This window comes from Alexandromys fortis, unplaced genomic scaffold (genome assembly GCF_014885135.2).
Source record: "Alexandromys fortis isolate MF-2015 unplaced genomic scaffold, M_Fortis_MF-2015_v1.1 scaffold_6, whole genome shotgun sequence".
Lineage (NCBI taxonomy): Eukaryota > Metazoa > Chordata > Mammalia > Rodentia > Cricetidae > Alexandromys > Alexandromys fortis.
Window position 1 is genome coordinate 16,154,419 of NW_026067902.1, and position 72,089 is coordinate 16,226,507.

General features: G+C 43.5%; 1 protein-coding gene across 1 annotated transcript; it reads right to left on the bottom strand.

The window, feature by feature from the left end:
- Positions 1-22,647: 22,647 nt before the first annotated feature.
- Positions 22,648-60,391, bottom strand: Sqor (sulfide quinone oxidoreductase). Its single transcript, XM_050134121.1, has 10 exons — positions 60,234-60,391; positions 43,886-44,136; positions 41,524-41,694; positions 37,096-37,149; positions 34,037-34,231; positions 32,805-33,014; positions 28,560-28,743; positions 24,527-24,594; positions 24,067-24,245; positions 22,648-22,948 (listed from the first exon to the last, which is right to left on the bottom strand). Exons 2-10 carry the CDS (start codon positions 44,117-44,119, stop codon positions 22,891-22,893), a joined length of 1,353 nt encoding a protein of 450 aa, XP_049990078.1. The 5' UTR covers positions 44,120-44,136; positions 60,234-60,391; the 3' UTR covers positions 22,648-22,890.
- Between the last annotated feature and the right edge of the window lie 11,698 nt (positions 60,392-72,089).

The window sequence follows — 72,089 nt, forward strand, 5'->3', positions numbered from 1 at the left end:
CAGGGCTAGTATAAAGACAGAAAATCTCCCATTTCTTCCAAACATCCCCTATGGTGGCCCAACCACCAATCACGGGCTGGTGTCCTCACTCCTTCCAATGAGATTTTAAAGCTCTCTACCTCCAGTCTGGCATCCTCTGAGTGGAGTTGAAGGAGTATGGGGAGGATCCTAAGTTTAATAAAGGACATTGTTTTCCAACATCTTTAGTTATTCCATGGATATGTTTTTAAATTCACCTTGGGGAACCTATTTTAGTTTTAGGGATGCCCCTCAAGCTTCAGTCAACATTGAAATGTTTTTTGTTTTGTTTTTGTAATCCCAATGAAATAAAACAGCAATCAGCTTAAGGATGAGAGTGTTAAATTCTTTCAGGACCCAGGAGAGGAACACTTGTCTGAGTTTGTCATGCAGAACAGGAGGAAGTACTGATCCCAGTTCCACTTCTTGCATACACTGCTCATATCCCCACACGCACCAACTACTAGAGATCTCCAAGTCAGACAGGTAGCCCAATTCCAAACAAGTTCCCCAGGCTAGATCTGACAGCAGGCAGCACTCACACTAACCTCTCACCTCTCTGCATCCTGTATTTCTCACAACCACAACCTCCTTACCTGCTAATTTGGTACCACTTTGTGGTATTTTGTGTGCTCTTACTCATCAAAAAATCCCTCTGAAGCACTGCATTGTGTGGCTATTGTTGAGCGTAGGCAAGATAATAATCCTCTTGCTACTTCATCTTCCTCACCTTTGGAATGGAGAAGATATTATCTATCTGATGAATGACTCAAGGAGCCAGTGACAGCCTGCTGGTCCACTGCTTAGCACCACATGGGGCATACAAGACAAGCATAATAATTGAAATTAAAATCAAGTAAGAGACTTTGTGAAAGAACGAAAACCATCTAATAAACAAAGCAAGGATGATAGAAAGCATGGAGAATATTTCCAAAGTTGGGGGCAATAACATCTTCTATCCCACTTGCTCTGCTGCAAAGTGAACTACTATGCTACCACCAAGAGGCAGAATCTGTGCCCCCACCTTGTCAAATCTAGGCCAGTTCTGTGATTTCTTGATCAATAATATATAGCAAAAATGGCTGTACACATTCCAGATGCAGCCCTGAAGTTTCCTGAGAACTTCCACTCCTTGTCTGTAAGGAGCCAGTCATCATTTTAAAAGCACTGCCACCTTGAGATCAACACACTAGGAGATCTCAAGGCATGTGGAGAGGGCCTGAAGAATGAGAAACCATTTACAGGAAGAAAAACAAAATGCCCCAAAGGTACATGTGTGTGATGAAGCCATCTTGAAGAAGGACCCATTCAGCACCTCTGCCACTTAGCTCTCTAGCACCCGGCAATTTGTTTACCAAATTCACCACAACTCGAAAAGATGTCCAGAATTATGGATAAATGAATCTCAAATGACTACTGATTATAAATAACGATGATAAAGGCGTTCTCATTCAAACTCTGAGAATTAAATAGAAGATCTCTATGCTTTGTGGAAATGAGTTCTGTAATTGATTAGCAATGTCTGCATAGGACAGGAATTGAAACACTCCTGATAGGCATTGGAAATACATATGCGCTGCTCTGCTGCTGCTCTGCTGAACAAAAACATGGAGGGTGGATTAAGGGGGTACAGAGGAGAGGGGGGAGGATGTGGCCAGGATGTAAAATAAATTATTTAATTTAAAAAGAAAGAAAAATACATATGTGCTACTTCAATCCATGGTTTCTGATTCACTGCTACAAAATGGTGTGCTATCATTATTTTCTTTTTTAATTTATATTTTTAATTTCATTTTACATTCCAACCACAGTTCTCCCTCCACCCCTTCTCCCTCCTGCCTCCCTTTGCTTCCCCCACCCCCACAGTCCACCCTCCATTCACTTCTCCCTACAGGTAAGGGCTCCCATGGGGAATCAACAAAGTCTGGCATATTAAGTGGGAGCAGGACCAAGCCCCTCCCCATTGCATTGAGACTGAGCATGGCATCCCACCATAGGGAATGGGCTCCAACAAGCTAGCTCATGTACCAGGGATAGATCCTGGTCCTACTGCCAGGTACCTCCCAGATAGTCCAAGCTTGCCACTGTCTCCTGCATATGGAGGGCCTAGTTAGGTCCCATGGAGGCTCCGCAGCTATTAGTCTAGAGTTCATCAGTTTCCTTAAGCTTGGTTCTGTTGTCTCCATAGCTTTCTCTGTTGTGATCTTAACCTCCCTTACTCGCCTATTTCCTCCTCCCTCTCTTCAATAAGATTCCCAGAGCTCAGCCTGGTGCTTGGCTGTGGATATCTGCATCTGCTTCCATCGGTTACTGAATTAAGGCTCTATGATAATATTTGGGGCATTTACCAATCTGATTACAGGAGATCAGTTCAGGCACCTTCTCCACTATTGCTAGAAGTTTTAATTTAAATCATCCTTGTGGATTCTTGGGAATTTCCCGAGCACCAGGTTTCTCCCTCTCCCCATAGTGGCTTTCTCTATCAAGATCTGTCTTTCAATGCTCTCCCGCTCCGTCCCTCTCTCCCCTCAACCACCCTGGTCCCTCAGGTTCTCATCTCCATCACCTCCACTTTGCTGTTCCCCTTTGCCTCCAGTTTACCCAGGAATTCTCATCTAATTCTCCTTCCAAGGTTGACCCATGTGTCTCTCTTATGGTCTTCCTTGGTACCTAACTTCTCCAGAGCAGTGGACTGTAGTCTTATTACCCTTTGCTTTTCATCTAATATCAATTTATGGGTAAGTACATGCCATTCTTGTCCTTCTGAGTCTGGGTTACCCCACTCAGGATGGTTTTTTCTAGTTCCATCCATTTGCCTGCAAATTTCATGATGTCATTGTTTTTTACAGCTGAGTATAATCCATTGTGTAAATGTACCATATTTTCTTTATCCATTCTTCAGTTGAGGGGCATCTAGACTGTTTCTAGGTTCTGGCTATTATGGATAATGCTGCTATGAACATTGTTGAGGAAGTGTCCTTGTGGTATGATTGAGTATCCTTTGGGTATCGCTGGGTCTTGATGAAGATTGATTCCCAATTTTCTGAGAAACCACCATAATGATTTCCAAAGTGACTGTACAAGTTTTCACTCTCACCAGCAGAGTAGTGCTCACTTTGCCCCACATTCTCTCCAACATAAGCTGTCCTCGGTATTTTTTATCTTAGCCATTTTGACAGATGTAAGATGGTATCTCAGAGTTGTTTTGATTTGCATTTCCCTGATGATTAAGGATGTTGAGCAATTCCTTAAATATCTTTTGGACATTTGAGATTCTTCTGCTGAAAATTTCCTGTTTAGCTCTGTACCCCATTTTTTAATTGGATTATTTTGTATTTTGATGTCTTTTTCTTGAGTTCTTTATATAATTTGGAGATCAGCCCTCTGTCCAATGTGGTGTTGGTAAAGAACTTTTCCCATTCTGTAGGCTGTTGTTTTGATTTATTTACTCTGACCTTTGCTTTAAAGAAACTTTTTAGTTTCAGGAGGTCTCATTTATTAATTTTTGCTCTCAGTGTCTATGCTACTGGTGTTATATTTAGGAAGTGGTTTCCTGTGACAAAACATTTAAAACTACTTCCCATTTTCTCTTATATCAGGTTCAATATAACTGGATTTATGTTGAGGTCATTGATCCGTCTGGACTTGAGTTTTGTGCAATGGTGATGGATATGAATCTCCTTGCAGTCTTCTACATATTGACATCAGTTATGCCTGCACCATTTGTTAAAGATGCTTTCCTTTTTCCATTGTACTATTTTGGCTTCTTTGTCAAAAATCAGATGTTCATATGCATGTGGATTAATGTCAGGGTGTTCAATTTGATTCCATTGGTTCACATGTCTTTTTTATGCCAATACTAAGCTTGTTTTATTACTATAGCTCTATAGTAGAGTTTGAAGTCAGGGATGGTGATACTTCTGGGAGTTCCTTTATTGTACAGGATTGTTTTGGCTACTCTGGGTTTTCTGTTTTATCATATGAAGTTGAGTATTGTTCGTCCAAGATCTGCGCAGAATTGTGTTGGGATTTTGGTGGGGGTTGAATTGAATCTGTAGATTGCTTTTGGTAAGAATGCCATTTTTATTATGTTGATCCTACCTCTCCAAGAGCATGGGAGATCTTTTCATTTTCTGATATTTCCTTCAATTTCTTTCTTTATAAAGTTAAAGTTCTTGTCATATAGGTCTTTCACTTATTTGGTTAGAGTTACCCCAAGATGTTGTATATTTGTGGCTATTGTAAAGGGAGATGTTTCTCTGATTGCTTTCTCGGCAATGAGGATTTTGCCTGCATGTACATATGTGCACCACATGTATGTCTGCTGACCATGAGGTCATAAGGGGTCTTGAAACTGGAGTTACAGATGGTTGTGAACCACTAGGTTTGTGCTGAGAATCAAGCCTAGATCTTCAGCAAGCGTAATAAGTTGACTGTTTTTTTTAATCACTAAGCCATCTATCTCTCCAGCCCCCACAGATATTTCACAGACCAGTTAGAAAATAAAGAAACTGATTTGAAGTGAGAATTATGACCATAAACACACCAACAAAGAAGATATGACTGAGTCAGACTAAAGTTCAAGCTCCAAAAGTTTCATACATATAATCATAAAAAATCATATACACATATATAGATAAGTAATTTTTTAAAAATCTATAATTTTACCTGTGAAATCGCAAGTGTGAGTTTAAAAAAAATGTTAGCAACACAATCATTCATCTAATTAAATTACATACAAAACCCATCCCGCATAAAAAGAGTTGCTCTTATTAAAGGGAGAAAAGTGATTGGTTCACCTTCCTCCCCACCTCCCCCTGAGCCATCTCAGAAGCTCTCTGAGACTGGGAGGGCTCAATCTGAAACCAAACAGAAAGCTTCACTATATAGCAGTATAATATTGTGATGAATTAGCCAACTTTATTCATCTCCACGATCCCAGTTATCTTACGAACCAACCAAGTTCCCTTATCTGGGCATGAGGCATCCATCACTTATAAAAGGATTCATCCCACACAAATGATCAGACACTTGACTTGCGCCTTCAATAGGGTTCAGGTTGGTTTGGTCTGCCTGATTAGTGTCAGACCATACTGCAGCAACACACAATCAGAACCATCAGTGGCTTTGTATAAGACAAATTGTTTGGGCTTAGCCTCTCCATCTTCTAGCAGCAGCATCGTATCACAGAAGGTCAACAAAGTAGAAGAAAGGATGAGGAACTGACACTTTAAATTCTCAGCTTATGCCTCAGTCTGTTGGAGCTGTCACAGCAAGTACCAAAGGCTCGTTGACTCAAACTATAGAGATTTAATGCACATGGTTCTAGAAGCTGGAAGTTCCAGATCAATGTGTTAGCAGATTCGGTTTCTGCTGAGGCCTCCCTCTCTCTGCCTTGCAGATGGCCGTCCTTTCTCCTGTCCTCATTGGTCCTTTCTCTGTGTGTATACAGCCCAGTGTTTCTCCCTCTTCTGATAATGGCATCAGGAATATTGGACTAGTGCCCTCATCATTACACCCTCATTTAACCTTAATGTCCTCTTCAAAAGTCTAATCTCCATATAGTTCTATTGAGAGCTAAGACTTCAACTTCAGAGGAATGCAATTCAGTCCATAACATCCTGACATCCTGTTGAAATTTTACTGACTAAAACAAACTGCCTAACTTATAAGAGGATCTAAAACCCTTCATCTCCATGGGTACCTGGAAGGAGAGAAGAATCAGGCATGGGCAACCACTTGCCATCTCAGCCTCAAAGGATAAGAAGAGAAGACTGAGAATAAAAGGTAATCGAGCACACAGAGGCTCCCCCCACCCCGATCCTACAGTGAGTGACAGGAAGGCAGAACAAAGGAAGTTAATGGGAGAAACAGTCAGCAGCATTCATCTGGAGGCGCTGTGTGAAGAGAGGCACAGCATCCAGAGGTGTACCCACCTGCTTTACCGCATTTGGGCGACAGACCCCAGCCCCGGGGAGATAAATAGAAACTGAGTCAGCTATGCAAGTCCACATCCCTCTCCACTGGAGTAGGAGATCCAACAGCTGGTGTTAGGAGCCATGCTTAGTCAATGCTTCCTGTTGGCATCCGGGTAGGATCTATGGCCAGCAGTAACCACCACATGCACACTGTCCATCCCAAAAAGGTGTTATGTCCGTAGTAGGTCATTATCTGTCTACTCCAGCAGTTACACACACACACACACACACACACACACACACTTTCCCAACAACTCAGGGAGAAAAAGAACCCTCATCAGCCGTTCTCCTCATCCATGTGGCTGAATGGAACAGCTCAAGATTTCCCCACAGGCCAGAGGGAAAGTAAATTACTCTCATATATTAAGAGGCACCAATCTAACACGTGTCAACTCTAGAAATGCCACAGAGCCACCTACTGGCCATCAGTAAGCAAACAAACGTACTCATCCGAAAACGGCGAATGTGGGGAGTGCAAAAATAAATCAACCCTAATAACTTCATTATAGGAATGTGATGGGAAGTGTCATCTCATTCCCTGCGATACGCAAAAATCTAAGAGACACTGAAAGCCAGGCATGCCTTTAGCAAATGTGTTTAGGGAATTTGAATTGTATCAGTCTAGGAGGCCACCAAGGTTCAGTTCCCTCCATTCTGCATGCTCACATTCTACGCACATAAAACACAGACTCGTTTTATGAAATCTGAAACAGGCAAGTTTAATTAAGGAATCTGAAATCCCTCAGCGTGGCTGACAAATGGTACAGTCGGCGCCCAATTTTCTGCTATTAAGTGACTCTGTGCTACAGCCACGGAGCTTCAGCAACGTGGTGAGGCCTATCCTCCTGAATGGCGGTCGTGATTTCTAACAAAGAGTCCCAGAGACTTGGGGACCAGGTGGGGGTAATAAGAGCCTCATTCAAGCAGGTGCCCTCTGTAACCGTAATACTGGGTTCAGAAAGTGATCTAAAACATCAAGCAGCCTTGCAGCCAATGAAACCCAATCACGCGTGCACACGCACAGAGGCCAGGAATACGACGCTAATGTGGCTTCTGCTTTAAAGTGCAAAACCTAGAAAGGACACCCAGGCAAAGAAAGGTGCTAAGAAACACCGTGGGCTCATTTTCACAGCCTATGGGCAGAATTCCAAAGCCCAGCCCAGGACATGATCCAGGCTGCGGTGAAATGCTATATTTGAGCACAGAACGGCTGACCTTCCGTTTAGGGTCAGAAATCGGCTAATCTGTTTCTCAGACTTGTTCCGCAGAAGCTGAGCAGATAGGATGAAATTTAACTGAAAAGATGCCAGACTCCATGTCTTGCTATGGAAATCTTAAAAGATGCTCAGAACACCATGCACCGAGCCCACAGCGCCACCTACAGCTCTCTAGGCGCAACTCATCGCCGCCCTGTTCAAAGGCCGCCCCTGAGAGCAGACTTTTTAAAGTTAGTTAGTGGTTATTATGTTTATTTGGGGATGTGTGGGGGAGGAGAACACGGCAAGAAAGAGGCTTCGTCGTTGATTGGTTATATGCCTGATTGATTATATAGTTTGGGGTGTTTGTTTTCAGTTAAGAGCTTCTAAAAACATGTTTATATTTCCTCCAAGACCTATTTCAGGAAGTCGCCGGGGTGTACAATCAATCAGACAGAATCATCGAGAGCAATTGATATTGAAATACGATGTGTAATGAGTAGTCCCTCATCTGCCCTCGCTGAAGTTACCAAACAAGCCCTAGCACATTGAAGCCTCAACCTTACAGAAAGTGGAATTGGGTGCGGTCACAGCTGTGGGTGGGCTCGCAAAAGGACTTACCTTTTCTCCAGTTCCTCGAGGTCACCCTCTCCCTCTGTCTTGTCATCTGATTGAGCGTCTAATACTAGGTACAGAGGACGAGGGAAGATCAAAAGAAAGAAAGGAACACGAAGAGAGAACTCCAGTTTTTCAGAACATGTACTGCTAGGCTTTTTGTCCTGTCCCTTCACTACAACCAAACTTACGCACAGACCCATGAGTTCTACCGAGCTTTATTTGCTCGGAGAAGGGGAAGATCACTGAATCTGACTCAGTCAAAGAAGACTTCCTAAAGACCGGGAAATCAGACTTCAAGTTCAAGCTCACACGTCGATGGAGAATGATCACACAGCTAATAAGGGATGACTCGCCGTGTACTACGTAAAACAGCACGTACAGAGCCGCACATGCACCAGTCAGAGATCCGGCCACTGTCACACGCAGTTCTGTGCTGTTCCCTTAGTGTGATTCTGTCTTCCTCGCAGCAGTTATCATCACCTGGTCTATGTGTATCTGTACGTTCTCTTCCTCTCTCCCCTCAAAAAGCTAAACAATGCAGGATCTACATTATTCTCGCTGCTCTTCTCAATGCCCAGTTCCGGGGCATTGATTAAAAAAACAAAAAGGAAATAGGCAGGGAAAGAACGGGGAATGGGAGGAAACAAAGTGCTCAGTACATCCTCAAAAAAAAAAAAAAAAACAGAGTTGTGCCAGTAGATGACCTAGAAGGATGAAGGGATCCCTGATGCTGGACCAGAAGACTGGGTTCATTCCTGTTTCTCCAAATCTGTTCAAAAGATGGCAATGGTGGCTATGCCAAAGTCTTCAAAGCTTAACTGAATGGGATGGATTTTGAGGGGAAAGATTACTGGACGTGAATCAATTACTCTATGTCACGTGCTGATGATAGTGATGGGTTACCCCACTAAATAACATGCAAATCTAAGGTTAAGGAGATGGACAAATTAATGTGTCAATCTAGAATATCCTGTGTCTGAACGTATGGAGGTGCCTACAAATTATTGGAGACCTGCCAAAAGGACCCAAAAGCCAACTTGGAGGGTGCACCACTAACTAAACTTTGAAATGTTGAACTTTAAATAAAACAATGATAGTGATTGCTTACAGCCTATTGGATAGCGTGAAGAGCCATGAGACATTAAAGAAACAGATTAATTAATAGATGAGAGGGTGAGAGCCAACTAACAAGATGGGAACAGGGGACCATCATTGGGAAGCCATCATAAAGAAGTCACCAAGAACCGAAAAGACTGGTAAACTGAGTCATAACTGAGGAACTCAAATAGCTCCCAACAAAATATTAATCATAGTGAAAAATAGTTGCAACAGTGAAGAAATGTGACAGAAGCCGATTTGACTAAATGTCAGGGTGAAAATCAAGGGAGGAGTTGGCACCACCTGCCTCCCAGTGTGAGCACAGTGTCATCTCTGTGACTTCTAAGAATACACAGCCAGCATCTAGCCAGGTTGGCCTTCAGAATGAAAGACCAGTGTTCTAAGCTTTTCTAAACTATGCAAGACAGGGAAAGGGTGAGATATTCCAGGTGGCAGGAAGCTAAGGAGACACGACCACTAAGCAGCAGAGTGTGGCTTGACCAGATCTTATACCAGAATGGCAAACACGACATCAATGGGACAGTTGGGTCTATGGATCTGGAGACTGGGTGGTTGTGGGTGGTCTTAAAGCAGAGATCATTAAGAAGTGGAGTATTCTAAAATATTCTATCCTGCTAGTTAAAGGAAATAAGCAAAACAAAACCTTCAGGAAGTCCTTGGTACCAAGCAGACTCCCTAATGCCCTCCCTCACCAAGATTGTATAAGCACTAAGTGCTGGTGGGAGATAATCTCAGACAAGCTGAGCTGCTTGGAAGAAAAGAAGCAGAGAGTGATGGAGCTTCCAGGGCATTCCCCAACCTGCTGAGCTGCCTTCAGGCTGTGCAGTGAGCCTTGAGTTGTCTGTCACCCATGCTGGGGTCGGCTTTTGGTGATACGGCCACCTGAGTTGTTTCTGCTCCTGAAAGTAGCCCGAATAAAATTCGCTGGCTAGATCAGTGATAGCCTTACTTTGGTCTGTCTTTAGGTCCTATCTGGAATAAGACCTTTGTTCGTGTCTACCCAGGAATGGTATCATACAACATGTAGAAAAGCACCAATGTTGTTTATTGTTATTGATTTGGAAGACAGTGTGACAGCTGTTTAGAAAATTGCCCCTCTCAGGAATGCCTAACTGGTATGTTTAAAAGGATAGCAGCATCATGTCTGCAGTCCACCCTAAAATATCTTATTTAAAAAGAGTAATAATAATAATGACTATGTATAATAACAAGGTCTTATTTTAATTACATAAGACCATGTTTGAAATTACCTTGCACATGGCCAGTCTGCATCATCAGTTAGTTGTCTCTTCCAAGGAAAAGAATAAAATGCTAAGGCTGGGTCTGCTCCTCTTTCCAACATCGGAGGTGAAGCCTACATGGTGACCAAGTCCCAGTGTCTGGTTAGCAGTGCTCACAGCACATACTCAGCCACACACCACTGTAATGATAGCTCTTTCTGAATTCCAAAGCACTTCGGGAACCATAATCTGTCACATTTGCCCCCATAGCACTCCAACAAAACAGGCAATTACCATTATTATTGCTGGTATTTGTACATTATTGTTATGGTTGTCATCATGATGAAATGACAGTCCCGAGACCTCAGAGAAGCACTAAATAAATAATAATTAAGGTGATGGTTTACCTTTGCAGTCAGAGAAGCAAAAGTGTATTTACACACATACACACCACACACCCTGCTGTTCTCTGGACCACAGAAGCCTCTCTCATGATCAAAGGAAAAGCCTCGCATTCTGTACATATACACAGTTCAGAATGAGGCCATCCTGACCCTCATTCCAAAGCGTAGGCTATGTGACCTTCGAGAGATCATTTTTTGTTGTAGTTTTGTTGTAGTTCAAGCAGCGAGGCTGCGTCCCCAGCAACCCGCCGCCCGCATGGCTAGCTTATGCCCCAAATAATTACATGGAAACTGAATTCTTTTAAACACTGCCTGGCCCATTAGTTTCAGCCTCTTAACCCATTTCTAATAATCTATGTAGCACCACGAGGTGCGCTTACCAGGAAAGATCTTAACCTGCGTCTATCTGGAGTGGGAGAACCATGGCGACCCCCTGACTCAGCTTCCTTCTCCCAGCATTCTGTTCTGTTTACTCCACCCACCTAAGGGTGGGCCTATCAAATGGGCTAAGGCAGTTTCTTTATTAATTAACCAATGAAAGCAACAGATTAGAAAGAAGTCACTCCCACATCAATTTTTCTAGTTTCCACCTCTGTTTTTTCACCCATGCTACCCCTTTTCTGGGACTCTCTTTCAATACAGTACGGCTGTCCAAGGACAACTTCTTGAGCTGCTGTCAGCAAATACAGTTATGGCAATCAGAAAGGTCACAAACAGGAATGTAGACCACTAAGTGGATTTAAACAGTTCTTTCTAGAAGTAACAAGTCTCTGAACCCAAGACATTTCACAGTGGTTTATCAAGAGTGAGCATCAAAAAGAGACAAAGGATTTAGTAACTCTGAATAGTTGGTATTTATCCTATCCAGGGCTTCCCTGATCTAGTTACAGAACTCAAACTAACAGTTGGATTTTCTGTGTAAAGAATTTCTCCCCTGCGGAGCGCCACAGGCATTCAGACAGGCTTGGACTCTTAACTCCTGCTCTGATGATCACTATGGGATCTTACTCAAAATTCACTGCCCCTCTAACCTTGCTCTCTCCTTTTAAACTGCATATAATGATAGCAACTCTGGGCTGACATATGCAGAAGCCAACCCCATCTATTTTATAGTCAGGGAAAGCCGTTGCTCACAAACCAAAGTGCACAGCTGGTTTTAACCCGGGGACGGCAATGATCAGATTGGTGTTAGTGACTTAATTTCTCATTGTGTTCCTGTTTATACAATTAGATGGTTCTTACAAAACAGAACTCAGGATTTCCTGATGGTTGTAGCTTTGTTCCTACTGGGGTTCTCTGACTTCCCCTCTGGTGCCAGGCCAGGGAGTGAGCAAACATGTCTAATCAGAAATGACATACCTGTCCTGTGAACCCCAGACTACAGTATGTAGTGACCAAGGGCACAGTAAAAACCTATCAAAAAACACCAAACACCTATTAAAACTTAGGAGGACAGCCAGACATGGTGGCATATGCACTAGACATGGTCACACATGCCTGTAATTACACCACCCCAAGTTATGAAGCATGAGGATTGCAAGTTTGAAGTCAGCTCGGGGTAAGTAGAGACACCCTGCCTTTAAAAAAATGGATGCTTTTATAACAACAAATTAAAAAGAGGGGAGTATTGTTTATCCTTCAGAGATGTCACTATGGGACCAGTCAGAATGCTCAGCAGGTAAAGCCACTTGCTACCAAGTTTGATGACCCGAGTCTGTTCTCTGGGACCCGGATGGTGGAAGGAAAGAATCAACTCTGGAAGTCTTTCTTCTGGTCTCCCCTTGTGTGCAAGCACACACACACACACACACACACACACACACACACATGCACAATCAATCAATAAATAAATGCAAACAGTAAAAGATTCAATGTTATAAAAGACAGAGAAATGTAGATGGAGCTGCGGGCTGTGTCCTGCCACCCGGCTAGCTTTACACCCGAAGTAACAACACACAAACTGTATTCTTTTAAACACTGCTTGGCCCATTAGCTCTAGCCTCTTACTGGCTAATTCTCACATCTTGATTAACCCATTTCTAATAATGAGTGTGGCACCTTACCGGAAAGGATCTTAACCTGCGTCCATCTTGGAGAGGAGCATCTACCTCATTGCCTTCTTTCTCCCAGCATTCTGTTCGGTCTACTCCACCTATCTAAATTCTGCCCTATCAAAAGCCAAGGCAGTTTCTTTATTAACCAATGAAAGTAACACATAGACAGATGACCCTCCTCCATCAGAAGAAAGGCTATGGAAATGTTCCAGATGAAATGATGAAGCAATAGCCCCTGGACATGTAAGTGTGTAACCAAGCCATAGACTGGAGTCTGAACTGCAGTAGGGCTATGAAGGACATCCTTAATCAGCTTATAAGTCAGAATGTGGACAATAGATCAAATAAGTTACTAATCTGTGAGGTTGACAACCACATTGTGTTCATACAAAAGAACATCCCTAATTAGTATTTTAGTAGTCCTGGTGTTAAAGTTTAATTATGCAAAACAATGTATATAAACATACATAACTATAAGTTTATAGAGAAATAGGAAGAAAGACAACTTACAGGGAGTGGAGGAATCCCTAAGTGCGTTAAGTCCTAAGTCAATGTGTGCTGTCAACATAGGTACAGTCACGTCAAGAACTCAGGGGGAAATGGCAAATCCGTCCCTTCTGTTTCATGTGTGGTTGTTGACAGTCTATACAGACACTGTTCACCGTATCATTCTGCCCAGTGGATGCTTAGCCTGGCATGTTCAGTGTGTGGATGCTGACAATGTGTGCAGAAAATGCCCACCATGGCTTTCTCCTTCCTGGATGTTTACAGCCTGAAAACTGCTCCTACCGAGATCAGCTGAACCAGCCTCCTCGATACAGCTGTGTACCATGAGCCCTGCTCCTAGTTCAGCTGTGTTCAATAACCCTGCTCCTTGTTGAACTGTGTTCAATAACCCCGCCTCTCTGTTCAGCACTATAAAATGAACACTCTGTTCTTCCGGAATGCTTAGTTTCTCCAGTGGTGAGCCCACACCACCCAATCCAGGCTTTGTGTCCTTGGATCTATCTGTGTTTTGTTTTTTCTTCATCCCTCACCAACCCAGGCTGGTCCAAGTCTCTGGAGCCGTACTGTACACAGCATTAAATGAAACGTTCTAATAGGTGAATCCGAGTAAAGTCTGTCTAGTTGATCGCTGTGCTATTTCATGTTTACAGTTTTCTTTAACTTTCAGGTGCTGGAAGAGGAGGAAGGGAAGGGGGTCACGTCTCCACCAAGGGTCTGGAAAGGCCAACAGATACAAAACCATCAGATACATCCTTGGATCTCACTTCTGCTACTGCTTTGCAATGCTGTTAACAACGACAATATCATTTGCATAAACATCTAATGTTTTACAATGCTCTCATGAAATTCATACACTATTTTACATGCCTTACATGTATTAACATAATTCAGTAATAGTTCGTACACTTATCCTGTTTGATATTGACCTCAGGTTTATGATGAGAAAATAGTATATGTGTAAGTCAGTAGCAAAGGACCTCACCCAACTGTGATGGGATGTCATGGCTCTAAGACTCACTGCTGGCTCCTTCTGCTTTGTGTTGCATCCTCCTTCCACCCCAGGTGACTTCCAAGCCTAGAAGAGCACCAGCTCACCGTAAGAGCTTTTAGAAGCACAGGTCCCCAAGCCCCACCTCCTGCGTACAGAACTGACATGGAAAAGTACAGCTCATAGCTCTCCTCACAGCTCTCCTCACAGCAAATGAGTTTCCTCATCAGCATCCTTCAAAGACACTCAAGAGCAAGGAGGTGCTGGCCCTACCAGCAGACCCAAGCCATGTGGACGGCAGCCACCTGCTCACATTACACAGGTTTGATCGAGTTGAGCTAGACAGAACCTCCTGGTGAATGTCTGGGAAGCTGGGTTTTGAGAAGCTTGATGGAATGTACTACCAAGTTTAGAACCATGCTATGGAGTCATCCAGCTTTTCCACCCAACAGAGGCAGAAAAGGCTTTACCACTGGAGGGAAATGGGGGCATTAGGGGGCTTTGTCCTCCAAATGCCTAAAATATGGTGAAGACAATCAATATGGCTTAAGGAAACACAAAATGGATTCAAAGCTTTGTTTTGTTTTTGCAAGCTTTCTATTCTAATTTTTTTGTTTGGTATTTTATTGTCTTATTGATCTTTTGGTTTTTGATTTTGGTATTTAGTTTTGTTTTGTTTTGAAGAAGGAGAAATAATAAAGTTAGATGGGTAGGGTGGATCTTGGAAGAGTTTGGAGAGGGAAAAGAATATGATCAAAATATATTATATGAAATAAAATTAATATTTTTTGGAAAGAAAGCTTGAAAGCTATCGCTTTTGATGAATTGCTCATCAGCATTGAGAGCGACGCCTCACAGACAAAATCACAAGACAAGGCCAAAGCTCTGTGGAGAGTGGATAAACTTGGGCAGGCAGTACTGGGGACATTCACACAGGCAGCAAGCACGTGTTGAATGAGGCTTCAGGGCGAAATGTTATCAAACCCAAGGAGAACTGAGAATAGGCCTGGGGAATGCTCTAGTTAACTATGTGAGCTTGTGCATCCATATACACACGTGTGTACACACACACACATGAACTGACAACCACAGCTTACAAAGGCCTCTCAGCCTCGGCTTCCTTCTCTTTAATATGACAGTAAACAGCACAGATTTCTGCAAGATTCTGAAACTGAATGAAATGAAAGGTTTGTTCTCTGTTTGACTGGAAGTGGCATAATTTCCAGTTCTAGAAATGTCTCCCTCTAGCCTCACATTCTCACTGCTGCCCACCCTCTGAAATAAATGAGCTAACAAGGAAGGTACTTGTGTGTACTTTACGCCTGTCAAAGTCACCCCAGAGGAAAGACAGAGCCTTTGGCACAACAGAGAAGAGTGGAGAATGCTCACTTGGCTCTGACCTGCCCTTGTCACTTCCTAGTTACATGACCTGGGCAAGTTATTTTCTTTCAGCCTGGCTCTCCCTTACTGAAGTCCTGAGGATATGATAAGAAATTGGATGCAAAACTCCTGACCAGCTGTGTGCTTCAAATCACTTGGCCACCGATCATGGGATCAAGACTCAGCAAGCACAGCTTCAGAAGAAACAGCATTACCTTCTTCCTAGCACCAACAGCACTCAACTAAAGCAGTCCTATTAACAAATTAGTGTTGTTCCCTCTATTGTCCTACGTACAATCCTAGCCTACTGATCTCATAGAAGAAATTAGACATCGGTGTTAGTCAGGTTGCCATCAATGTCTGCCTTATACATATGGTGGATGAGGCTGCAGTGAGTGAAGACCCTACACATCTGTATGGTGGATGAGTCTGCAGTGAGTGAAGTCGGCCCTGCACATCTGTATGGTGGATGAGGCTGTATTGAGCGAAGACGGCCCTGAACATCTGTATGGTGGTAATTGCTAGCCTCTGCATCATCTCACGTACACACTCCTTTGTGTAAAGAGTGTTTCCTGAGCTCTCTGAACAAGAATCACGATGAGCACTTTGAGGATGATGCCCTGAGGATGGAGGCAAGGACATCTTTCTTGCCTATGATTAGCTCTTGGAGGGAGTCCTAATCAAAAAATGGGAGCTTGCTGCACAGAAGGGATGGAGCATCCTGACAGAAGAAGGTAAAGAAATAAAAGCATTCTGCACATCTAGAGAGATGGGTCCTCTAGAGTTATAGGGAGGGAGGACTGGGGAGATGGGCTGGAGTCTCCAGTGACTAAAGGTTAGGTTCCTTTGTGCAACACTCACAGTAATGTCAATCAAGCAGGTAAGATACAGCTTGGCACGCCTTGTATCTAGTCAATCAAGCATTTCTAGGAAGAGTTCATGAAGGCAGATGAGGAAGAAAAATGGCCAAGCAGATTTCTGAAGCAGGCCCTCCAATTTCTGGCAGGTAACACTCACTGTTGGACAACAGGAAAAAGCCAAGAGGGTGCTGACCTTTCTTCCTCCTCCATATACCATTACATCACTGGCTTCCGTCTGAGTTACCTGAGAAGCTCCAGCAGCTGTCAGGACCCATACAGTCCATCACCGCAAAATGTGTGGAGGAATGAGCACAGCTAACTGAGCAGGCAGGCCATCACAGCCTCCTATCCTCATAGCACCAGCTCTCATTGGAGACGAGGCTCATTCTCGGGTCTTACAGCCTCATTCAAAGCCAACTCAGAACCCTCCCCCAGGAACAGAGCCACGATGGCTTAAGGTAATGACAGATTATCTGAGCTACAGCCCACTCTGGTCAGCACATGAAGAGAACATACAGGAGAGAGAAGTCAGGAGAAAAACATCTTTCCCACCCTCTCCCCAGCCATCTCTTCATCACCTGGAATGCTACACAAATATACCCAGCTTCATTCAGAATGCTAGGGCATCCACATCAGGCTAGACAGTGGAAGGTCCAGGCCATCTCCTAGGCCTTGAAATAGCCAGGACCACTGGGACCAGAGTTTTGCAGCTCCATAACTTTCTGAAAAACAACACTTTCCAGAGCCCTCAAACTTTTTCTCCAGAGCTAAACTGTACATATCTCTGGCTTTTCAGACAACACATGGGCTTTCTTATCCTTCCCCATCTGTGTCCTCATAGAGGAAGTACACTTGAGTCATCGCATAAGTAAGACCATGTTCTAAGATACTTTTATTTACTTAAAGAACGGATAGTGGGCTGTGTTTGCCCAGAGATCATAATTTCACAACCACCACAGTATTGAATTCTTGTGCTGAAGCTGTCTACACAAGTGGTTTCTGCAGTCCTGGTGATATGACACCTAGCCCGAATATCTGTGAACACCTACTCCTGGTGCCACGACCTTAGCTCAAACCCTATTCATCTTGAAGTTACTTGGCCCTTGCTATGACTATGACTGCCTTTCTCTCTCTCTCTCTCTCTCTCTCTCTCTCTCTCTCTCTCTCTCTCTCACACACACACACACACACACACACACTCAACTTCCCTCTAGACAACACTCACTTGTGCTTTCACCATCTCTTGTCACTCCTACATCCTCTCAGCATCACCGCCTTGCTTTGGGTTTCCCTAGTGTCAGTTAGGTCCCAATAAGGAGCAAATAAGGAGTCTTGTGGATCAGTTCAAGATGGGTCAAGGCACCATGGCAGAGTCAGATGTAGGTGAGGCCCAGGCAAAGGCACAATTCTGTTACTCAGGGTTTGGAGTTACGTACTGTTTCTGACATCCAGCCCAGCAGAAGCCAGGAAGCAGCTACCAGAACCCACAGCAGGGCTTTGTCAACAACTGAAGCTGAAGGACCTGGTTTGTACATTTTCTATTCGTTTCTTTCTTAGACTATGACTTTTATAAAATATAATAAAAATGATTAGAAATGTGATATTGGAAAACACACTAAATAATGCTCCTGAAATAATTAGATTCAACAGGTAAAAAATCTTTATAAAACTTCTATAAAACCTCATAAATTTATAGTCTTAATTTTTTTTTATCTCATTGTGAAGTCAAGACAGCCTGCAAGGGTGAAGTCAGAGGAATAAAGGGACAACTTACTTTCCCTCTCCCCCATCCCACCATCTCCTTTTGTCATCAACCAGTAGTCAAACTCAACCAGAAAATAGACACAAGAAGAGACAATTGATATAGATCACATTTGATAAGCTCCTGGGGCAGAGGAAAGAGAGAGTGAGGGCACCTATGGGAGCAAGCATGTGTGCATGTGTGTCACAGTATGCATGAATAAGAGCACACATGGGAGCAAGAATGTGTGCATGTGTGCCACAATGTGCATGAATGAAAACACATTTGGGAGCAGGCATGTGTGCCATAGCATGCATGCAAGACAGCACACATGGCAGCAAGAATGTGTGCCACAGTATGCACAAGGGAAAGTGTCTGTTGGAGCAAACATGTACGCACATGTGACATGGATTACATGAGTGAGAATACACATGGAAGCAAGCATGTGTGCACAGATTGCATGAGAGAGAATACACATGGAAGCAAGCACGTGTGCACAGATTGCATGAGTGAGAGTACACATGGAAGCAAGCATGTGTGCATGTGCACCACAGCATGCACAAGGGAGAGTGTATATGGGAGCAAGCAGATGTGTATGTGTACCACAGTAAGCACTAGAGAAGTGCACATGAGAGCAAACATGTGTGCATGTGTGTCAAAGCATGCATGAATGAGAGTACATATGGAACAAGCATGTTGCCACCGTATGTGTGAGCACACATATGGAAGCAAGCAGATGTAGATGTGTGCCACAGTATGCTCGAGGGAAAGTGCACATGAGAGCCAACATGTGTGCATGTGTGCCACAGCATGCATGAATAAGAGCACATACGGGAACAAGCATGTGTGCATGAGTGACAGTACATATGAAAGCAAGCGCATGTGCATGTGTGCCACAGCATGCACATACATGTCAGAAGAGAAGTTGAAGGAATACGCCGAGGTGGCTCAGTGGGTGAAGGTGCTTGCTGACAAGCTTGCTCACCTGAGTTTAAGCTCCAGGACCCACGTGGCAGAAAGAGAAACCTGATGTCTGCAAACTGTCCTCTGACCCCCATATGTGTGCTGTGGCACTCGCACCCACACACAGAGAAACATAGAAGTAAACATAAATGTCATCAATATTGGAATAGAATATTGTGTCTCCATCTCCTCTTTTCTCAGCCTCGTGGGATCTTTCCATCTACTGCCTAGCACTGGCCTTAAATTGCTCCATCGTGTGGACAGGCGCTTTCCTTAGCTACTTGGCAGTCAAGCAAACAGACAGAACTAATGTTTATTAACCTAATCAGAAAGCCTCATCTCGCCCAAACAATTTCTCTTATATCTTCCTGCCCTGAGATAATCAAAATAAGTCTATGTTGAGTTAAAGCCCTATGGTCTCTGGGCATAAAAAAGAAAATCAGATCAGAGAGTTGGGAATGCAGCTCAGATTGGCAGAGTGTTTACCTAACATGCACAAGGCCCTGGATTCAATTCCCAGAACTACAGGGGGAAAAATTAATTAAATCAGTTCAGAGCTCTCCAATACATTTTTAATAACATGAACTGCTTTTACATATTGAATTACAAAAGCCACATTCCTCAAAAAGAACAATAATTTGTTTTGAAATTTATTTTAAGATTATAATTTAATCACATCATTTCTCCCTTCCCTTTGCTCTTTCCAAAGCCTCCCAAATGCCCCTCCCCACTCTCCTTCAAATTCATGGCCGCTTTTCTCAGTAATTGTTATTGCATGCACAGATGTACATGTTTATACATACATACTCATAAATATAACCTGTTTAGTCTGAACCAAATTTGTAATATTAAGATTAAGAAGAGACACCTGCCTGCTGTTTGCTGCCATTACTTGATGTTGGATAAACTGATCACTTTTATTCCTTTTGTCTCTGTTCTTTATATTTTCTACAAAATCTAAATATGAGGGAAACTTTCACATGAATTATACAAAAGAAAGAAATCTAACCCTCAAACCTTGGCCTGAAACTTAAGTCCAGTCTCCTCCCTATATCTCTAAATGATGACCTAGTTCCATCAATCCCTTCATACTGTGGGACAATGGTCTGTACCCTGTCACTTATATTTTAAATAAACACTGATTGGCCAGTAGCCAGGCAGGAAGTATAGGTAGGGTGACCGGGCATGAAATAGAGGCGGGGCAATGAGAATTCTGGGAAGAGGCAAGTTTCAATCTGCAGCCATCACCCAGACGCAGAGGAAGCAAGATGTGAACTGCCTCACCAAAAAAGGTACCAAGTCACATGGCTAACACGGACAAGAATTATGGGCTAATATAAGTTATAAGAGTTAATGGGATGCCTGAAATAACAGGCCAATCTGTTTATGATTAATTTAGACCTCTGTGTATTTCTTTGGAACTTAATGACTGTGGGACCTTGTGGGACAGAAACCTCTTTCAACAACTTTATGTACCATTTTCCCAGGGCTGGGAGGAGCCAGATTCTATTTTCAGAACCTACACCATGGCTCATAACCATCTATAACTCCAGATAAAGGAATCATAAGGAAGAATCTCTGAAGGCAAAGGTAACAAGAGGTAAAAAGATTCCCTAGCTCAGTAGTCCCAAGCCTGTCACTTCTGGGTTCTGAGGAAATGTGTATAAGACTTACATCTACCAGCAGAACCTGTGACTTCATCCCACCCAAAGACACTGCCCTTCCAGAAACCTGCACCCCTTCCCCATGGCAAGCCTCACTCTCCTCTTCCTGACCCCTGCTCCTAATTTAAAGACAATTCCAAACATGCCCTCTCCTTTGACCAGCCCCAGACTTGTAAATGAAGTGGAAAGGTTTCAAATGCTAAGCTTTTCTAGAATTGAGCACAGCTGCTCTCCTCCAGCTTGGAAAACTTAAAGCTGGAGACCAACCTGTGGACCAAGTAGGTCGTGGTTCCTGCAGCAGTGGCAGTAAATTACTCTTGTATACATGATCTCTGAAGCAGTTCCCTGCTTGGAGGGTTTGTTCAGAAGGCAGTAGCATAAGCAGACCCAGAAGGTTGTGTGAAGTCTGCAAAGGATTTCACATTTCCTCCACCAAGAGGCTCAGCCCATACCAGGAATCATGCCCCATTCTTACTAGCATTTCTTCCCACATCCATGGAGTCAACCCCTTCTGAATTATTCCCAGGTCTTCCTGGAGCCTGTAGTGAGAATGTTACAGAGTGAACACACAGCCCAAATCCTGTGCAAGATATGGCACAGGGATTCCAGGAGAGCACAGGTCTTCTCAGCTAGAGACAAGGCCATCCTGGGAGCAGAATGAGGAAGTAGTTCTAGGCTACTGTCCAACCAGGGATATCGTGGAGAATGAAAGGACTGCCACTGATGTCTGAACCAGCACGGGTGTTCAGCAGGAAAGTGACTGGCATGGTCAACCCCAGGGAAAGCCTTCCACTTCCATCAGCTTGGCTTAGCTTCCTGCTAGCTGGGGGTTCCACTCTCCCCCAGAATCAAAAGGAAACTGTTCTCCCAAATCAAGCCATGTCTAATTCAGCCAGCTCTCTGGCATCCCAGGAAAGATGCTGTCACCACGGCTACAAAAATGAGAGCAGACTCCTTACCACTCTGGTTCCTCACTGCATACCCCAAGCTGAACTAGTCCTTAGCAGTTAGTAGGTGCTGAATGAATAAATGTCTTAATGGGGTTTCTAGAGTCATAAGGAGAACTCCAGGCACCCAGAGAGACTTGGTAACAAATAAAAAGGGTTTCATTTCTAAAGTGATATAAAAATCTAACACATTTATGAATATGAAATACACATGCCCTTAAAATTCTAGACTGACTGAAACTAAACTTCTATAATCAATTGGTTGGGAGAAAATCATTTGGAGCTACTGCTGGACTCCAAAGAAACTGGAGCTGTCTCCAGTGCAAACTTCCCACACTTTATCTGGCAAACTGCAGCTGAGCTAACAAACCCAATACTCACCACACCCACTGGCAGTCTTCAAATTCAACATCACTAAGCATGTGTAAGTTCTCTGGGAAACCTGGGTGCCATGAGAGAATTAGGTTAAGAGGAAATTTAGTAGAGGAAATGTCCTGCAGGATAAAGGAGAAGGAAAGTGAAGGGGCAAGGCTGACCTTCAGACTATGGTGTGGGTGGTACCCCCAATAAAAGAGAGAAGAAAGAAAAACCTTAGGTTCGGCCAAGCTGGTAGGGCTCCCCGAGCCAAAACTGCCCAGCATAGGACCCTATATCCAAAGGATTAGCAGAGATTAGCAATCACAGTGCCTGCCACTGGCTGGAAAAGCACAGACTCAGCTCAAACAGTTGAGCACCCAAGGGGAGGCATGTGGACTCTCAGATCTCCACGTTGGCTCCCGCAGCATGAGTTCTAAGCAGCAGTGTGTAGGGCTGTGACAATCTTTGCAAGGCTGTCATGGGATCATTCTGCTCAGTGGCTCGGGCTCTGTAAAGTAATGCTGGCTGTACGAGGTGGACAACGAGAAAGCCATCCCACCAATACCAGCTTCTTCTCCCAAGTGCCGCAGCTTCCCATTCCTTCTAGGCAAGATATTTTCTCATACAAGTCAATCAATGACAAAGTTTTATTCAGAAAATAAAAGTCTGTTATTTCATTTGACCATCTCCAAAGAATCAAGCCCATTCTGGGCCATCCACGTGATAGCTACTCAGAGGTGGAGAGAGTATCACCACATCCAGTAAGAAAAACTCCTTACAGGGCGAGGTTCTGAGTCCTTCGTGTCCTTCATAGTTCATCAGTAACTGCGATTCTGGTCCAGAAGCCATCCAAGGAGAGCAAGCTCTGAGCCATCCTTAACTCATGCCCAGATGGAACAGCTTCCGCAGAAAGGCTGGACCTCCCCAGTAGCCTCTGGAAGAAACAACACAGAGAGAGACCATGGAGACGAAAGAGGTAGGGTGGACTCAGCCAACACCGTGTTTACGAGAGATTACAAGGGATGCTTTCAGCACACAAGGCAAGACGTGTCTACTGAGGTGGAAAGAATCTCATGACTGGAACAATCTGCCTTGAGTCCCAGCTTTGACACCGAACTTGCTGTGTGAGCCCAGCATGCTGACTCCACTTGGCAGACCCCCCATTAAGCAGCTGCTGCCCCAAACTCTACTGTCTCCTTGCTTTACCTCATGACTTCAAAGCAGGGCAGAGTCTCTCAACCTCAATGACACTTAAGACCTGGTGGCTCCTTATCACAGGGGTTGGCCCAGCACACCTCTGCTCACTAGCTGCCAACAGCATCCTTCTAGTTATGACAACCAAAACTGTCTCCAAATACTGTGAAATGTTTCCAAAATCATCCTGGCCTGAGGATCACTGGTGTAGATACCCTGCCTAACCAATCTCATGTGTGTCTGGAGAAGTCAAAGGGTATTTACTTTGAGTGAAGAGGAAGGATTAATTTGTGGTAGTCTTCTCATTGAGCACCTACCATTCTCAGCCTCTGTGTGTATTATCTCCCTAATGTTATTTTCATTTCTCAGATAAGAAACCAAACATAGTCTAATCAAGTTGCTCAGCTAGTAAATGGTAGAAACATTATTCAAAAGTAAATCAGAACTGGAGTCTGTCTCTGTTCTCTTAATTACTTTTAATTTTTCTCGAACATAATAAAAAACCAAAGGAAGGGAGTAGATTAGAAAGTACTTGGCATGTGAAAATGATTTTCATTACACTATTGTCGTTAGCACTTTTATTTGTCTAATTTAGTTAGGAACAAAAAGGGAACTGAGAATGGAAGACAGAAGATTTGGTTCCTCCCGTGAATGAAGTGAAGGGCAGGCACCCCATCACAAGCGGGAGATACTGCCAACGTTCCTCTAGCCTCTCCTCCAAGTGTGGCTGAGGCCCAGGAGTCCTTTAAGAGTTACTGACAATTTTTGAGAAATGACACCGTGGAGCAAGTCCCATTAGCAAGGCCTGCTTTGTATAGAAGCTGAAAAGACCCCAGAAACATCCCTCTGCACACCTACCTTAGCATTATATTCCAATACAGGAACGGCATCAGGTCAGCCTTCATGAGGTACATAGAAAGTCGTTCTTTACTCTGATCAAAGGGGAAGGTTTCCAGAGGCTCGCCTCTGTAGTCAAACTCAGCAAGAATCACCCGGTTGTAGCCGGTCACCAGTGGACATGAGGTGTAGCCGTCATACTGAAATCATGAGGATGAGTGAGAAGCTCTTTCCATTATGGTAATACATGGAGACTTTATTATTTACTGGGCAACTGCATTTTTTCTTTTGGTGTATATGTTCTAGTTTTTTTGTACCATGGAAAATGCAAATTATGCAATGAAATACAATACTAAAGACAAAAATTAAAGCCCAAACATGGGAGAAACTGATAAGAAAGTGCCAGAATTGTGGAAGAACACTAGCTTCACACAGAAGGGGAAGGGATAAATGAAGCAGTAATTCTTACAGGCATACAAACCTTTTTTGTGGGTTTTTGATTCTTCAAAATCAGAGAAATTGTTCTGTCAAGGATTCCTGACTGGGCAGCTACAAGAGAATGGGAAGGAAGAGCCTCAGGTCTCCGTGAAAACTTGTTTGCATATAACATTAATATTAACAAGTTAATGGTGATTCTACCCCAACCTTTTAGAGCAGTGGTTCTCAGCCTTCCTAATGCTGTGACCCTTTGATACAGTTCCTCGTGCTGTGGCCCTCAGCCATAAAATTATTTTTGTTGCTACTTCATAATTGTAATGTCACTACTGTTTCAAGTCATAATGTAAATATCTGTATTTCCCTATGGTATCAGGTGACCCCTGTGAAGGGGTCATTTGACTCCCCCAAGGGGATCGAGAGTCACAGGTTCGGCAAGTATGGTTGAGGCTTGGGAGTCCTTTGACGGCTACTGACAATTCTTGAGAAATGGCACCGTAGAGTAGGTCCCATTAGCAAGGCCTGCTTTGTGTGAATAGAGCATTGTTCTTCCTTCACTTGAAGTTCTGACCATCAGAAAGGACCCCTCAGTTCATCAAAGGCCACAAAGCTGTCACTATTAGTTTGAAATTAAGGACCTCTTCCTCTCCAACAGGATAAGAGTAACCCTACCCAACTTGTATTCCCCCTACTGCTAGGGGTTGGTGGTTATCAGTTTGGTCTGGGTGCCATATTCTATGTCACCTTATAGCCCTGTTAATAAACAGCCTAGATTGCTAGGCATACTTGCTAAGGCAAATACTGGGCTTTCCTCTCTAAGTATTGACTGACTGAAACCTAGGTAGGTAGGTAGGTAGGTAGGTAGGTAGGTAGGTAGGTAGGTAGATAGATAGACAGACAGAGACAAAGATGAGAGATAGGTAGATAAATAGATACATGATAGATAGACAGATAGATGATAGGTAGATAGATAGTGTCTATAGATGTGTGCATGCGTGTGTGTGTGTGTGTGGTGTGTGTATAGAAAGAGTGGAGAGAAAAATAAGTTCCACAGAAAGTCAAAGAATATGTATTACGTAGGTCTACTAGTTATCATCCATGGATCAATGGAATATTTTTGAGACTGGGTAAAAATATATAGGAAACTACCATTGAACTGAACAAAGGTTTCATATACAGAAATCTTCCTTGACTAGTTGTTCAAAGACAGGCCACAGAGTAATTTTGCCTAAAAAACAATAGTTTACTGGCACTCAAATAAAAAAGATGATTTTATTTCTTCCAGAAGTAAACAACTGAATGAAACTGTTCAGTGGCTGTCTTCATCACTGACAAGGTGACATCCACAGGGACCCTTCCCCCTCTTTGGGGGATTCCGATACCACCGAGCGCATGAAGGGTTTTGGAAACTGCACTGAGAATTCATGAGGAGGTCCCTGACATGGGATGCCAAGCTCAAAGGCAAGGGAGAAAAGCTGGCTCTAGGTGTCACTGCAGAGAAACCAGGCCTGGAAGTGGACACACCCAAAAGCAAGGTTGAAAAAGTACGTGTGTGTAGGTAGACCTGAGCTATGTTTTTGCCATCTATTACAGTCTCCTGTTTTGCCCAAGAGTCTCGTGGTAGAGAAGCAATGAAAGAGACTTAAGCCACAAGGAAGCCACATTCCATGTGTAAGACATGGCCTTGCTCACAGTAGTCTAGACAGTCTGGGAAGCAAGCACACCCAGGTATTGCACAAGGACATTCAGGGAGCTTGGGGAAGAGAAGCTAGTAAGAAATTCTTGGGAAAAGCTGGACTCATTGTTATTTAGACACAGTGGTGGTTTGAATAGCTATGGCCCCCATAGACTCTGGTGCTTGAATGCTTGGCCCTTAAAGAGTGGCACTATCAGGAAACTGTTGGAGGAAATGTAGCACTAAGAGGGCAGGCTTTCAGGTCTCATATATGCTCGAGCTATGACCAGTGCTCAGCTCCTTCTGCTGTCTGCGGATCAAGCACTCTCGGCTCCTTCTTGGGCACCATGGCTGCCTGCATGCCACCGTGTCCCGCCATGATGGTACTTTGGACTAAACCTCTGAAACTGTGCAAACCCCAATAAAATATTTTCCTTTAGAGAGTTGCTGTGTTCATGGTGTCTTTTCAGAGCGATAAAAACCCTAACTGAGACACGAAAGACACAAGCAAGTATTCATGTGCAGTGACAAAGATGAGCATTCGCTGCAGTTCTGTAAAACAGAAGGAGCAGAAAAAACCCAAGTATAAGCAGGACGTTCCAGTAAGCTCAGGAGCAATCACACAATAAAACATGGTTTGTAAAAAAGCAGATGTAAAAGCAATGGGGATGCTGTTTACACAGCTGAGCAATTCAGACACCAGCTAGAGGGATGGCGAGGCTGGAAGGCAGGCTTCACTTGATAACTGGTGTTCAATCTGTCGCTCGGAAGCCCTGGCATAGGCTAAAATCCAGGCAATCTGAGCCTCTCATAACAGGTATTCCCACCACAGAGATGCATGTAATGTGGATATGCATTAAAAGCATTGTCTGACGCACTATCTATAGTTACCAAGAGAAAAACATGCTAATAACTGAGCAGGCAAAGGTGCTTGCCACCAAGCATAAGTTGCTAGGTTTAATCCCCAGAACCAATTCCAAGCTGTCTAAACCCCCATGAGTGTACTCCCCTAAATAATAAATAAATGAATAAACAAACAAATGTAACTACATTTTTAAAAGATCTTTTTGTGATAAAAAAAAAACAGCAAGCACTGCTACTGCAACTAAGTGATGAAGTTCAGCCTTATCTAAGACTAGACAAAATAATTTCACAGGCTACAATGGATGTTTTGAGAAAATATGGTTGGATTGCATATGAGATGGTTTTATTATACAATGTTAAATTTCCTGGACATACTAACTGTCCTATACCTATGGAAGAATATGTCCTTTCTAAGAGAAACAGGTTAATGTATTTAAGGCAAAATCTCATGATGCCTCAACTACTTCCAAATGACTCATTAAAAAAACATACAAAAGTATAAAGAATAGTAAGTCAAATATGTATTTTTTCAGATATTTGAAATTAAAGAGATAGAAGATAAATATCGTTGACAATGAAAAAGACATTCAATAGATCTCATAGTCTTTCTTGGGTTTTTGTTTTGTTTTGATATTATTCTTAGTTTTCTGAGACAGGGTTTCTCTGTATAGTTTGCTATTTAGAACTTGCTCTGTAGATCAGGCTGGCCTCAAACTCACAGAGATCCGCCAGCCTCTGAATCCCAAGTGTTGAGATTAAAGGTGTGCGCCACCACTGCTCAGCTAGAAAGTCTTTCTTAATGTTTAGAAAATGAAAGTAACACAACATGCTCCACGGGTGTCTAATTCACATAAAACACTATCGCTCCACCGTCAGGGAGGTCCATGTTTTACGGCCTCCACAGAAGACAGCTCCTCTCTGTGGAGGACAGAATCTAAAAGCCAATTCTTCCCATCACTGCTAGTGCAGAACATCTAGGTAAAGAAATTTAGTTTTCCAGGCTGAGGCTTTAATCGTGTACCAATCAGGGCATGCTCCGCTGTGCTTGTCTATACAGAACAATTTTCTGGTCTGCAAGCTTTCATTGACTTGCATGCATTTCCTAGAGAAACAAATGCATCCCTGGCTCTCCAGTGGTTTAGCTGGAAGAAAAATAGCCAACCTGCCCGGTATCAAGGACCAAGAGTAGCAGAGATGCAAGCATAGCACTCAGAAAAGGAGTAGAACTTAGAAAGCCAGGAAAGGGTCACCCCTTTCAGGTCATCCTTGCCCTGAAAACCGTCTCTGTGACAGGTGAGGACAATTTGGTAATTTGGCAAAGCCCTTAAAAGCTGCTTTCTTCTCCACACAACATCGATGACTTGATTCTGTCTTGGAGAATCAAAGTCAATTTTAAACCACAAAACAGGTTTTTTTTTTCCATTATTGAATATAATATTGTTAAAATTATTGCATGAGGAAAGCTTGGACTACACTTCTGTTCTTGTTTGGATAGAAACCTTGGGAAGTTTGAGAGGGGAAGCAGAGCTGGTTTTCCTACCTACTGCAGCAGCCGTCTTGGAGGTGGGAAGGTTGGTGCAGTCCCCAATGCCAAACACATTTGGGTATTTCTTATGCTGCAGAGTCTCTTTGTCCACGTCCACCCAGCCAGCAGAATCTGCCACAGGACTCGTCTTGAGGACATCTGGTGGGCTCATAGGTGGTGTGACATGAAGCATTTCATACTATACAAAACAAAAACATCCCAATTATCATCTATTCAATGTCTCTACGACCCACAAGCTCTTCTCTGTCCCCTTCATTTCATACATCATAATGGCTGCAGGGAACATTGTGCATTAGGGATTATACCGATCCATATGCTCTCCAAGACCTTCTGTGCTACTGTGGAGGATGAGAAACTAAACAGCTGTCCTTAAAGGCTGATACAATCTGCCTCTACTGAGCCCATGGCCCTTCAACAGAAGAGATGGGGGAAGCCAGTATTTTGAAATAGAATTCACTAATTTTCTAAAATAATTCGCTGATACTCCCATTTTTTATAAAAATTGAGAAGTGGCATTTCTGCCCATCTTTCTTTGACCCTCAACTTAGTACTGACCCAGACTTAGTACTGTCTGGTTTGATTCTTCTGTTGTATTCTGGAAGGAGATATTTAGTCTCTGAAACCTGTAAATATCATATTAAGAACTGTGTGAGGATCATTCCAAAATAGGCCTCAACTCTCAACATAAAGAAAAGTGTCAGTCACCAGCATAAGAGGACAAACTGAGTTATAAAATTCTCTGACAACTTGGAGAAGAGGGATCTTGTCTACCTTTAGGTTTATTAAGTAGTGGCGAATACAGGGATACGTTTTCTTTTCCCAGGCATATAAATGAAGGCTGCCCTTGACGAGTTTTTGCTGAAGCTTTCATTCATTCGTCAACTTTGTATTTATGGAATATTCTTCCACTTTTTGTAGGTCATGTCTTATTTCTTTTATTTTACAATTACATGTCACAACTTCAATGTATGGTCAGGTCTTCTTCAGGACACATTTACTCCAATATTCATGTCTCATCAGGGTAAAAATGTCAACACATTAAGATCATTTCAACCTTGTGACAGTCAGCAGGCCCTAGTATCCAGTGCCCTCCACTGGACTCAACAATCACTGAGAAGCCAGACATCAAAAAGCTGATTTATATTTATTCAAACCATCTGTTAGATGACTACGTAAGCTCAGTAACGTGTTGCAAATGGTTGGTACTCTTTACATTTATACCCTTGTGGGACCTTTGGAGGGCATGAGTCCCTGACACCAGGTCTGTTTGTCAGTGAACATGGAGAGATGTGGACCACTTAGCACACTGTTTATAAAGTGTCCAAGACCACTAGGCTTTAGGTCACACTATTTCTTACATGCTGTTCTCAACCTTAGTTGAACATGAGAATCAGGGAGCAATGTTTGAAACCCAGTCTTCAGCCATCCTCAATCCACTCTCCAGGCCGATTAATCAAAATCTGTGTCATGGGGACCCAGGAATCAGCACATCTGAAACACTTGCTAGATGATTCCGGCACTGAGAGCAGTTACTTGAAAACCTCCAGTGACCTGTTTGATATTCCTAAGGCTAAGAGCATAACTGAAATAACTGAGCTGAACTCTTATCACTCAGAGGTGACACAAATATCTCCCTACTTTACGAACTTGGTAAAAAAGAAACATCTGCTCATTCATCCAGGTCTCTACCTGCAGCCTTAACACCCAGACCACAGCTGGAAACCACATAAACGCACATGCGTGTACACACACACAAAATTAAGTTCCTTTGCTCAACTCACACTTTTCGCACAGACGTTTGCTCTGGACAGACACTCATGGCTCATTTGCTTCCACTTGCATAAAAGTCACAGTTGTGGCTCACTTGCTTTCCAGAAGGAAAAAAAAAATCGGGAGCAGCAAGTTTAAAAAGTCTGAAGGTGGGAGGACCTTCTACCACTCACAACTTCCTGACAGCCTGGAAAACTGGAAAGCAAAACCAACGACAATAACCACATAGAAGAGTGGAGATCCTGGTGTAAAACGACAGTTAGCAGCCATACGGCCACCAGTGGGCTCTGGGCACAGGGGCTGCATGGGAGCTGTTCAGTGAGGGACCCTGATCTGGAGGAGACCGAACCAGAGGAGCAGGGATGAAGTATCACAGCAGACAGCACGGAAGTGCTGAGAAAAGAAAGAAATGGGTCACCGGGACACAGAAGCCAGTTCGAAGAGGCTTCGGACCAAATCTGGGACACTTTGACCACGGAAATAATTATAAAAGCATTAATGAGTACTAAAGCATTGGAGAAAATGAGCATCTGTGAATTCATGCCAGTAATTAATTGAAAACTTGCTGATAAAATGCCAAGCACTTACAAGTAAATGTGGATCAAATTCTGGGGTCTAAAAACCCATATTGTAGTCACCAGAGTGGAAGTGCGGTAGATGAGGATCATCAGTGGTTACTACGTCGGGTGAAACTTCAGAGAGCGGAGTGTACGCGTGTCCTGAAAATGTGTCTCTAAAGGCTTTCTTGTTAGCAAAGGAGAAAAAGAACAACAATTCAGGAGAAACTAGACAGTATCTGAACAGGAGACCAGAGCACACCTCCAATGAGGAGCCCGTATGCTTGCGAATGCAATTCCCTGGACCTCACGGTTACCTGTGCAATGCTCACAAAGCAAAACTTATGGTGGACATGAGAAAGGCTTCTGAGAAAGTTTAGAGGTTATATTGTTCTACAACACAGGAAATAAAGGAAAGCTGTGGAAATGCCCCAGATTAAAGGCGACTAAAGAGACATCAAACTAACTGGACTGGAGATGGATGAACGCTGTAGAAGCCATTGGGTCAATCAACAAAACTGGATACAGGGAGTAGATAAAACATCACAGATGTGCCAAATTGATTAAGCTGATTAATTTCTGTGATCACAGTTTTCAAAAAGTACCCTTATCTCAGGAAGTTTATCAGAAAAAAATCTATAAATAAGGAGAACAATGCTTGATGAACACAACCTATAGTTAGGAAAATTAACAGAAACAGAGATTGAGGGGAAACTAAATAATCGAGCTAAAGCAACTGCTGCAAGATCCTGCATGTGACTCTAGCTAAAGCAACTGCTGCAAGATCCTGCGTGTGACTCTAGCTAAAGCCGAACACAATTTCATTTCTGTCGTTTTTGTTTTTACGTCTCTCCTCCGAGGTTTGAGGATATTTCCAAATAAAGGGTTTTTAAAGTGTGCCCCTGAGCCATCAGTAACATTTTTTAATGATAGTTAATGTATTCTGTTTAAGAAAGAAAAGTGGGTGCCATGTATTTTTAAAAGAGATTAAGCTAAAAAAAAAAAAGACTCAAATTTAGCTTTTTGATGTTTAGAAGACTAATCGCTGGTTCATCCAAAATTCTTTTTGATGGATTCCTTCACCATTAAGTACAGAGAACAGTGTGAGTGTGTCACGCTTTCTCACTGCTGGTGGCTCCCGCCAGGATGCTGTGACCAAACATTCTCCAGTCTTGTCCTAATCTTCATAATTCCTCTACAGAAGTAGTATTCCCACTCTGTGGGAGAGGAAACAGATGCCCAAGGCCAAGAGCACACAACACAGGCTAGAGTCGTCCAAAGGAGGCTGGTGGCTCTGCCAAGTCCCTTGAGAAAGAATTTAAGGGCCGAGTGTTTGCACAGATGAAAGATGTGTAAAGACACCTTTTTCCACAGATGAAAAACACCTCTGTCATTCTTGAAAGACCCACAGCTTCCTTCCCATTCATAAACAAGGCTGTTTCTCACACACCAACGGTTGAGACCATCACAGGGCCTTGCATTTGAGGAAGCCCTCCCAAACTGCAATAAAAACTCAAGTGACATAGTTCGAGTGTCAGAAAAGGTAGCCGGGTGGTGGTGGTAGCACTCGGGAGGCAGAGGCCGGCAGATCTCTGAATTTGAGGCCAGCCTGGTCTACAGAGTGCATTTTAGCGCATGTTCCAAAGCTGTCTCAGGAAACAAAACCAAATAAATAAATAAGACAAAAAAAAAAAAAAAAAACCACTTGGCCCTGCAGATAAGCCCTCCCCACTCCCTACTGACACAGTCTCTCCCCTCTTGCCTTTTTAGTTTCCTTCTCGCCCTAGCTCACCAGCCTTCCCCAGCAAGCTGTGAAGGCAGTCAGAAAGGAGGTGCCACTGTGTCCCCTGCAGCAGCTGCTCAGAGCAGCAGATACAGCCCAGGCAGTTAGCTTAACCGGCCTGCCCCTCACCTGAATTACTTGTGTCTCCCCAGGCTTGTCCAGGTTCTCAAAAACAGCCTCCTGTTTATCAGCTCGGACTTCAATAAGGTTGTGTTTATAATTTACGGTGAGGTCCCTCTCCTGGATGATCTCCTGCAAGGCAGCTGCATACTTCTTCACCCCAAAGATTGCTCCAAGAGCAGTGTTGAAGATGATATTAGCCTTGGGTCGCTTTCCAGTCTAAGAAAAACGGAAGAGAAAAGCCAGACGATTAGGCCAGCCGCCATTTTGTTTTTCATTTCTTCTTTTCATCCAGATCAGAATTCAAGCCCTCAGTAGAGATCTTGCCAGCTTTTGACCAGAAGAAGTTAAGTTGGTTGAACTTCAAAGCAACCCAATGAACTTCCTCAGCATTGTGAGCCATCGCTGAAGCTGTCTCTAAACTCCCCACTTACGAGATTTACTGTGGTTTACAGAGCCACTGCCAGGCTCCAAAAACAGAGATCCTCGAGTCACCCCTTCCCTTTGTCCCTGTCTGCCCTTTTACAAGAAGCACAAGTCACTTCGGGTCCTACCATGGCTCCAGTCAAACCATGCCTCAGTGAGCCCGTGTCTCAGTAAAGGTCACAGATAGCAGAAAGACCACACTACGGGATGCCAGCATACTCCACAGCTCTCACACAGAAGGTGTTTTGGCAAACCTCCCTGACCCTCATTACAAAAAAACAAAAAACAAAACCTCTTTTCAAAAGCTCAGAAATTCCATGAGAATGTTTTTTGAGCTTTAAAATTGGCATTTTGCCTATTTGCAAATACATGCATCAAAAGTCAGAAAATACTCATAACCTTGAGACTGAGTGAAAGCAATTGAGAGTCTCTGTGTGTGTGTGTGTGTGTGTGTGTAATTTTATAATCAGTTGCCTAACAACAGATACTAAAGTATTTAGACAATCTCTAACATAGCTGGCCAGTGAACTTTTAGACTCAGTCTCAAAGCATGTCACATGGAATACTCTGTATGTACAGTATGATTGTCGCCATATTTTTTAAGTCTATAGAGAAACCTTGTCTAATTGAAGAGAAGAGTTTTATGAACAAATGTGCATGATGTGTGGTCTCTTCCACACAGCTATGTCACTGTGCACACGTGGAACAAAACTTCTAGAAATACAAAGGTCAGACGACAGGGGTAACAGTGGACTTGTGGCAGGGGCTGGGTGGTGGCACCTGCCCTTTGTCTCCGTCCTGGAGAGGAGACACACCTTCCTGAAGTAGGCTTCTGACAGGTACATGATCTTCTGAGGGGCGCCCGCACACTTCACTGGAGTGTTGGGGAAGGTGAAAACCGCATTGCCCTCCTTGAAGTCCTGCAGGGCCTTCCACGTCTTCTCCACCGTCTTGACCGAATAATTGGACCCTATCTTGGGATAAGCAAAACCTTCAGGGAGTCCTTTAATCTGCAGCCAAACACACAGAAATTCGTCTTTTAAAAAGATAGGTTAAAAAGTGTAAGATAGATAAATAGATGAAATTTTACTCCACCATGAAGACAAATTAAATCATGACATTTATAGAAAATGCATATAACTATATTGAGCAAAATACACCAAACTCAGAAAAGCAAATACCATATTTTTTCATATGCATGTTCTAGATTTTCATTTACATGTATGTGTGTATGGTGTGTGTGTGTGTGTGTCTGTGTGTGTCTGTGTGTTTGTGTGACTAGCATGTGTGGGCTGTGTGTGTGGTATATAGCGTGTGTGTGTATTTGGTCTGTGTGTGTGGTCTGTGTGTGTGATCTGTGTGTGAGAGATGTGTGCATTGTGTGGTATGTGTGTATGTGTGTGTTGTATATGTGTGTAGTGTGTGGTGTGTGGCATATGGTGTGTGTGTATGTGCAGTGTATGTGTGTAGTGTGTGTGTGTGGTGTGCTGTGTGTGTGTGTACATGAAGGAATTAGAAAAGGAACCATAAGAGGAAAGGAAGAAGCCATAAGAGAGGGGAGGGAAAGAAAGTGATGGATACATGGGCCATGAAAACTAAGGAAGGAATATTTAAGGGAGAAAGGAGCCTACTAACTAATGTGGGACAGGATGTGCAAAGACACATGAAGATGTCTTAATGAAACCCATTATCATGCATGCTAATTAACAAAAGTAAGAAATAAGTATACGAGCAAAAAATAAAGAAGCTTACTTTAAAGCACTTTTTGGTATACGTATAAACTTACCATTTATCAGAGATTAAAGCAAATTTACATACTAAAAACAGAAAAATTTGTCACAGTGCTTTGGAGCCCTTGTTCTTTGCCTACAACCCTCAGACATTCCAGTGGCATCAGCCCCCTGTACTCACACAAGGAACAGACGGGTAAATGAGAGGCTCAGACCACAGCCATGGCCCCTAAAGTCACCTGTCAGGCTGCAGAATGGGCTCGGCCTTGGTGAACCCAACTCCACCTCCCTGGGCATGAGGCTGCAGCTGAGATACAGCTCTTCCCACCTGTAGAGTGAGGACAGGACACCAGCCACAACTGCCTTTAGGAGAACCACATGGCTTCCTGAGAAGATAGGCAGGACCAAGAATCATTCATCCTGATGTCAATAAGACTGAAACTGCCTCCCGGGTTGTGCAGCTAAGACTCTTGGCGAAGCAGTAAAGCAAGGCGTTAAACACATGGCCTTTGGAATACTAAAGATCTGGGTTCTGTTCCCTTTCCCACTAGGTAGTGTTGTAACTCTGAATAAGTTACCTTGTACTTAAAAGTCACCGTTAAGAGAAAGGGTGCCATAACTTGGCAACCAGATTCCCTCCAGGAAGTTCTGTGTGATGAGGTGTATCTTACGCTCCCTCATCAATCAGACTTGCTTTCAGGAAAGGCTGAGGCAGAGAGATGGGAGCAGAAAGAAACACACGAGCATCAGGGAAGAGAAGAAATGGAATTACCCTTCAGTAGTACAAAGGTAGGCTGTGTGCTAGGAAGCTGATGACGAGCCTGTCTGTCACATGATGGACCAACGAATTAGCAGGACACCATGCTGAAGTGTGTGCTGGCATGAGAAAGAGCAGAGACAGATGGTCCATGTCGGGCATGAGAGCCCCATACATCCAACAGATGGAGTGGAGAACCAGCCTGCCAGAGACCATCACATTCCTGCCTAGTGCTCCACGGGGATCTCATATCTGCAAATGGTTGCCTTCTTTTTCGCTTTACATTCACTTGAGACGTCTTCTAGAATTTTCTGTCAAAGATTGCCTGGTAGTATGCCTGTCACAGTTAAGTTCCATTCATTCCCTTAGCCTCAGTTTCCCCATCTATGAAAAGGAGGAAGCTGTAAAGGCTCACTCTCAGTCCCCAGCATCTCTCTTGATGAGGAGTAGGAACGCCATGGCAATGGCCGCCTTTAAATACTGCTGCTTCTTAGCTTGCTACAAGAGGGCTTTACGAACGCCCACTCCTGCCCTCTTCCACCCTCCTCACAAGGCAAGGAGGCCACTCGAGAACTTCCATATCTCAAGGCAGCTCCACTTTCGTTCCCCAGGCATGTCATGGTTCTTCCCACCTGAACACACCCCAAAGACCCTTCCTGGGCCACCTCTACCTAGGTGGGAGCACATGTCTGCAGCCCGTGTCACCACCAGGCTTTATGTACCGTGACTGTTTGTCTCACTGCCTCAAAAACCCCCAACAAGTTCCTGGGAATCATAACAATGAATGGATTGTTCTAATGTGTTTTAGGAATATCTACTCAAATCTCACAATGTCAGTGAACATGTAGTGCCCCTGCTTGCTGAAAACACATCTAAAAAGCTTCTAGGTAACATGTATATTGTGCTGGTCACTTCATACACCCAACGCTCAAGTCTCTATACAATAACCCCTAAATATGCTTCCAGAGTCTGATGAACTAACTGCTGGGTTCTGCTATTGCCGTCTGCTTAAGAATTCAAACTCGATCTGATTTGCAAAGGAAAGCCATAAAGCCAGCCTAGCCCTGTGTAATAAGGCAGCTTCCTGGGAGTGCAGCAAAAGCTTCTTTCTTCAAGGAACACAATTAGGGCACAGACATACTGAACTGTGATTAAACTTTAAAGCTAAAGTACATCGCTATCACTGACAAAATCTTAGAGACGACTTTTTGGCATCATGAAAAGGTCTCTAGGAAACAAGTTAGGCTTGGTGTGCAGGGGTTAGTGTCTTGGAACCGTTTCCCTATCATTCCCCTATTAAAAATGAATACAAGGAAAGAATACAGTGTTTTAGTTTTGTCTTAGCATAAATCAGAAGATGTAACACAGCAACAATTGAAGAAGGTACCTTCTCATAGTCCAGCTGGATTCCAAGAGCGATGATAAGATACTTGTAGGAGATCTACAACACACATCAAAAAATATATCGTTTTAGACCAATGCTCAGAAATCAGTACCATGCCTCCATTTGTCAGTGTGAGTGTCTCCAGGTGGACAGAGGTGGGCAGGTGGGGAGTATACACTGCAGTTAGCCATCCTTCTTCCTTTTCTGTAGCCTCATATCTCACTGCCCCAAAGCCTCTGAAAGCTTGGGGCACCCATAAGTTTATGCACCAGAGAATGACAAAGAAGTCATAATCCTTGTGCAAAGCTTGTGCTTTCTCATATTGTAAAGGGCAAGAACAGCTCTATAATCTCAAAAGACAGCCAATTCTTTTTAGATCAATGGACAATTTATTAATCTGATCTTTACTATGAACTGAACCAATATCATAATTGGGAAACTTCCTTCGAAGGTTACTGAAAAGGATGTTGCATAATTTTTCTATGTTTAATGATTCAAATAAGTATTGTGATTGTACATGCTGAAGACAAAGATATCCCCAATATGGTAATGGACATATATGTTTAGGATCATGGGGAAGACACATTGGGATGAGAAACTGTAGAAGGGATGCAAAGTATAAGAACATCAATCAAAAATATTTAAACCAGAAAACACTTAAATAAGAACCAGGAGCCCAGCAAGGAGACATGGGTGGGAATCCCCATGATCTCAGATTAAATGAAGATGCTGCCAGCAGCAAGCTGAGCAAACCCCAGCCGAAGAGAATGGACGCCAAGACTTGAGAGTGTTCCACTCTATCTGGGGAGTCTAGCGGTTGTCAAAGAGGACACTTTGTCACAAAGGAGACTTGGTTCCAGAGTACCCAAGCTTCACTGTGCCTCTCACCCTTGCCACAGGTGCCAAAGCTTCCTTAGCCCAGAGCCCATGAAGCTTTATGGCAGTGGGTATGTTATACAGAAGCCACGCCCTCCTCTACTTCACAGCTCACTCCTAGAGGATAAAGCCTGTAGTCCTAGGACCTAGTGAGGAATCAACAATGCTTATTGGATGAATAAATATATGGAGGAACAGTTTTAGTATCATTTTTTTAATTAAATTTATCAAAGTTAACAGACAATAAAAAAAATCCATATCTGTGTGCTCTGGGCACACAGAAAGTCAACATCTTGACACTCTTGGTTCCATAGGGAAGCCGACTATTGAAGGGCACAGGAAATGACAAGAGGTCTGTGGTATGGGATGATGCCCTACTTGGAATGTCATTTGCGTTATTAATGTTATCATGAGTAAAGTGCCCAGGAGAAAGGAGAGGAGCTCTGCAGAATGGCCTAGAACCAGCAGGACTGTTCTCTTCTGCAGCTAGGTGCGGTGTGTGCCTTTTCCAGTGACACTTAGCCCAGTGCCGCTGCAAGTTGAGTCCAAGGTCAATTCACAACTCTCCATCCTTCCTTCCTACATGACCCACCCTGCCCTGAAAGAGAGAAACGCTGGTCTTAATTTTACCTAACAAAAAATCATATATACAAGCACATATAAGTAAATATTTGTGCACATATGTGCATGGCTTGTTTACTTAGAAGTCTTTGCTCATGGGTCAAGTTGCTTCTCCATGATACCACACATGTCTCCTTGGTACAACCAAGCCGGCCTCATTGAGTAGACCCGTTGGTAGTCCTGGAATTCCTCAGTATCTCTATAGGGAGGTTCATTATCTTGAAGATTATCAGTGTCTTACATCTCTTGAGAACAAGTGTCGTAGTAAGTGTTGTGGCCATACACCATTTGTGACTTCTAAGGCTCAGAAACTTGGGGAAATTGTAGGGTCTTGTTTCGAGGCTATTGAAGAAGTTGGTGAATCTGGTAAGGTGTTCTTCTAGGACTTTATTGAGCAGAGTACAGCATACGCTGATAGCATCAGAGACCATACAGAAGGTCTCCGGGGATATATCTTGTTGGCTTCAGTTTATCCTCCCACTATGTCTGATTCTTGGATTTATGATTCTTGTCACCACCCAGTTAGCAATTTTCACCACAGATGGCCTCATTTAAGTTCAAGTTTTAATTCCGTACATGTCCTCAGAAAGCTTTCTTTAGATTGCATAAATTAATCAGAGTTCTTTAGCAAACTTAATTCAATTTACCAAATTGGTCTATTCTTAGTTTACCTTCTCCTGCCATAGACACTAGATGGAAGTGGACGTGCAGTCACTGCTATGACCTAGACTGTGTCTCTGACACTCCTGCCTCTGCAGTCTGCTTTCTAGACCACAAGCCTTAATTCTTCTCTGAACTTCAGTGTTTTCCTTCTTACCCTTCCTTCTTCAGCCATACTGGCTTCTGTATCCTCCAATGTCTCTGCTTCCTTCTTTCCCCAAGGCATTTGCCTGTAGTGCCCACCTCTCACCCTGACTGATGCCTACTGGCCCTTAAATTAGAAAGGCTCACTTTAGGCATGCCTCCCTTGACCTAACAAACCTGATTGGTTCCCTCTTGCCACACTGTGGCTGAGTAATTTCTTGTATGGTTATCTGAAACCCTTATCGTTCCCAGAAGACAGAGTTCCTGGAGGAGATAAAGTCCCCGTCCTGCTCATCCTTGGATGTTCAGGCTCCAGGATGACATCTAGGGCAGAGACGGTATGCTGTCAATACTTGTAAGGAAGCCGTGTCTCGGTTTCTCCATTTGTGAAATGAGAACAGTGCCTACCTCGCTGAGCTGCTCTGAGCACTCAATGAGCAGGAAACTGTAAAGTACTTAGAGCGGTTCTTTGCCAGGTGCATGCTCAAGAAGTGTTGCTGCTGTTTTAAAAAGGGAAAGGAAACATGGACAGCATGTTCGCCACGAGCCAGGACGGCTTAGTCACTGGCTGAAGGCAGGTTTGTCATCTTTGAACCCATGTTGGCACACTTCTGTTTCTACATTACTGTGTGACATTTATTTGGTAGGTGGGCCTGGAGTCTTGCAAGGGTTTAGCTGCTGATTTACTAGGTTCTTAGTGTCAGGATCCCTCACCCTGTCCACACCCCAATCCCATGTATGAAATGAGGATACTTGTCCATATTAGGCCTTCTGGCAAGGTCTATGCTGTTCTCTGCCATTGCTCAAAAGTCATGTTTACAAGCTTTACAGCTCCTTGGGGTTTGGGTCAGCTCACTTGGAAACTCATTCTAAAGGCCAAGGCTTGCTTTTTGTTTTCTTTCTAGTTAGGCTTTATTCTTTCTTAATGACCTCCCTCCCATAAGCTTGTCTGTGGACAGTCCTTACAAATAATCAATACTACACTTTGATAAAACCACCAAGGTATGCGTAGAACAATATATCTTTCCATTACAGCGTTCCTGTGTTTTCCCTTCAGGGCATCATCTGAGACCTGAGGCTTCCTGTCACTTCTCATGTCTTTCAGGGGCTGAATTTCCTACAGAACCAGAATGGCAAGGTGTTGATTCTCTGAATGGCACAGAATACAGATCAGGATGGATATTATTATCTGTCTACTTGGATAAGAGTCTATTTTTCTCAAGCAACTGAAAGTGTTTGCTTATATGTCTACTCATCCAGCAAGCATTGGTGAATTCCTTACTAGTTCTAGGGCTACAAGGAGAAGATGCAACCTTTATCCTCTAGAGGTATTCTGTTAAATGGGGGAGGGCATGTCTTCTGTATAACATGCCCACTGCCATAAAGCATCATGGGTTCTGTGCTAAGGAAACTCTGACAGGGACCTGTGGCAAGAGTAAGTTTCCTGGAGAAGTGACTGGCAGCTGTTGTTCTGGGCTCAGAAGCAGATAGAGAACAGCAAACTGCAGCTGGATACTGGGTAGTGGACCTGTGGTCTCACCATTGTACTTCCAACTGCTCCATCAAATATGAAGGAAACGGTTATTGAAAAACCTGTAGCTCTAGTATAGGAAGTAATGTCTAAATAGTGTTAAGCACTTCTGAACCTCATCTCTGGCAGCATCACTTCCCCCTGAGGGCTGAGATAAACCTTAGTCACAGGACTCCCCTAAGTGTGCCCCTACCATGCTGGTATGGGTATTTTGCAATACTCAACTCCTGTGGAAAACCGGATGTCAGTCAGAAACACTAGCTTACTTCAAAGGAAAGGGGGAAATGCACCTGCTATTTTAATATGTAGAAATAGCATTTGTTCAACAAAACTTCAGTCACAAGACTCTATACTAACCAATGAGGCCCGCCATATCACATAGTAGGTGTTCAACAAATACTTTTTTAGTTTATTAATTCAAAGCCACTCAGTCTTTCTGCCTATCTTCCAGTTACTGCACACTGTCATTTTCTGCAGCTTTAACACAGTTATAAATACACACATGGGTACCTATGCCATCTTCTACCATGAGGTGTTGCAGCTTGAGAATGATCATGCCCCCCTTGGTGACAAGAAAGCCCAACAGCCGTGACGGTTACCTCCTTGCCATTGTCTGTGCGGATACAGTTCTTGTCTGGGTTCAGCTCGGCCACTCTGTCTTGAATCCACTCCACACCAGATGGAATCACACTTGCTGTGGAACGGCCGGACAAGGACAACTGTTTGGCACCAGCACCCACTAATGTCCATATTGGCTGATAGAAATGTCTCTGAGAAAAAAAGCGTTGGGGAGATTTGTTTCCATTTGAGCCTCACCTAAAGAGTCTTAGCTTAAATTATCTCAACTAGACTCCCAATTAGTCGCTCCTGACCCTTAGAGCATCACACAGAGAAGCCCATAGAGGGCTAATTCCTACTGTTGCGTTTTCTCATATATTAACTCTGAAAGATCACCAATCAAGAGTACTTCCAAGACCAATAAAAAAAATGATAAATTGTCTTTAATGACCACTGGGTTAGTCACAATTTCTCACTGCTAAAAATTGACTTGGTGTTTATTATGTATGTGTTACATATATAAAATATACATAGATCATATTTATCTATCTATGTGCATAACTTATGTGTACAGACGGAAAGAAAAATTAGGTCCAGAAGTAATGCATGATTCCTTCAAAGAATGTGGAGATTATAACAAGTCTAGAAAGCTCACTGGCATTTCTAGGGGGTCATCAAAACCTCGCTAACTTCAAACTATGTTCCCACAAAGGACTATAGATGCTTCTGGTCCATTTGTCTTTTCCTTTCTCTAGGGTTCTACACACAAATCCAATAGGTACCATACTCTTATCCAAAAAGCAAACCATAAATAAGTTCTCATGGTCTTCTGAAGTACTCTTGCTTCAGGTAGCCTGTTCTTCAACATCAATAATCATGAGAGTCCTAGTCTCGGGGAAAAGGGCAGGTTAATTTAATGAGTTCATTCATTTGGGTGGATCAAGAAACCAAAAATTCTCCATGTTGTGACAATGCTTTCGGCATTTTGGCCAGTCTGGCTGGCCAGAGCAGCCTGGAACTCGGAGGGTGGTAAAGGAGACAGAGGACTAGTTTGAAATCTCCCTAAGGTCAATAGTGGTTGTGATCCCGAAAGAGGAGGGCAGAGCTCTCCAGCTGGGAGAGCTCATCAATTCCGAGTCCATCTTGAGCAGAAAGTGGAAGAAAAACAGCGGCTCAAGGGTTTCCCCAGTCTACAAACATCAGCGCCAGCAATCAGGCCCAGCAGGCATCCGGAGCCTGAGCATGGCAGGCTCTGTCAAGAAAGGTCCCACGAGTGCTTTCTCACAGGGCAGGGCAGAGACGACTGCCCAAACCTACAGCCAGTCCACCCCCAAGGCACCTGATCCTGTCTCATCTTCGAAGCTAAGCAGGGTCAGCCCAGTGAGAATTTTAGTGGGAGAAATGACCACTCGGTTCCCAGAAGAGCTATACACATTGTAAAGAAAGGCACCCGTGGGAGACCCACTGTGGGTCAGCCACAATACAGTAAGCACCAGAAAAGACAGCCACCTCATACAGCTCTCAGACCACTGACATTTGAGGTGGCCTTCCTGGATTGAAATGACTGCAGCATGTCTAGGGGAGTCTCATTCCCTGACAAAACAGGAAAACGTCTTTCTTGTCCTACCCACCTATCTCAAAACAGGCACTGGGCCCACCTGGCTTTCTTCTACCACAGATACAGATCCCAGCTGGCCCACACCTAGCTTCTCCTTGGGGAAACATCAGGCAAACCACCAACAGTCTTGACTACTTTTTCTGAAGCTTCTGTAATCTTAAACTGTTTCCAGGGAACAGGGCTTGACTTGCTCTCCACTATCCTCTGGGGACAGGGTATACTTTTCTTAACCTTGGCCTACCCCAAGGTGAAAATTCCCACAGCACAGAACACCCAGAGGCTACCAAGACAAATACCAAGAATGCAAGTGTTGATGCAAACCTGGGTTGACACTGATTGCTCCTAATGGTTAGAATCTAGGAGGGGAGGCAGAGCGAAACCTTTGCTTTCTCATATCCAACCTTCAGAGCGAGTGTGACCCTGTCAATAGTTTGGGACTAGTATCCTCAAAAAACATGATAGCACACATGTTTGCTGTTTGAATCACGCATGCTGTAGTGGCAGCCCTAATGGGCTGAAACTGAAGGGACCCAGAAGGCTTAGCCATCTTGTCTCATTCTCAGGTACCCTCTACTTCCTCCCAGTGCTTTTTCATTATTATTTTAAAAGAATTTTTTCATACAATATATTGTGAACATATTCTTTCCCCTCCCCAAACTCCTCCTAGATTCCCATCACCTCCTTTATTTTTATGCCCAGGAAAAACATTAACCATAAAATGTAAAAACCATGCACTCACACAGACTAACACATTCACGCTGTCACACATGCCAAGGGACGCTTACCTCGCTAGGTTCAACAATGGCCACATTCTCTGCTCCCACCTTCCTCTTCATACGAGTGGCCATGGTGATTCCCCCGCTGCCCCCGCCCAGCACCAGCACCTCATAGTGGTTCTTGGCCGTGCAGCAGGCTCCTGTGTGCAGCTGGAGGGGTGCAGCCTGCTGAGTGCCCAGCCTGAGGAAACAGGCAAAGAGCCGGGCACGTGGACTGGATACAACAGCAACTAGTGGGGCCATCACCAGGTTATGTCAGGCTAAAAGGAAGCAGAGGAGACTATGAGCACCAAGGAAAGATCACTCTACGGCCTGAGGAAGGGGAGGCTGGCATCAGATCAGTTCTGGTACCTCCTGTCTTTTCTGAAGTCTGTCTTCCTTCTGGGAAGCCGGCTTCTTGCAAACTAGGGTTGATGGCTACCTATTGGCTAAGCATTCCCTTCCCTTTCTGCCGATTGGGCCATCTAGGACTGTTTGAGAGATGGACCCCTGCCCTTTCATATTTTATATGTGCACATATGTGTGCCCATGCGGAGGTAGAGAACAATTTGTGGGGGTCAATTCTCTCCTTCTGCCACATGGGTCCTGGGGATTGACTCCGTCCTCAGTCTTAGTAGCAAACACCTTTACCTGTTGAGCCATCTTGTCAGTCTTTTATGGGTGGATACAAGCTGTTATATGGGTGATGGGAAATGAAATCTCTCCTCTACAAAAGCAGGAAGTGTGCTTAAGAGCTGAGCCATCTCTCCAGTCCGGCTCCCCCTTTAGAATCTCACTAATCATCTGTTTCTGCCTCCTTGTCCATCTAGGGCACCACATGTTTCTCTCCAGCTCTCTTTCATTCTCTCAGCACACTCAAACGTTTCATTGGCTTTTAAGCCGACAAAAGTGGTCTGCAACTAGAGACCTGTCATAGTCCTTGCCACAAGGGTACATGTGACCTTCCTGAAGAGCAACAGTCAAATAAGAGTCTGACTTTCTGCCACTCAGAGTACATTCTGATCATGGAAATTAGGGCTTCAGTCCCCAGGCTCTGCTTACCCAGGGAAATGCAGGCTTTGGTCCCCAGGCTCTGTTTACCCAGGGAAACAAAGTCAAATCAAACCCATTAGCTGTACAAGCAAAGCCCTTCAATACCTGGAGCAATTTCAAGCAGATGATTAATACAAGCCATAAAAGGAGCCCTATCTGGTATCATAAAGAGCATAAAGCTGTAATTTATGTAAAGAATCTGAGCCTGCTGCTGAATGGTCTTTTGTGGTATCAACTTCACAAACAACTCCTCCTTAAGATTCTCTCAGAGACGCTCCTCCATTAGGAAAGTGAGCATCCACCCTGGGCAATCAGTTCCTCAGCAGAGAGAACAGTGAGTCTTCTAGAGAGCTGGCCTTATGCTCTCCATGCAAAGCACTGGCCTCGCATGGAGGACATCAATGGCTTGTATGAGTTAAGGGTCTAGGCTTTGAGTTACCATGGTGCCCCAAATGTCCCTATTGGTTTCAGCCCTGTGTCCAAGGGGTCCAAGAAGCGTTTATTCAAACACAAACACTCCCTGAAGAGTAAAATTCCTAGCCACCAACATCTGAATGGAGATGACCTATTATAGCATATCCACAGAAACGAGGGAGGTTGAATGGGGCATAGAGGTTGGGGGGCTAGAGAACACTGAACCAAGAGATGGAAAGAAAGGAAAACCCTGGAGAAAGAAGGATGGGGTGGAAGCAGATGCTAGTTTTCATCAGTGTTAACTCAGTTGCAGAGCTTTAGTGAAGCCAAATATTCCTCAAACTTCCAAACCCAAGACCCACAGAAAGAGGAGCTGGCCTACACGCCATTGCCTCTGGGGTAAAGCAATGCAACTACTCTAGAAAACAACACCTGTCATCCCTCCACCCTGCCTTCTGTTTCTTGGGATCAAGCATAAGGAAGTAGCTTCTAATATGGAAGAAGAAAAAAGTCTTACAAAGATATCTCTAGCGTACTTTTCATAACATAGCCAGCCCTCTTCGAACAGTCTGCGGATGGCTGCTGATGACACCCTGGGACAAACAACAGCAGACTCCACTCTGGCCAGGGCCAGTCCTGGCCCTCAACTGTTTCTACCAAATTAATTTCTGATCACTTCGGTTTTATATGGAGACAGAGAGTGTTCTAAATGACAACTATGGAGGAAAGGTTGGGTTTACATAATTACAACAATGAGTCATGAGATCTTTTAAAATATTAATGTGTACAAATAATATATCAAGTGCTTAAGGTTGGAAAACAAATAAACAAACTATATCATATCATATTAAATATAAATGTTACCCCAACAAAGTAAGAGAAAATATATCTTAAAAGGAAAAAATAGCCAAAACGTTATATTGAATAAGTTCTTTCTCTGGGTTTTAGAATACTGGATGATTATGATTTTTTTCTGGTTATAAATGTTCTACTAAATACATATTTGACAATAAAATATCCATTTCATGATAATAAACGACACTGGTGACATCTTTTCTGCCAGCATTGAACTTGCAAATCGACTACCATTATCGCCCTAACTTATAGGTGACCAAACTGAGGCAGACAGCATATCTGTGAATCTCTCCAGGTCACACAGCCCGAAGGTGGCAGGATGGTCTAGGGCCAGGACTTCTACTTTAAATCCCTCCGTTATTCTATATCTATGATCTTCAGGACTGATATAGATGATAGATAGATAGATAGATAGATAGATAGATAGATAGATAGATAATCAAACACTGCCCAACCGTGGCTGCTCAGGAGTATCCAACCTTTTGACATTGTGATGTGTGGTTGTCATCTACAAATGTGTTGGGCCACATTCACAGGTATCCTGGGACACATGTGGCCTCTGGGATGCATGTTGCACGTTCCTGTTAGATCTTTACTACCCCCCAAGTCCCAGGCGTTAAAGTTTGGTCTTCAACTTATTGGCACTATTGGCAAGTGGCGGTAGCCCAGGAAGTGAAACCTAGTTGGAGGAAATTGGGTAACACAAGGCATGGCCCCAAAGAGGACCTTGGAACCCTGATCTCTAAGTCCTCCACACAGACCCCGGTCTCTCTGCTTCCTAGCCACCATGAGGTGAACAGTCCTGCACAACACACTGGTGCTCTACCTCAGCAAGGGCCTAATGCAGTGAGGCCAAGTGGCAATGGACAGATCCCTAAAAACAAGTGCCAAAGGGAACCGTTCCTCCATTACAGGAACTCAGATTTTTGTCACAGGAATGGAAAACTGACAATCAGAAACAACAAAACAGTGCCTGCATGATAATGGGAGGAAAAGATTACTGTCCATGAATTCCCAGCGAGGGGAAATGTTTCCCATTGTTCTCACCCTGCAGCGAGCTCCGTGGGAAGAGTTTTGTTTCATTTCATTTGTTTCATTTTTTTTCAGGCAACCCAAAAGAAGGCAGAGCTAAGTGTCTGGTTCGCAGCCACTCCAGTTTGAATTATCTGACCTCAATTCTTTTGAAACTTGCACAAACATTTCCTTCATTCAGCCAAGAGAGCCATTTCTGCTTTAATTTCAGTGTTTACCCAGAGTCTGTTTCTGGCTCAGCACAGCTAGGGAAACGCCTTCCAAGCTCACTGTTTCAACTTCATTAATGACCAGCAGGGTGCCCCAGCTGTTAAAGCCATAGTCTCCTTTCAAACACGCAGTTCCAAAACCACACATCTACTAAGGACATGGCTCGTGCCCTAACATACTTGAAATCTTCGCATCCTTTTTATTCTATCCATGTAACATCAGATCAGGGAATCCAGAGCCATCACCCAGCACTGTGAATGAAGAAGAGAAAGCCTGAACCAGCAGAAATATTCATAAGCATAATATTTAAGATCTCACTTTAGAACTATAGTTCACTAATATGTGTGCGCATGCATGCCTGTATGTGTGTGTGTGTGTGTGTGTGAATGCATGCATGCATGTGTGACATTTAGCTCAAAGCTTCTGTAACCTTAATAATTTCTGCCTTTGTGCTATTGGGGTGATTGAGGCTAAAACTCCTAGACTTCAGCATGGGACTTGTTACCAGAAAAGTCAAACTTGATTACAATTACAGGGTTGAGACTTTGAGCCACAAGAAGGAAGAAGTAGCTGTGGGGCTGGCGAGTATGTTCTGGTAAAAATCCTGAGTAAGCTTCTAAGAACTTCCTCAGGGTTACAAACTCAGAGGCTCTGGGACAGAGCTGTATCCAGAGAAGGCACAGAAGTGCTGTGTTGCCAATACCTTCTAATTAGGAATTCTTGTGTTATATCCTTTATAATAAACTAGTAAATGCCAAGCGAATGATTCCTGAGTTTCATGAGAAGTTCTAGATAATTATCAAACCTTCAGGGTGATCACAGGAAGTTCTGAATTTGTGTCAACTGGACAAACATGTGAGTCACCTTGGTCATCATTTGTTGTGGGAATCCAAAATGAAGATGGTCCGTGTGGCTGAGCATGGAACTCTTACTGTTAATATAAATATTTAATTGAATTATTTAAATACTCTATTGGTATCAAAGAATGGAATGGTATTGATGAGCAAAAGGAGATATTCGGTGTTAGAAGCCGGGTCAGGAAACAGTAAGAAGCCAACAGGCATGTCTGACATTGACTTAAACCAAATCTAAAGCAAGAACATCTGACAAGTCATGGGAGTGACAGCCACACAGTTTCAACCAGAAGACAGAGAAGAGAAAGGAAGGCCAAACTCATCCCTGAAGTCAGCAGAGAGGAAATGGAAAGCCCTTGATAACAAAGTAAGAAGGGAGCATAAACCTAACACAACTTCCCAGTCTCCCCACAAAACAGTCTGGAACCTATGCACTTGTTAGTCTAATAAGTGTCTCAACTCTCAGGGTTTCAGAATGAAGCAGCCACTTTACCTCTGCATTCTTATTAAGTGAAACGCACACTTTAACAAATCAATAAACACGGCTAACTTTGCTTTCATTTGCAAGTGGCACATTCAATATCGTTTACAATTAAATGATACCATGCTTTTAAGCTAGATAAAAATTCCCCAGTTGGTCCTAAATCAATTGAGTGCCTCCTTCAAAAGATGGAAATAGACACATGGACACAGTAAAAAAAAAAAAAAAAACCCTGCTGGCTGAGGGGTCAGCAGCTTCCTGGATATCTCTACTTATATCACTTACTGGCAACCTTCTCACAGTAGGCCCTTCCTAAATCAGCAGGACCGACTGCCTGTGTCCAAAGGTCCTGAGTCTCATGTCACTTGACACGCCTCTCACTTGGCTGTGAGCAGCCAGAACACCTAGCTGAGTTCATACAGAGCTAGCATCTCAGCAAGAATTATCTACAGAATTCTTGATATAAGATCCATCAACTCTTCAAGCTTGGAGTCAACCCTTGGCTCTTTCAGCCTTTGAGGAAAAAAAAATACATGATTCATTGTTTGGCTTGGGATAATTTCTCAAGCCTTCCCAGGCTGGCTCACACTTCCTGGAGCTTCAATAAGCACATGGCCAACCTTAGCTGCCCACCATGGCTGAACACTTCCAAATGGAACATGAAAACAAGAGCCGGCAGCTCTTACTACCCACACAGACCTGTACTAAACTACCTCGTACTGCTTTGTGGCCGAGATCCCCATGAGCTCCAGGTTCTAAGACGCATGAGACACACAGTCCTCAACTGCACAACGCAACCAGGCTCGATGTCGTGTCCAGGTGTGGAGGGCCTGGACCATAATCACATCAGTCCTAAAGCTGCCACTACCTATTGACATCTCTCAACAAAAATAACTTCCTCAAGATGGAATTAAACAGGAAAACACAGAGAAATGCTTATAAAAATATAGTACCTGTCTATTGAGTAGCGGTATTTGTATTTCCTGTAAGGAAATGCCCAGAATCGCCTCACAGATGGCTCCCTCGTCCAACCCCATCTTACCTGAAGTACTGCAGGTAACGCATACAGTGAAAGACATGGTACGAACAAGGCAGCTGGCTGCTTCCCCTTCCTGATGATATTCTGAGTCCTACTGTATTAGCTACAGTATTTTTTTCTGTGGTTGTGATGATTTGACATTTTGAGACCAGGCTAGTTCCTAGAAAGACTGTCTGTCCTAGGCCCAGCTAACTTCTGGAGACAGAGACTGTCTGGCCTGCCAGCGTAACTTGTAAGACGTTAATCAAGAACACAGAGTCCAAGCCACCTTGTCTGCCTGGCTTTTACATCCCATGAGGCAACAGTACTCATATCATCACGTTGGCACTAGAAACTGGGCAACCAGAAGCAGCCTCTGCAGCCAGGGTGCAGGGACATGATCACAGCTGCCCGTCCTGATCCGCTCAGCCTTTCTACCTGCCTCGCCTCATGACATCGGCTTTTGCTCACGTTCCTCCTCGCCCATGTCTATCATCTGACAAAGCTGCTTGCCCACAGGTTCCTGAACGGCCTGCTGTGCCTCTGGTCTCCTGAGAACCGCGGGCAAAATTGCCTTCCTTCAGGGCAGCCACCTCATGATCTGTGGTGCTTGCCACACTCGATAAAAACAAATTCTGGGTGCATTTTAATACACCTCCATTAAGATGTGCGTGCCAACGGCTCAGTCAGATGGAAGACTTTACATGTTGAACAGAATTTTGTTAGGCTTCTCCTCCTTAGATGTGTGCAGAACTGTCAGGTGGCATTTAAAAAGCAATTTAATTACATGCTACTGAAAAATGTTGTAATTACATGGGTGATTGGGCCAAATTTTTGCAGCTCCATAACATACCTACTACAGTTTGACTTTGTAATGCAATAATTAATCTAGAAGGATCTGCCACCTGGTGCTGCTTTCCCTTGTCACACTCCACCATCTACTCCAGGGAACTTAACCTGGCGTGTCTTCTCCACCCAGGGAAACCTTCGCAGCTCTTTGAGCCATTTGACCTTAGCACGCCAGCCAGGTGTGTTCCTTAAAGCTGTTAAGGACTGAGGTCTCTGCAAGGTGTAAGATTGACGGGCAAATTCAGCCTCTGATCTATCCTTAGCTCATTGCAATCATGTGGGGGCTGAAGTTTCAAAAGTGGGAAACAGGAAATATAATCAATATTTTAACTGACAGGATCCATTCCCTGCATAAAAGTAGATGTGTTCAGTAACGTGTTGCTTGGCTAATTGTCTATGATGATCTTCGTGAAAAATAGAATTGCATGAAATATGCACAGTCACGCTCACTCTGCTGTTCATGAATGTTCCCAGAGGACTCACTGAGCACCTAGGAAGGATCTGGGCTGATGGAAAAAAGATGTTTCCTGACCCCACTCCCAGTTTATCAGCTTCAGATGCTGAGAGAACCATAGAGCTTGGCAGCTGCTGGTCATACAAGCCAGGTAGACGGTGGACCTATCCCTAGGGAAAGGTTTTCTGTTGTTAATGTTACACAGTTTAATTTCTAAGTATTGAAAGTATGCCATAAACATGAGTCAAATCAAATATCAGTGATTCTAGAACATTTTTACCTTTTTGTCCGTTATTCTTTATACCCACACCGCCTCCCAAGCATTCGCCTCTTACCCTCCCATCCCAAGCCCTGTCCGTCAGTCTCTCTTGTTCTCTGGCTTCTGGTTGGGTCCAGCTAAAGGGAGGTTTTGAAAGGATCTTAGAGAAAATAAACGGAAATTTATTAAAGGATTCAGTGCAACAATGGCTAGTTGTGAATGGAAAGTCCCAGAATCTCGTAGCTGCTCAGTCCCAGGAAGCCGGTGTCTCAGCTCGTCTTCTGTATATGCTGGGACCCCACAAAGGGAATGGATGTACTGACAGGATGAGGGCAAGCAGGTAAGAGCAAACCCTTCCTCCTTCCTTGTCCTTCTATAAGCTTCCAGGAGAACACGTGGCCCAGATTAAAGCTGTACCCTCCAGCCTCAAGGTCTGGATTAAAGGCGTGTGCCTTCCAGCCTCAAATTCTGAATCAAAGGCATGTTGTCTTCTTGCCTCAAGATCCAAATCACATGTGTGTCCTCCAGTTCTGGATTATAGTTCATTACAGATATAGTCAAACTGACAACCAAGAATAGCCATCGCACTGTTGAAAGCGTGATTAAAAAAATGTCATATGCTATGTTGAAAATCCATTTAGTGAAGACTCAGAAAGTGGCAGAGGAAAACACAGTTCACCTTGGAAAGCTTCTAAATCTCCACCAAGAGACTACCCTGAATTAGCGAGGTGAGCACACTTTAACTCTCTAAATCCTTTCAAAACAGAGACTTTCGCAGCAGTGAGGGAGCTATGATCATGGGAGACTGGCCATAAAGATAAAAGGTCACTGGCTTTAAAAACAGAGGGTGAAGATAATGAACCAAGGATGTGGACAACTTAAAGAAGCCAGAAAAAAAAAAAAAAGAAGAAAACAGAATCTTCTTCAGAATTTCCAGAAAGTTCAAGGCCCTGCCAGAAACTTGATTTTAGCCTATGGAGGTCTCTACTGGAACTTTGAAGTAGACTATTGTAAGATAATAAAATCTGCTGTTGGAGTTTGAGCTGCAGCTGATTGGTACAACTGCCCAGCATACACATGCTGGAGTTCAACTGCCAGTGCCACAGAATGGGGGCAGGGGACAAGCGGGTATGTAGCACTAAGCTACAAAGTCTGGGGTTTGCTATAGCAGCTTCAGAAAACTAACACATATGTCATCTCATCTCCACAACAAATCAACAAGAGGTGGGTACTATTATTTCCATTTACAGATATTGATGCTATCCTTCAAAAGAAGTTAAACAGCACTCCAGTTAAGACTAAGATGGATACGAACCTAGATTTTTTGGGAGGAAGCTAAACTCATTACTCTTTCCTCTAGTCTAGAGCAGATGGACTGGAAAGTAAAGATACAAGCATTTCCTGACAACTATTCCTAAGGACATAGCTGAAAAGCTTGATGTTACTCTCTTGGTAGGAAGCACAGATTTTCTGCCTGTCTACCTAACCATCCAGAGCACCCCAGGGAATGGCAAAAAGAGCCCAGATACTCCATAATTTCAGGAGTGACAGAGTGGTCCATAAAGCTGGAGTCTGAAACCACAAAGAAGGTTCACTCTCTCTGGAGAGAAGAGATGCATCAAAATGTCAACAAAAGAAATGAAGCTTGCCCAAAAGCAAGTCCCAAGAAGGATAGGGTAGCTAATAAGACTCCAGCGGAAGGAAGGTGAGACCAGAAGGACACAGTCTTGGGCAGAGAGTGGGAAGCTTACACATACTATGTTCCACTTCACACCAGCTCTGTTGGGCCTGCTGTAGAATACCGATGCTTTTAGTCCCTGGAACTAACACACTTGTTGCAATGAACAAGCTCAGAAATATTTGCTAAAAGGAATAAGTTCATTGGTGAGTACTTTTATGAAATAAATTTCTATATCAGACAATAAGGGGATAGATTAATAAGAGGAAACAATAAACCAAGCTACAGTCCTGTAAGTCTGTTGCTAGTCTACTGCATTTAATAAGTGTACATGATAAGGGCCTGAAATTCAAATAAATGATCAGATAAAACAGAGAATGGGTAGGCAAGAAATGGAAAGGGCCTCTGAGAGTAAACAAGGAAGCCAAGAAGAAAGGAATCATGTAAGCAGAACGGGGAGGTTATGTCAAGGGCCTGCTGAGCTAATTTTGCACAGCTGAGGTTGAGATTCACAAAGGAGACTCACGTGGAATGGGAACAACCTAGCTGTGGATGAAAAGGAGGGCAGCTCCACGGAGATGTGCGCTGGGAAGAGAGAGAAACTGGACCAGCCTATGTTCCTGACATTTAGGATTGAAAGCCATGATGGCCGTTCTTGGTTATCAACATCTGGAATGAACTTCAGCCTAGAAATGGAGGACACACCTGTGGGAGACTTTTTGCTTGGTTTGTAATGGGTGAATCCACTTCCAATCTGGACCTTTGAGATAGGAAGATTGATACCTTTGATCCTGATCTTGAAGCCAGAAGACATCCTTGAATCTGGGTCATACATTCTGCTGGACATAGAAGAAGGAAGCTTTTGCTCTTTGCCTGTTTGCTCATGTCTTGCTGGCAAGTCTGTTCCTTCACTGGCATTAGAGCCTACATCTTTGGGACTCTAGCAGATACTGAAGACCAGCCGAGACATCCAGCCTCATAGACTGAACAACTTCTGGATTCTTAGACTTTCTATTCATTTTTAGACTAGCTGGACCATAGTGTATAAGTGATTCTAGTAAATCCCCTTTCCATATACTAGATAGATAGATAGATAGATAGATAGATAGATAGATAGATAGATAGATAGATAGATAGATAGATAGAGTCTATAAGTTCTGCTACTCTAGAGAACCCTGACTAAAGCAAAGCTTAATCTAGAACCAACCACTGTCAACCAGCCAGCATTGATAAAGCAGCAACCAAAGTCCATGCCTGTAGACTAGGCTGTTCGTTCAGCTTGTTTTCCTAAATTCTGAACTACTTGCCAATGTGAAAATTTTTAGAAATATCTCCTAAAACATGACCCTATGTTCTTACTGACAACAGGAAGCCCACATCCACACAGGGAAATACTTAGTTGGAGCTACATGGTCAGTGGGGCCATCTCCACCCTACAAAGGGTTCCAGTTTACTGCCCCACCCAGCCTGAGTGAGTCATGAAAGTTACCCACTCTGCCTACCTTGGATTTCAGCTTCTGTGCCCTGCTAATGGCAGTGAGAGCCTTGGAAGTTCTTAATGGAATGGAATTTAGACAGAGAAACTGGGAGAATGAGTTGGAGAACTTTAGTTAACGTCAGCATTCCCAGGTAAGGTGTTGTACTAGGCACAGACAAGAAGCGGTGAGAGTCTATCTACTTTCACAGCAAAGCCCAGGAATGTGCTGATCCACTGAGTGCCTGTTTCAGAACTCTGGGCACCAGCAAAGGTTGAGTCTCAGCAGCAGGAAAGAATTAAAGTGAACGTGAGACATGATGGAGGAGAACAGCTAGTTATTGGGGTTAAAGGAGGAAGGATTTGAACCACGACATTAGACCTACTTGTTGGGTTGGGTGTGATGAAGAAAGACAAAAGTAACCCTGTGGGATTACTCAGAGAGAAGCAAAGGTCCGAAGCATGATGTGAGGTGGAAACTATGCTCCTTGGAGACAGAAGGGATCACATGGGCCTCGCCCCTGCTTTTGGCTCGCCTCCTCTTGAGTAATGCTGGGCTGGCCCTGCCTGCATAGACAGGAACTGGATTACTGTATTGTTAACAAATAAAGGAAATGAAGCAATCTCCACTAAGCCCTGCATGCTAGGACTCTATGTGGGCTCCAATCAATCCGGGCATTTGCTTAACTATTTACCTGTGAAGCAAGAGCTCCAGTTATAGACCAGAACTAACTTGTCCAAGAAAAAGAAACAGTTGCATGTAACACTTTGTAAGGCCTGTAGCCACTCTCCAGGGAGCACTGTTAGAGCTGTCTTTTAAGAGCTAGCAACAGTCCTACCCAGCTATGAACCAGAACAACAACCAGCCACATGGAACCATGTCCATAAGGGTGCAGTAGCAGCACACGTAGCTTGGTGTGTGATAATCATCAGCTCTCTAAATGGATTAAAGATCCACTCAAGAAGAGGGATACTGTACCTGGTACTGGAAACTTAGTCAGCTACCCTGGGGTGGTGAAGTCATGGAGCTCCATGGAGAACCTACAACCACTACTTTACTAAACCAACATACTCCCTAATAATCTAAGCTTGTGTCCTTATACCCAGAGATAAGTGTAGTCTGCAGCCCTCATCAAAGAATCTTTTCTTTGCAACAGATGGAGACCACTAAAGAAAATCCCACCCAATCAAAATGCAGAGTTATGGGGCCCAGTCCCAATGACTACATCTACAAAACACTCCTGCACATAAGGCTCAGAGATGGGGTGGAAAGACTGTAAAATCCAGAGGATCAAGGAGTTTGCTGTGAGATTGCATCTCCTAGGAATGTCAGAAGCTGCCCCTATAAAGTCTCACCAACCTGACTGCCTAAACATGAACTGAACAAGACAACAACAATAGACATAAGTGGGTGGGGGAAAGCCCACAAAGCCTCAACACTACACAAAGGACTTTAGGCAGCTAAGGAACCCTATGGGTGGAAGAAACAGTGTTTCCCAGGGAAGATCATACAAGTTGCCTATCCAACTTGTATCCAACACTAAATGGTCAGCCCTGAAAACATACATACATTGTACATACACACACACACACACACACACACACACACACACGTGTAACAATAGAGTCCTGGGGATATACGGAAGGGCTTGAGGGATGAAAAGGAAGGGGGGGAATAATGTAATTATAATCTCTAAAATAAAAAGGGAAATGAAAAAATTCTTGATGAAGACTTCATAATGAAAAAGTGATTCCTCTTGCTGCTGAGAAATTCCCTCCAAGCTTAAGTACTTTGTTATATTTTTTGTGTGTGTTTATAATTTTATAATCACAACAAGCATTATAATGATACAGCTGACTATTTCACAAAGGAAAAAGCAAAAACACAAAGATAATACTTACATAAAGGAAAGATTTTTTGCCTTCAAAAAGGGAAACTGTGCATCAATGAACTACATTGCTTTAACTGAAAGTTAAGGGTTTTAACTGGAGCATACGAAAAATAAATAACCCTTGTTTTCTGTTTGCTTCTATTTCCTAATTGCCAGGAGAGCTTGAGTCCTCACAGCCTAACACGCGATAAATAAAAACAAATGACTCCCTACTCCTCTACAGCATGGTTCACAGCAGGCCTCTAGTCAGGATTCCTATCCAAGGCCTGTACAAACTCATGTGGGCCTAGCCACAGGCCCTCTGCAAAGGAAGGTCTCCAGTGAACTAACTGGGTCACACAGCAAGGGTCAGCAGAGGACCAGACTTCCTGAACCTGATATTTGTTTCTTTGTATGGAGGGAGGGATGGTGGATGGATGAATGGATGGAAGGAGGCATGGTGAATGGATGATGGACGGACGGACGGACGGACGGACAGGCGGCCCGACGGACGGACGGACGGATGGATGGTTGAGGAGGCAAGCTGTCATGTAGTCCAGGAAAGCCTCCAAGAGAAGGATAACCTTGGACTCCTTCCTAATCCTTCTGCCTCCATCTCCCAAATGTTGAGATTTTATAGGTGTTTAAGCCACCACACCTGGCTTCCTGAATCATTAAAATGATCACAATAAAATTACTCATCAGGCCAAAGTACACTGGGATTCAAACGTACACGCAAGAAAGTGAAGGAGGGTGGAGTGCCACTGTAAACAGACTGGCCAATGACGTTGACTTACCATTACCTGGAATCGAGTTAGTAGAGTCTTGATTAGAAAAGACTCTCTAATTACAAGTTATATATCTGTTGTTTGACCCTAGATGCTGAATTCAATCCTTTGGTAGTCAGGATACAACGAGATACACACAGGCACAGGTTGTCAGATTCCCCAACAGCTCACATCTCTCCTAAGCTGGACCTGATGGCACAGTTACCCATGCACTAGGAAGCTTTCTCTACGGGCATACACTGAGTCAGGACACCCAGGTCCACATTTCAGACGGTACCAGAGAGAGCTCATGCGTCTCTTACACCGGGACAAAGGGCCGGGATAGACGGGTTAAAGGCCCTTTTAATTCCTAAACTGCATTCACACCTCAATGAGGAAGAGAAAGAGGTGGGCGTGGATATTTGTCTACTGAATCCTCAGATTGAATTTCTGTGGCAAAGAATGTCTAGGTTAAATACTTCGGCCTGCAATATAGTCAGGGTGGAAGCCAGACATCCCGTTTTCTGCACCATTAAGCACCCTGATTCTCTGGGAAGCAGCTGTGGCTAAGTGAAGGGTCCAAGGCATAAGAAATGCATGGGGGGGGGATCATTCGTGGGAAGTCTGCTATGTGTGGGATAGTGTAAAGTATACTTGATGTATTTCTCATAACAATCGCTGAAGAGGGAATTATTGACCCCATTTTATGAGTATGAAAATGGAGGCTATATACTGCACGTATTGGCTTTGTGGGAGCCTAGGTAGTTTGGATGCTCACCTTACGAGACTTGGATGGAGGAGGGTGGTCCTTGGACTTCCCACAGGGCAGAGAACCCTGATTGCTCTTTGGGCTGACAAGTGAGGGGGACTTGATTGGGGGAGGGGGAGGGGAAAGGGGAGGCGGCAGTGGGAAAGAGACAGAAATCTTTAATAAATTAAAAAAAAAGACATAAAAAAAAGAAAATGGAGGCTATAGGACCAGAGGTCACTTTGAGCTCAGAAGTTTGATTTGAATATAAGAGAAGGTGAATTCTCTTGAACTTAAAGACCTTTCTCTATTATTTAATGCAAGCTTAGATTTGAGGGCCTGCGAGAAATCACATGATAATCACCCAGACTTAGACAGCTGAAGAATGGGGTGCCCTTCATCCACCTCAAGTGTCATACGCATGCACACAGACACACAGACCAATTACAGAACCGACACTTCTATGGAAAGTTCTCAGGGTCTATAACAGAGGTTCAGTTGGCATTAGTAGGCTTAGCCTTGGTAATTTTAGTAAATTACCATTCTTTCTCCTAGTTACCAAATCTCCAAAGAGTTGTGTGATGGGTAAGGGGCAGGATGAAAAAAAAAAAAAAAAGAGGGAAGAGATGTGTATCTAGAAATGCTTTGTCATGGGTTCTGTCTCCATTCTTCACAAGACATTTCCTATATGACAACGCTTCTGATTAACAAGCCTACACATGGGCAAAAGAAACTCCTGGAATCCCACTTTCCTGTCAAGAGGGCACCGACCCACAATAGACCCAAGAGCCCTCACTTGCATTTTGCTCTCCCAAATCCTAGTGTGTTTATGGAGTTGCTCTGCCAGGTTCAAAAGAAGCCATTTGTTTTAAACAGTCATTTCCCAAGCCTCCAGCATAACAAGCTACCCTCTCCAAGTCATCCAGCAAACCTTTGATGTACCAGAGTAGGGGACACAGGGGCAACTGCCAACACCGGGAAGAGAAACAGAGGAGGTCTGGAATGGTGAGACGCCATCCCTCTGCATCAAGTTCAGTTGGGGTGCTTCTTGGGTACAGGGAGGTGTCTGGCTTGTTTTGTTGGGGCGGGTGGTCTTTTCTTTTTCTCCTCCTTATGTGAAGCAGAGGCCCAAAGAAACCCAGATTCGAGGGCACAATGGTAGGTTCAAGGAAGCGTTAAGCCCCAAAAGTCAAGTTGCCTCTCTACTAACAGGGTGTCTAAATTGGGACCCATTCGTTTGAATGAAAGAAAAATCTCTACCTTCACTGCCATCTACTTGAACTTGAACATTTTTCCAGTATTGTGTAGACAGCCAGCTACAGCAATATTAGCAGTATTTGTGACCTTTTAAAAAGTATTTTCTTACATTACAGGAGGTGTAATTATCTTGAATTCTATATTCTCTAGTATTTCAAACTTGAAGTGGCTATTTGCCTTTTAAAAAACATACATTACATGATATTCTTTTAATTCTTTAGCAGCTGTTTTCTTTCATCACGGTCTACTTTTAACTTTGTGCTTTTAAAGTCTTTTGAAGGGGGTTGGAGAGGCGGGACAGTGGTTATGAGCTCTTACAGAGAACTTACTTACAAATGATTGGGGCTCTGTTCCTAGCACCCGGATGACTGCTCGCAACCATCCAGACTCCAGTTCCAGGAGTCTGATGGGTATTAGGCACACACCCATACATGCGACCGAAACAACCATAGACATGAAATAAAATAATAAAGTTTAAAGAAAAAAAAAGGAAATTTTTCTGAAAAAGAGCCCTTCGTTTTTCCCCAGACTCAAAACTGCCCAAGGTACCCTGACACAATAATGAGTCAGAACCCTGGGTTTACAAAACCCTGTACAAAGTCGCGGACTCTGCTTGAGTCTGAGTCCTAACAGAAAGATGAAAAGGTTCCACCAAAGAGTCTTTCCCCATTTTGCACCAGTTGCCAATCGCCCTGACCTGTGCTCCTCCTCTGACCCCCAGCGCTGGGGCATGTCCCCTGCCTCTCTGCCCTCTTCAACCCGGGCAGGCAAGCTGCTCTCCGTACTGAGGGTTGAGTGACAGGCAACAAGTGGGACTAACGCTCCTGAAATTCCCACGCACTGAGACCATAGGCCCTGGCTTTGTGGTGGGGAGGGTGCCATAGCCATCCTCTCCACATTGCTGAGGCTCAGCCACTGCCCAGAAAGCTCTAGAGTCCACGAACTGAGTCCCAGACCAGGGCGATTCAAGCGGTGGAAGTCAGGACTTGGAAAGGAAGAGAGGCGGCCCCCCAAGCGCTGGGATTGAGAGGAGACAGCAAGCGGCACGTAAGGGGTGACAGCGTCCCAGGGTCCAGGGCCGGAGCTCTGTGGGGTGCATCTTACCGGGCTGAGCGACACCGTGGGCCCCAGCGCTGGCGCAGCAGAAACTTCAGTGGCTCTGGAGCTCGGGCCTCGCTGGGGCCCCGCCCGGCTACAAAGGGGTGGCCGGGGGGCGGGGCGGGGGCGGAGGCCGGGAACCCGGCCGCCACCCCCAGAACAAGCACTCCGGCCCAGGAAAGGCCGCCCCGGGCGTTGCCCAGTCCAGAACCAGGACCAGGAGCGCGCTCCGGGGAGAAGGCAAGGTCACCTGAGGCATAGGTGGCTCTTGCTCCCTGGCCACAGTTTCACCCCGCGCCTCGCGACTGTTCCGGTGCAGCCCAGACGCTTTTCCCACCGGTGGTGCAGATAAGGCCACCACCACTCAAGGCGCGCGGTCGCCTTCCCCAGGAACCTGCTAGACCTGGGGAGTTGTACTTTTGTGGCCGGACTGGTCACGGCTCCGCCCCTTCTTGTGTGAACTGTTTTAAGGTTTACAATCCAGAGCCCATGGTCCCATGTGTTAAAAGCAACTGTGGTCCCCAAAGTTGCTACCGTTTCAGCTTTAAAAACCTCAAAGAAAATGCAAATCCCTCCAGCTTAAAGAAAAAAAAAAAAAGGTGTAACTATGTTTCTTTTGCACTTGTTTGGTTTTGTGCATTTTAATAGTTTTTGAGCCTCTTATTTCAAACATTCTACCTTCACATCTGGTGACATGGCTATGAATGCAGACTGTGGGCTTAATGGTCACCCCATGACACTTGCACCTGCAGCATTGCTTCCTCCGTGACTATCTGCAGTGACCATTTCCAGGTGAAGAACCTGGAAACGAAACAAAATGTAATTTGTATTTTACTGACAGATCTATTGTTGGAAACGGTGTATTGAGACTATGCAAAATGTCTTAACCCTTGCCATAATCTTATCTAAAACTGAATTTATTTTACCAATAAAATGTTTCACATACTTGAAAGTTTAGGCAAGGGACAAGGCACCAGAAAAAAATGTTCAGGCCTGGGCAGACAGATCACTGCGGTATGGTACTGCACACAGTACAAGAGGCTGCCATCTCTGCTTCCCACCTTCTAAATGCCAACATGGTAGCCCAAAGTTTTGACAAAAATAAAACTCTACACACACACATTTCCAAATTGATTCCCCTTACTCTCCATTACTCCTCTTTCTCCTTCCCCATGAAGAAGCCCTGGAGGGAAGGGATCAAGGGGCTATCTGCATGAAGGGTGTTTTAATGTTGGCGGCTGGAGAATGGCGCTAATAGGTATGACCTAAACCGTTCCCACACGCTGGAGTGGCTGTGTATCATTCTATTATCTGTCTCACTCAAGACCCTTCTTTCCCTCAGGGAGAGCAGGGGTTGGGACTGGCCTATCAGACATCAAGGGTGAGGGCCGAGAAATTACTCCGAGGCCATTCTGTTTTAATTTGTATTGCATTTTATTCACTTTTTATGTGTGGGTGTGTCCATGTGTGCCCTGACACTTTCTGAAGTTGTCTGTCCTTCCTGGTGGATCACAGGTCATGAGACTTAGAAACCAGTCGTCTTTACCGGCTGAGTGATCTCGCCAGCCAAGTCATTCTAATCTTTACCTGCTGAGTGTCAAGCAAGCAGCATGGCTGCTGTCTGGACATTCCTGCCCATATGAAGTTCCCAGAGTAAAGAGTGTGCAGTGAGGGAGATGGAAAACTAAGAGAAATATTAAAGGATGGTAAGAGGGCAAACGGTAGCTGGCGAGGGCGGGAAGGAGGCTGGAACTACCGTGGGGGAGGAGCAGGGGCTCAGAGGAACAAATCCCTATTCAAGAAGATCCAGGGAAAAGGAGCTACACAGGCTCTGGGAAACCATGCAGACCTGTGCTAGGGAAGAAGGGGCGGGCAGCAGGAATGAGCAGCAATAAAGAATGGGAGAAAGGAAGTCAAAAGTGAAGACACTGGAATAAAGGTGAGGCAGAACGATTCTGCGGGTGTGCCGCTTTAAATGCACCTGCTTGCAGCTCATTAAGCAAGCCCCGCCCTCATCCCTGAAGCGAACGCTTCCTTGGGTGAATGTGTAGCTAGAGAAGTGGCTTATTCCGCCCCAGCAAATCTTCCTAGCTGTGATAGTTACCCATCCAAAGAGACGCGTCTCCAGCTGCTGTGAGACTGACTGGGGGCGGGGATTTCTGGACCTGGCAGCACACACTCTGTCCTGCTGGACCACCAGGAAATGCCCTAACCAGAAGGGAAGTGAACAGAAACACAGAGTATGATTCCTTTTTTTACTGTGGACTTCAAAAGGGAGTTCCAATCTCTCTCAGACTGCTGCTTTCCTCACAACCAAACTGCCTGTAAAATAACGAAAACGGCTATCGAGTTACAGGGCAGTCAGTTTCCTCATCTGTGCCAGGGAAGATGGAGTTGTTTTCCAGGCAGAAAGCACGAGTGTCTACACAGGTTCCCCACAAAGACAAAGTGCTCCATCGCAAACAGCACTCTTGGTAGCAAGCAAGAAATCAGCTATGGACACCTTAGGTTGAGGTGAGGCTGTTAGAAAGCTTTCCCCAAATGCTGCAGTGATGGTGGCCAGGGAAGAGAACCTGACTTGGGGAAGTTCAAAAGAATCAAAGAGCCCGAACAGCTTCTTTTTGTTAGTGATGTTACTTTTTTCTCCTTAAAAAAAAAATAAAATTTATTTTCTTTTTGAGATTGTCATACCTTGGCATCATATTTACATCGTTCCCACTCCACCTCCTCTCCCCACTCCAGTTCATCATATGTCACCCTCAAACTCATGACCTCTCTTCTTTCTTATAGATACACGCGTGCGCACACATACATACACACACACACACACACACACACAAGCACACCTGCTGAGTTCACTTAGGGTTGCTCATTGTATTTGTGTTTAGGACTGACCTCTTGGGATCCCAGGGCACTCAGGCCCAGAGAATACTGATTCCCCCTTTCTTAGCAACCATTGCCTGTAGCTCTTCATCTAAGCTAAAGCCTGTGAGATTCCCTTTGTCCACACTGGGATGTCACTGGTGTTGGCATTGTGTGAGTCTTGTTTAGGTGACCACATTGTTGAAGTTTCTTCAGTGCAGCCCCCTTTCACGTGTGGAGCACACTAGCTCACAGCAGACATTCCGATCCTCGGACTCACAATCCCCCCTCCCATCACAGTGTGCCCTGAGCCTTAGATGTATGGAGCTATGTTGCAGATGTATGTATTGGGAATGCAGATCCCCTGATGAGTTGGTTTGGGCCTTTTAACCAGTGGTGGCATTCTGTGATGGTCTCCATCTACCGAAAGAAAAAAGAATTAAAAAAGACCCTTTGGTGAACAGTGAGAGCTACACTTATCTGTGAATATAAGGATAAATATTTGAAATTGTGCTGGGAATTTTACCGTTTTAGGAAAGTATCAGTAACAGGTCTTCCTCTAGGGCTCATAACCTCACCAGTCAGTCATTGCTAGTTTGCTAGGTTCACAGAACCAATTGTTGTAATTTAAAAAAAAATGGTGCACAAGAGAAAGATGGTCATGCAATAGAATTCACATGAAGAAGTTTTTATTAAGGGAAAGGGGACATAAGACAGAGAGAAAGCGAGAGAAAGAGAGATGGGAGGTGCCCTTTTGAAAAGAAACATAGTGAACGTGCACAGGAGGTGCTCTGAGTGGCTACAGCTGAGGACATAGCCTATCAGAACCCCAAGGACGGGCCAGTCCAGATGCCTGTACTAACACCAATCACAAATTCCTTCCAGTTGAGTGATCATTAAGTCTTATTAGACAGCTATTGGTTACCTCCAAGATAAAAGTGCCACTATTGCACCCTTGGGTACATTTTGTCATATTGATCATTGTGGGAAATAGGCTCAGATACTCCCAACATCACCACAAATGACTCAAAAGTGAGGGCCACAAATATAAAAGAAGCCAAGAAGCCCAGTCTTCAAAGGAAGTGTCCACCTGACTGACTGTACAGAAACCACTAACATCACAGCTTCCCGAGCAGGAAGAGGACATGCTTGGTCTTACTGCTTGTCTCGGGACTACCACGATGGGTGTTCTGTCCCAAATGGGGAAGAAGTGAGTACTGGACAGTGTGATTCAAGAACAACGACTCCTAAAGGCTTTGTAGTACAGGGTCTTTGTTTACACATTATATACTATCTACCCAAACAAGGTAATATAGTAAGATCCGGAGCCCTTCAGCCACAAAGGGTTCTGACAAGGACCCACATTTTTGAGAGCTGCAGAGGGGGATGTGGCTCAGGCACATCCCCTCTCTCAAGGGGAATGTAATAATTGACCTCAATTAACTGTCTTAGCAGACAGGTCATTTTTAAGTTCCTGCCTCATATGATCCTTGTAAAATAAAACTAGTTAATATTTAAAACTGACTGACCCTGTCTCTGGCAGAGAAAATGTATTCCGTTGATGATGGCTGTTTGCGTGGTTTTATTGTTACTGTGTGGTTATGCTATTACTGTGATTTGAATGTTTGCCCCCTCCAAAGCTCATGCTGGAATTTTATTGCTATTATAGCAGTATTAAGAGGTGGGACCACTGAGGCGATTGTGTTATGAGGGCTACACATTCATCAGTGTAGCTGATGGCATCATATGAGCCTAAGCTCTAAGCACAACAGGTAAAAGTTCATGTTGCATGCACAGGCCTGGCCGCCTGAGTTCATCAGCAAGGCTGGAATGGTTCACCTTATACAGGGGGCCACAGTAAGGTTACTAGGCTTCTCACCAGAAATAAGAAATCAAAGGCAGTTAGCCAATACACTCAATGAGTCCACCGAGAGTCCTGTGTCGGTCAAAACTGGCATTCAAAGGTCCTGGTTGACACTGGCCTGCTTAGCCTTAGTGTCTGCTCCAATATCTAGATACCCAAGAACTCTGTGACACTGTTCTGTTTGTGTGGCTCGTCCCTGGATGGCTTCTCCCTTTTAGCACCGATGACTAAGATCAACAACTTACCTTCATAACTCAAGTAATTTAAAAAAATAACAAACTAAACCCTAAATTAGCAGTTGAAAAATAAAAACAGGCAATACAGAAAAATGATAAAAATTAAAAAAATAGAAAAGATCTGGAATTGAAAAATCTTTAACTAGGTGTAAAGAGAACACAGCCCACACAATGACACATAACTCTGATGCAAATTACTTGAGAAACTGAGGAAAAACAGAAATTTTGAGGGTAGCCTGAGCAACATAGTGACCTTCCCATAAGGGGATATATAGAATGAACACTCAAATTACTACGGTATATAGATAGATAGATAGATGATTGATAGATAGATAGATAGATAGATAGATAGATAGATAGATAGATAGATAGATAAGATAGATGGATAGATAGATAGATAGATAGATAGATAGATAGATAGATAGATAGATAGATAGATAGATAGATAGATAGATAGATAAATAGATACATTAATACTTGGTCCCCAGATGGTGGCACTGTTTCAGAAGGTCACGGAAACTTCTGTTCACTCTTGCCTTCTTGGAGGGGCAGTGGTGGCGCACGCCTTTAATCCCAGCACTTGGGAAGCAGAGGCAGGCAGATTTCTGTGAGTTTATGGTCAACTTGGTCTACAGAGTGAGTTCCAGGAGAGGTTCCAAAAACTACAGAGAAACCCTGTCTCTAAGAAAACAAACAAACAAACAAAAAGTCCTCTTGCCTTCCTGATTGCAGATGCACTGTGACCAGCAGCCCCCACTCCTGTGAGCTGCCCTGCTTTTCCCCCTGTGCAGACTGTGTCTCCTAGAACTGTAAGCCAAAATAAGCTCTGTATTAAGTTGCTTCTTGTTGGGCATTTTGTGACAACAATAAGAAAACTAATACAAAGAGACACAACTACCAACTCTACAGAAATACCAAAAATTATAAGAATGAACAATTATAAAGTAATAAATTTGATAACCTACATGAAATGGACAAATTCCAAAATTCACAAACTCACCAAAACTAAATCATGAGGACACAGATCTTCCAAATAAGCTAATAACAAGTAAGTAGATTGAACCAGCGATTAAAAAAATTCATCCAATGGCTTCCCAGATGAATTCTACCAACCATTTAAAAAAAACTAACTCCAAATTTTATCAAACTTCTCCTAAAAAAACTCATTCTAAAGACCTTAGAAAATAAATTATATTGTTTATGATAATAGACACAAAAATTCTCAACAAAATACCAGCATATTAATTCCTCACCTTTAGGGTTAGGGTTAGGGTTAGGGTTAGGGGTTAGGGTTAGGGTTAGGGGTTAGGGTTAGGGTTAGGGTTAGGGTTGGGGTTGGGGTTGGGGTTGGGGTTGGGGTTAGGGTTAGGGTTAGGGTTAGGGTTGGGGTTGGGGTTGGGGGTGGGGTTGGGGTTAGGGTTAGGGTTTAGGGTTAGGGTTAGGGTTAGGGTTAGGGTAAAAAATAATAATAATAATTCCTCACCTTGTCAAGAAATTTAAAATAAAATCCGAGGTTGATTTTGTCCCTGCTCCTAAGGGGTCCCACTTAAAAAAAAAAAAAAACCTGCTGCAGTGTGGTAGTTTGGGGGGAGGGAGGATCATAAAAGTCACATCCCAGCCCCATCACTTCCGCAAGCGTGCTCTAACGCGCTCATCCTGCTTCCATTTCTACTGCTCCATACCGCTGCTGTAGGTAACAAGTGCTAAGCACCCGGCAAGAAACAGATCTTCAGAATGGCTAGAAATCTAGATCTGGCCAGAGATAGAAATAAGAAATTGGATAAAGGCGGAGAAACGCCCTACAAATAACAAAGACAGTACTGTGACTAATAGCAGGACTGAATCTAGAGTCTGGTCATTGATGTATTTTTTTAAGTTTTTTTAATATTTATTTATTATTTATTATGTATACAATAGTCTATCTGTGTGTATGCAGAAGGCCAGAAGAGGGCACCAGACCTCATTACAGATGGTTGTGAGCCACCATGTGGTTGCTGGGAATTGAACTCAGGACCTTTGGAAGAGCAGGCAATGCTCTTAACCACTGAGCCATCTCTCCAGCCCCCAATCATTGATGTATTTTTCTACAAATTCCTGGATTAGCGAGTGTGGAAATACCTAGGTCCCTAAGTAGCCCCTCTATTATTAAATAATACAAGTAAAATTCTTTGAAAACTGTAACATGCTAGAACTACCAAAAGACAATGGAAATGGTTGTAATGAATAGGTAACTGATAAAGCTATCTTATAAACTGAACAGGGTAATATATTGTATATTATGTAAAATTGTGGAAATGTAGAAAACAGGAAACACCCAGTAACCAAATCCTAAAGGAAGTCTAGCAGCAGGATGCACAGAACCCAGGCAAAACCTAAAGCATCTTGAGACCTGGGGTTGCTTTGTTCACTTCAAAAGAAGTACAAATTCACGGACTGCAGACTGGTCCCCCAAATGCCTAGCCACTCTCGGCTTCTGCATCCCCGCCCTCTTCTCCTCTGATTACTAAAGGTGATTCTCTGTGTGTTCTGGAACACATTCCCAAGACAGTCACTGACTAGGACGATGAGAGTCACTCTGAGCCCCATGGAGGCGGATCTTCTGCCAGGCTAGTGCGCTGGCCCACGGGCTGTTTGTCCTTGGACCAAGAGCCCACCCCAGACCCAGTCAGCCAAGACAGGTGGAAAGGGGTGGCCTTTCAGGATCTTTGCCTGCAGCAGGCATGCAACGCTTTCCTTGGGAAAATCTAAGCATAGTCAGCGATAAAGGGGATGGATAGATAGGTGATAGACAACTGAATAGATGATTGAGAGATGGGCGGTTAGATAGATGATGATAAGTTAACTGGTCATGGTTCTTAAGAGAAGAAAGGTTCCAAGCCCTCAAGTCCATTTTTAGAAGACTCAAAAAATTAGAAAAATGCAGCTTTAAATCCTGTCAAATATACCTTTAGAATCTCACTGTTGAAGCAAAAACTCTAGTTGAGGAATAACGAGGTGGTGCTGTGTGTAATGGAATTTGCCACGCAAGCTTAGTGACCTGAGTTCAATACCCAGGACCCACACAAAGGTGGAAGGAGATAGACAGACCTACACATGTGCTCTATGGCACACACGCATCATCATCATCATCATCATCATCATCATCATCATCATCATCGTTTGAAGCTGACATAGAGTACCTAAGACTCTGTCTCAAAAACAAACTAAAATAACTTTAAGAAAGGATTATCCAAATGTCATCAAAGCAAGTGAAAAAGTACAGTAAGAATCTGTTCTGGGGCTGGGCGGTGGTGGCGCACGCCTTTAATCCCAGCACTCGGGGCAGAGGCAGGCAGATCTCTGTGAGTTTGAGGCCAGACTGGTCTACAAGAGCTAGTTCCAGGACAGGCACCAAAAAGCTACAGAGAAACCCTGTCTAAAAAAAAAAAAAAAAAAAAAAAAAAAGACAATGACATCTAAAAATCTGTTCTGGGGAGCAGAATACCACATAGGACCACCAGATGGCAGCATTGTCCCATGAGTGGTTTATCAAGCTGCGAAAAATGTTGCTTTCTCTTGCTCCTTTACCCAATTGCCCACTTTGCAGAAGCTAATTCTTGAGAAATCTGAGAAACCTCTAGTTGATGGGAAAAAAAAATACAAACCTAAACAATGCATTTAACATCTATTTTTCTACTTTCCAATCCATCTGTTGTCTTTGGGTTTGTTTGCTAATATCTTGGGACCTGGTATTTAGTCTAATTATACATACATTAAGCAAGAAAACAGTAGCCTAAATTATCAAAGAATTAGAAGCCTCATAGCCATGTCCTGGTTTCAAGACTTATATTGTGATAATCTTTTTTTATATTTATATAATGCAGTTTTTGTTATAGGCATGGAATAGATATAGATAGATAGATGATAGATAGATAGATAGATAGATAGATAGATAGATAGATAGATAGATAGATAGATAGATAGGATCAATAATAATATTTAAATTTAAGCCAAAAGTCAACTGTGATGGTGAGTTCTATATAACATCCTAGTTAGGCCATCGTACTCAGATATATGCTCAAATTCTAGCCTAGATGATGTTATGAAAATTTTTGTTTTTGTTGTTTTGTTTTTATTGAGCTATATGTTTTTCTTCACTCCCCTTCTCCGCAACCCTTCTACCACCTTCCATGGACCCCACACTCCCAATTTGCTAAGGAGATCTTGTGTTTTTTCTACTTCTTATGTAGATTAGATCCATGTATGTCTCTCTTAGGGTCCTCATTGCTGTTCTCTGGGATTGTGAATTGTAGGCTGCTTTGTCTTTGCTTTATGTCTAAGAGCCACTTATGAGTGAGTACATATGATATTTGCCTTTCTGGGTCTGGGTTACCTCGCACAATATGATATTTTCTGAATCCATCCACTTGCCCGCAAATTTCAAGCTGTCATTATTCTATCTGCTGTGTAGTACTCCACTGTGTAAATGTACCACATTTCCTTATCCATTCTTTGCTCAAGGGGCATTTAGGTTATTTCCAGGTTCTGGCTATGACAAACAATGCTGCTATGAACATAGTTGAGCACATGTCCTTGTGGTATGATTGAGCATCTTTTGGGTATCAAGTGGTGGGTCTTGAGGGAGGCTGTTTCCTAATTTTCTGAGAAATCACCACACTGATATCCAAAGGGGCTGAACTGGTTTGCATTCCCATCAACAATGCAGAAGTGTTCCCTTTACCCCACATCCTTTCCAAGCATAAGTTGTCATCAGTGTTTTTGATCTTGGCCATTCTTACAGGTGTAAGATGGAATCTCAGAGTTGTTTTGATTTGCATTTCTCTGACGGCTAAGGATGTTGAACATTTCCTTAAGCGTCTTTTAGCCCTTTGAGATTTGTCTGTTGAGAGTTCTTTGTTTAGGCTTGTACCCCATTTTTTCTAAATTGGATTGCTTGTTCTTTTGATGTCAAGTTTCTTGAGTTCTTTGTATATTTTCGAAATCAATCCTCTGTTCGATATGGGATTGGTGAAGATCTTTTTCCATTCTGTAGGTTGCCCTTTTGTCTTGTTGACGGTGTCTTTTGCTTTACAGAATCTGTTCAGTTTCAGGAGGTCCCGTTTATTAACTGTTTCTCTCAGTGTCCATGCTGCTGGGTTATATTTAGCAGTCTCCTGTGCCAATGTGTTCAAGTGTACTTCCCACTTTCTCTTATGAGGTTCAGTGTGGTTGGCTTTTGTTTGAATGGAAGGTTCTATAGATATCTATTAAGTTCATTTGAGTCATTACATCTGTTAGTTTCCTTATTTCTCTGTTAATTTTCTGTCTGACAGACCTGTCTAGTGGTGAGAGTGGAGGGTTGAAGTCTCCTGCTATTAGTGTGTGGGGTTTAATGTGTGATTTAAGCTTTAGAAGTTTCTTTTACATATATGGGGACCCTTGTATTTGGGGCATAGATGTTCAGTATTGAGATTTCCTCTTGATGGATTTTTCCTGTGACTAAATATGAAATGTCCTTCTTTGTCTCTTTTGATTGATTTTTCTTTGAAGTCTATTTTTAGCTAATATTATATTATATTATTTATATATTAGGATAGTTACAACAGCTTGTTTCCTAGGTCCATTTGATTGGAAATTTTTTCCTAATCCTTTACTCTGAGGGGCAATGTCTGTCTTTGAGGTTGAGGTGTATTTCTTGTATGCAGCAGAAGGATGGATTTTGTTTTTGTTTCCAATCTGTTAGCCTATGTCTTTTTATAGGTAAATTGAGTCCATTTATATTAAGGGATATTAATGACCAGTGATTGCTAGCTCCTGTTAATTTAGTTTTCATTGTTGGTGATGTTTTTCCATGTGTTTTCCCCTTCTTTGGGATTTGTAGCTGTGAGATCATATATTGTCTGTGTTTTTGTGGGTGTAGCCAACTTCCTTGGGTTGGAGTTTTCCTTCTAGCACTTTGTGTAGTACTGGGTTTGTCACTAGGTATTGACTAAATCTGGTTTTGTCATAGAATATCTTGTTTTGTCCATCTGTGGCAACTGAAAGTTTTACTAGGTATAGCAGGGTCTCTTAATGTCTGTATAATACTTGACCAGTTCCTTCTGGCTTTCATTGTTTCCACTGAGAAGTCAGGTGTAATTCTGATAGGTCTACCTTTATATGTTACTTGGTCTTTTTTCTTTTGCAGATTTTCATATTCTTTCTTTATTCTGTATGTTTAGTGTTTTGATTATTATGTGGTGAAGGAACTTTTTAGATCCAGTCTATTTGGTGTTCTATTTCCTATATCTTCATGTTAAGAAAGTTTACTTCTATGATTTTGTTGAATATACTTTCCTGTTTACTTAGGTAATATTATATCTTTCTGCAGCCTTTGATGAAGTTGAAGAATTGATAGTTATAATTATAGTTTTCCTTAGTTATGATAAAAGATAGATAGAAATATTGTAACTTTAATTCTTGCTTGATACCTGTCTTGTTATATGTAATTTTACTATGTTAAAGCTAAAACCTTCCTTTTTTATTTAAGCAGAAAAGGGGAGTTGATGTGGGATTCCCCTCTGTATGCTGTAAATGCCACTGGTGAATAGCTGCTTTGAGCCTATAGCAGAGCAGAGCAGAACACAGGTAGGCAGGAAAAACTAAACTGAATGCTGGGAGGAAGAAGGCAGAGTAACGAGACATCATGGAGCTGCTGCCAGAGGCAGACATGCTGAAACCTTGCCAGTAGGTCACGACCCTCGTGTTAAATATAAAATAATGGAGATGGGTTAATTCCAGATGTAAGAGCTAGCTAGCAATACAATTAATTGGCCAAGCTATGATTTAATTAATACAGTTTCTGTGTGATTATTTCAGAAGTCTGGGTGGCTAGGAAACGAACAAGTGGCCTCCTTACCACACCTGATGTACTGGGAACCA

What these genes read in the sequence shown, in the direction of transcription:
- Sqor (XM_050134121.1), bottom strand. Translation starts at nt 44,119, where the DNA reads ATGGCCCCACTAGTTGCTGTTGTATCCAGTCCACGTGCCCGGCTCTTT. An exon ending in TCCAGCTGGACTATGAGAAG is followed by an intron (nt 34,232 to 37,095) that starts GTACCTTCTTCA and finishes GTTTGGCTGCAG; the next exon opens with ATTAAAGGACTCCCTGAAGG. An exon ending in CAGAAGCCTACTTCAGGAAG is followed by an intron (nt 33,015 to 34,036) that starts GTGTGTCTCCTC and finishes CGTTTTTCTTAG; the next exon opens with ACTGGAAAGCGACCCAAGGC.